The following is a 72,089-nucleotide window of genomic DNA, read 5'->3' on the forward strand; positions in this document are numbered from 1 at the left end:
TCTGTTAAATGCCTTGAAGTGCAATAATTATAACACATGAATGAAACCGATACGCTCTTCTCTGTAAACTTCAAGCTTGCTATTATGTCCATATTATCCATGCTTAGTGAAATCTTTAATTATTATTGGTACTGACCTTAGTAAGTGCAAGGTCGACCCCTCGTCACTACTTCTTCGAGGTTAGATTGGATACCTGTTGGGTACATGTTGTTTATGTACTCATACTACGCTTCTATGCTTAATTGTACAGGATCTGAGGCAGGTACGTCTGGCTACCAGTCTGGTGCGCATTCTTCATAGTAGGCTGAGACTCCACGGTGAGCTGCTCCCTTCCTATGCTGTTCAGCAGCATGATGGAGTCTCTCTTTGTTTTTGACTGTCTATTCTATTTCAGACAGTTTGGTAGATTTATTTCTTTTGTATATTCTACTAGATGCCCATATACTTGAGACACCTTTCTTGGCACACACATTGGTAGACTATTCTTTTGGGTTGCATAACTATTATTTTACGTTGCTAATTATCACTTGTTTTAAATTCAAGTTAAGAAAATGCTGGAATTGTTTTGGTAAAGTAAAATGAGAACTCACCAATATTTTTGGGTTGGCTTGCCTAACAACGGTAATGGGCGCCATCACGACCTGTAATGAAATTGGGTCGTGACATTTTCGAAGAAGCTTTTAAATATATTGACTATAGAGTAACAAGATATTTGAAAGGCAGCTGTGCATTAAATTTATAACTACACGTCATTGTTTGTGATCTAGGCTGTATATTTTTCAGTTTTGGACATACTAATATATAATATCTCTTGATTATTTCCTGTCAGGATAATCTATACTTCAAATGTAACGACCCGACCGGTCGTTTTGCTTTTTAGAACCCCGTTCACCTAAATAAAACTTTCCACTCTTGCTTTAACTGATTTATGACCTGCGGGGATGGTTGGTTCGGGTTTTGGAAGAGTTTGGGTTGATATTGGCTTATTTAATTCCTTAAGATTTTCTTAAAAGACTAAGTTTGACTTTGGTCAATATTTTTAGCAAACGGACCCGGATTTGTGTTTTGACGGTCCCGGAGGGAATGTAGGAAAATATGGGACCTGAGCGTATGCCCGGAATCGAATTCCGAGGTCCCTAGCCCGAGTAATGAATTTTTATTGGAAATTGTTAAACTGAAATTCCAAGGATTTAGAGAAACAAAACAATGATTGATCACATTGGTATTGGTCTCGTATGTTGGTTCCGGAGCCTGGTACAGGTCCAATATAACATTTAAGACTTACCCGCAAAATTTGGTGTCAATCCGAGTAGTATAAGTACATTTCGGCACGTTAGAAGTGAATTGAAGAACTTGACGTTCATAAGTTTGATTCAATTGGTTTTAGGGGGTGATTCTTAGATTTAGCGTTGTTCCGGGCGTTCCAAAGTTTCGAGCGGGTCCGTTTCATGATATCAGACTTATCGGTATGTTTAGGCGGGGCCCGGGAGCCCCGAGCGTCAATCGGACGTGGCTCAAGTGAAGTTGGAAAGTCTGAGAAGGGCTGAAGCTTCAGTTGCTATCATAACCGCACCTGCTGTTGGTCAACCGCAGGTGTGAGACCGCAGAAGCAGTCGTCCTCTCGCAGGTGCGGCCCAGGGCCGGCCAAACCAAAACCGCAGAAGTGGCTCCTTAGCCGCAGAAGCGGCTGCGCAGAACCGGCGTCAAGACCGTAGAAGCAGTCCTAGCTCGCTTGGCCAATTTCGCAGATGCAGCCTTCTTGTCGCGGAAGCGGGACCTCAGATGCGGTTCCCTCGATCGCAGATGCGGAAATCGCTGAAGCTGTGAGCTTCATTTAATATGGGTTCTAAATTATTTTTGCCATTTTTCACTCAACCATTGGGCGATTTTGGAGCTTTTGAGAGAAGACTGTCACCTAGCATCTTGAGGTAAGTTTATCCTACCTATTCCTAGTTTAATACTTGTGTCTTAGGTGGATTAACACACTAAGATTAAGGTAAAATCATGGGGTTAGAGCAAAACCTAGTGTATTGATAAAACGTAGATTTTACCACGAAATAGATTACGAAACAAAGTAGAAATCATATATTATTGATCCTTAGGTTACAAAGGAAAACTTTCTTTGAAAAATTTCGGAATCCGGGCCCGGGGTCGGATTTTACGAAAACTTGTGTCTGAGGTTAGGAAATTGCTTTAATAGTTAGAATGCGATCTTGTGAGCTTGTATTGACTAGTTCTTACCCCATTTAACTAGTTTTGGATCGTTCGGCTCCAAATTGAGAGTTCGGGCTCGTTCTCGGTATTGGAAGTGCACTTTGGAGCGAGGTGCGTCTCCTTTCTAACCTCGTAAGAGGGAATTGTCCGCATAGGAGTAATAATTGAATAATTTGCTACTATATACGGAGGCTACGTACGCACTAGGTGATGAGAGTCCGTGCGTAGCTACTATTATATTAATTGTCCGGGTAGTTTAGGACCCGTATCATGCTATATTTGCAAATGTTTATATGCCTTCCTTCTAATGTGATCATTTAGGATATGCTAGAGGATTGGGAATGAATATAAGTGAACATATGTAGTATTGGTCACTTGTATGAATTATTTGAATATAAATGCGCCTTCATGTATTTTCTGATGATAATTGATATTTATGGATCGGGCCGATCGCCTCAGTAGAAATAGATGCATCTATGGTTCGCGCCATTCGACCCTCGGGCAGTGCACATTTTCTTTTCTGTTGGATCGGATCGTCGACCTCGGCATAATGTGCGCATGATATCTATGTGAATTATTATTGATGACTTGCTTGTTAAATGGTTCGAAATGTAAATGGTTAACTGTGATATTATAATGACATGACTTAAAAATTCTTATTACAACTGTTATATAATTGTGACCTTCATGCCTGGCATAACATCATATTATATTATTTGACCCTAGTAGGTATCAAGTCGACCTCTCATCTCTACTTCTTCGAGATTAGACGGGATACTTACTGGGTACATATTGTTTATGTACTCATACTATGCTTCTGTACTTAATTGTACAGGCTCTGAGGCAGGTACATCTGGCTATCAGACCGGTACGCGTCCCTGATCATAGTACGAGACTTCCAAGGTGAGTTGCTTCCCTTCCTGTGCCGACCAGCAGCTTGATGGAGTTTCTCTTACTTTTGACTGTCTATTATGTTTCAGACCGTAGGATAGATCTATTATTTTTGTATATTGTACTAAGTTGCCCACAGCTTGTGACACTAGGTCTTGGCACACACATTAGTAGACAGTTCTTTTGGGTTGTATAACTATTACTGAATATTGCTTATTATCACATGTTTTAACTACAAATTAAGAAAAAATGTTGTAACTGCTTTTGGTAAGTAAAATAAGAATTCACTAATATTTTCCGTGTTGGCTTCCCTGACAACGATATTGGATGCCATCACGACCTGAGGTGAAATCGGGTCGTGACAATATGGTATCAGAGCACTAGGTTTACGTAGGTCTCACAAGTAATGGGCAAACCTAATAGAGTCTTGCGGATCGGTACGTAGACGTCTGTATTTATCTTCGAGAGGCTATATGGTGTTAGGAAACTACTCTTTATTCATTTCCTATCGTGCAGTGGATGGTACACTAAATTTCTCTCTTCTATTCTCTCACAGATGGTGAGGACACGCACGACAGATGTACTAGACCCGGGAGGGGCTGCTCCTCCGTTGCTAGAGGCCGGGGGGCACCAGCCCGAGGTAGGGGACGAGGGCGTCCCTGAGCTGTTCCAGTATCACCACCAGCAGATCCTGGGGGAGATCCTATTATTGAGGAGCAAGGCGAGGTGCCCGCAGCTGAGCCTACCCCGGTAGACTTTATGACGGCACCGGGTTTCCAGGAGGTCATGGGCCGTATACTACGGTTCATGGATACTATGACCCAGGCTGGTTTATTTCCAGCCGATCCAGCTATATCACAGGCAGGAGGGGGAGAACAGACCTCCACTGCTCAGGCTCATGGTCATGCAGCTGCAGTGTATCAGACTCCAAGTGCACTACCCGCGGATGGGGCTCAGCTAGTTGCTGCAGTGATACCCGAGCCCAGACCAGTTGCGGATGGTGACCCGTAGAAGCTGTTGGATAGATTGACTAGACTTCACCCTCCGGTCTTCGAGTGTGAGCTTCATGAGGATGCTCAGGATTTCATTGATAGGTGCAGGGACAGACTGCACAACATGAGGATATTGGAGTCGCATGGGGTTGACTTCACTACTTTTCAGCTAGAGGGCAGGGCCCGTAGATGGTGGCAGTCTTATGTTTTTAGCAGACCCGCAGGTTCTCCTCCTATCACTTAGGGTCAGTTCACGCAGTTATTTCTGGACAGGTTTATTCCACCCTCTGAGGGGGAAGAGCTGCGGTATCAGTTTGAGCAGCTTGAGCAAGGTCAGATGTCCGTGACCGATTATGAGGCGAGGTTGTTTGAGTTATCCCGCCATGCATTGATGATACTTCCTACTGACGGGGAGAGGGTGCGAAGGTTTGTTGCAGGGTTGCATTCTGGCATCAGGGCCATCATGGCCCGAGAGGTGGAGATGGGGACTCTTTATCAGTTAGTAGTAGAGATTGCTCGGAGGATTGAGGGCTACCGTCTGAGGGGTAGGGAGCAGATGCAGCAGGATAAGAGGGCTAGATTCTCCGGAGAGTTCAGAGGTGCCCCGGCTAGGGTTAGAGGTCAGTTTGGGAGGGGTCAGCCCAGCAGGCCCCCACATTCAACACCACCACCTGTTCGGGGTGCTCTAGCGTGCCCCTATTTTAGTGCCATACCAAAGAGTTCTTACTGCCCACCAGCTATTCAGGGTTCCTCCGGTGGGTATTCAGGTCCTCAGGGTTCTTCTAATTCCTATTTCAGTGCTATGCCGGAGAGTTCATACCATCCACTAGCTATTCAGGCTTCCTCCAGTGGGTTTACAGGCCATCAGGGCAACAGGTCGCCTCACCTCAGGGTTGTTTTGAGTGTGGAGACCTTGGTCATATAAGGAGATATTGCCCCAGGCTTCGGGGCAAGGCAGTACAGCAGGGTCAGCAGCCTATGATTTCAGGACCGGCTGCCCAGCCACCTAGAGGTGGAGGGAAGACTGGGAGGGGCCGTCCTAGAGGTGGAGGCCAAGCAAGGAGAGGTTAGCCAGCTACTGCTTAGTCAGGTGGAGGCCAGCCAGCCGGCGCTCCAGCCAGACTCTATGCCCTTTCGGCCAAGCCAGATGTATTGGCCTCAAATGCCGTCATCACAGGTATTATTTCCATCTGCGGTAGAGATGCTTCGGTATTATTTGATCCGGGGTCTACCTATTCGTATGTGTCATCTCTGTTTGCTCATTTTCTGGTTATTGCTCCTGAGCCCTTGGGTACTCCTGTTCATGTGTCCACTCTTGTGGGCGATTCCGTGGTTGTGGATCGGATCTACGGTCCTGTGTGGTCACATTCTGTGGTTTCGAGACTAGAGCAGATCTCATGTTGCTTGATATGATCGACTTTGAGATCATCCTGGGCATGGATTGGTTATCCCTATATCACGCCGTCCTAGATTGCCATGCCAAGACTATTACTTTAGCGATGCCAGGGTTTCCAGGGTTGGAGTGGAAGGGTTCCACAGTTGATATATCTTGCCGGGTTATCTCTTTCCTGAAGGCTCGGCATATGGTCGAGAAGGGGTGTTTGGCTTATTTGGCTTATGTTCGGGATACCACCACAGAGTCTCCGACGATTGATTCAGTTCCAGTAGTTCGGGAGTTCGCCGATGTGTTTCCTTCTGATCTTCCTGGCATGCCACCGGATTGTGATATTGATTTTTGTATTGATTTGGCTCCAAGCACCCGGCCTATATCTATCCCACCGTACCGTATGGCTCCGAAAGAGTTGAAGGAGATGAAGGAGAAGCTTGAGGAGTTGTTAGCAAAGGGGTTTGTTAGACCCAGTGTATCACCTTGGGGTGCACCAGTGTTATTTGTGAAGAAGAAGGATGGAAGTATTCGAATGTGCATTGACTACCGCCAGTTAAACAAGGCTACAATCAAGAATAAGTACCTGTTGCCCGCGCATTAATGATTTGTTCGACCAGTTGCAGGGTGCTAGGGTGTTCTCTAAGATCGACTTGAGGTCAGGGTACCATCAGTTGAAGATTCGGGACTCGGATGTTCCGAAGACCGCATTTCGGACGAGATATGGCCATTATGAGTTTCTGGTGATGTCCTTTGGCTTGACTAGTGCCCCAGCAGCAATTATGGACTTGATGAACAGGGTATTCAGGCCTTATATTGATTTCTTTGTGATCGCCTTCATTGACGACATCTTGATATACTCCCACAGCCTGGGGGAGCACGAGCAGCATTTGAGGGTAGTGCTTCAGAACTTGCGAGATCAGAAGCTATATGCTAAGTTCTCCAAGTAAGAGTTCTGGCTATAGTCGGTGGCATTCTTGGGACATATTGTGTCAGGAGAGGGTATTAAGGTGGATCCCAAGAAGATTGAGGCAGTTCAGAGTTGGCCACGTCCTACTTCAATGACCGAGATCAGGAGCTTCCTTGGGTTAGCAGTTTATTACAGGCGATTCGTGCAAGGCTTTTCATCTATTGCATCACCTCTGACTAGATTGACCCAAAAGGGTGCTCCTTTCCATTAGTCCGATGATTGTGAGGCGAGCTTTCAGAAGCTCAAGACAGCCTTGACTACAGCACCAGTTCTTGTGTTGCCTTCCGGTTCAGGGATGTATACGGTATATTGTGACGATTCACGCATTGGATTGGGATGTGTATTGATGCAGGAGGGGCGAGCTATTGCCTATGCTTCACACCAGCTGAAGATTAATGAGAAGAATTATCCCGTGCACGATTTAGAGTTGTTCGCGATTGTTCATGCTCTTAAGATATGGAGGCATTATCTGTACGGGGTGTTATGTGAGGTTTATACTGATCATCACAGCTTGAAGCATTTGTTCAAGCAGAGGGATCTCAATCTGAGGCAGCGTAGATGGCTTGAAGGATTATGACATCACCATTCTTTATCATCCGGGCAAGGCAAATGTGGTCGTGGATGCCTTAAGCAGGAAAGCAGAGAGTATGGGTAGCTTGGCATTCATTCTAGCAGGGTAGAGGCCACTAGCTTTGGATATTCATTCCTTGGCTAACAGACTTGTGAGGTTGGATATTTTAGAGCCCAGCCAAGTTCTTGCATGCGTCGTTGCTCAGTCTATATTATTGGGGCAGATCAAGGCCCGGCAGTTCGATGATCCACATTTGGCGGTTCTCAGAGAGTCAGTGCTGCAGGGTAGTGCCAAGGAGGTCTCTATTGGTGAGGATGGTGTTCTACGACTCCAGGGTCGCCTATGTGTTCCTAATGTTGATGATCTGAGGGGGAGGATCCTGGAGGAGGCTCACAGTTTGCGGTATTCCATTCATCCGGGTGCTATGAAGATGTATCGTGACTTGAGGCAGCATTATTGGTGGTGAAGGATGAAGAAAGACATAGTGGAGTATGTGGCTAGGTGTTTGAATTTCCAGCAGGTCAAGTATGAGCACCAGAGGCCGGGTGGACTACTTCAGCAGATGCCTATACCAGAGTCGAAGTGGGAGAGCATTATTATGGATTTCGTAGTTGGGTTGCCCCGGACCTTGCGAAAGTTCGATGCAGTGTGGGTCATCGTGGATAGGTTGATCAAGTCGGCACACTTTATACCGGTTGTGACTACTTACACTTCAGAGAGATTGGCTCAGATTTACATTCGGAAGATAGTCTGGTTGCACGGCGTGCCTGTTTCCATCATATCAGACAGAGGCCCTCAGTTCACTTCCCATTTCTGGAGAGCTGTTCAGGGTGAGTTGGGGACCCATGTGGAGCTTAGCACAACATTTCATCCACAGATAGACGGGCAGTCGGAGCGGACAGTTCAGATCTTGGAGGACATGCTTAGAGCATGTATGATTGACTTTGGAGGACAGTGGGATCAGTTTTTGCCTTTGGCAGAGTTTGCTTACAACAACAACTACCAGTCCAGCATCGAGATGGCTCCATTTGAGGCTTTATATGGGCGGCGATGTCGTTCTCCTATCGGGTAGTTTGAGCCTGGTGAGGCTAAGTTATACGGCACAGACTTGGTGAAAGATACCTTAGATAAGGTAAAGTTGATTCAGGAAAGGCTTCGCACAGCTCAGTCCAGGCAGAAGAGTTATGCGGATCAGAAGGCGCGTGATGTATCATTCATGGTTGGCGAGAAGGTCCTCTTGAAAGTCTTTCCAATGAAGGGTATTATGAGGTTCGGGAAGAAAGGCAAGTTGAGCCCAAGATTCATTGGCCCATTTGAGATGTTGAGGTGAGTTGGGGAGGTTGCTTACGAGCTTGCTCTACCCCCCAGCTTATCGGGAGTTCATCCAGTTTTTCACGTGTCCATGCTCCGGAGGTATCATGCCGACTTGTCCCATGTGTTGGACTTCAGTACTATCCAACTGGATGAGAGTTTGGGTTATGAGGAGGAGCCAGTTGCCATTGTTGATAGACAGGATCGCCAGTTAAGATCCAAGAGGATTTCAGCGGTGAAGGTCCAGTGGAGGGGCCAACCAGTCGAGGAGGCGACCTGGGAGTCCGAGGAGGACATGCGGAGCAGATATCCACACTTATTCGGCACCTCAAGTACTTTTCTATGTCCGTTCGAGGACGAACGTTTATTTAAGAGGCGGAGAATGTAACGACCCGACCGGTCGTTTTGCTTTTTAGAATCCTGTTCCCCTAAATAAAACTTCTCGCGCTTTCTTTAACTGATGTACGACCTGCGGGGATGGTTGGTTCGGGTTTTGGAAGAGTTTGGGTTGATATAGGCTCATTTGATTCCTTAAGATTTTCTTAAAAGACTAAGTTTGACTTTGGTCAACATTTTAGCAAACAGACCCGGATTTGTGTTTTGACGGTCCCGGAGGGTCCATAGGAAAATATAGGACTTGAGCGTATGCCCGGAATCGAATTTCGAGATCCCTAGCCCGAGTAATGAATTTTTATTGGAAATTGTTAAACTGAAATTCCAAGGATTTAAAAAACTAAATAATGATTGATCACATTGGTATCGGGCTCGTATGTTGGTTCCGGAGCCCGGTACAGGTCCAATATAACATTTAAGACTTGCCCGCAAAATTTGGTGTCAATCCGAGTAGTATAAGTACGTTTCGGCACATTAGAAGTGAATTGAAGAACTTGAAGTTCATAAGTTTGATTCAATTGGTTTTAGGGGGTGATTATTAGATTTAGCATTGTTTCAGGCATTCCGAAGGTTCGAGCGAGTCCGTTTCATGATTTCAGACTTGTCGGTATGTTTGGGCGGGGCCCGGGAGCCCTGAGCGTCAATCGGACGAGGCTCGAGTGAAGTTGGAAAGTTTGAGAAGGGCTGAAGCTTCAGTTGCTGTCATAACCGCACCTGCGTTTGGTCAACCGCAGGTGCGAGATCGCAGAAACGGTCGTCCTCTCGCAGATGCGGCCCAGGGCCGGCCAGACCAAAACCGCAGTAGCGGTTTCAAGACCACAGAAGCGGTCCCAGCTCGCTTGGCCAATTTCGCAGATGTGTCCTTCTTTTGCAGAAGCGGGACCGCAGATGCGGTCCCCCGACCGCAGATGCGGAAATCGCTGAAGCAGTGAGCTTCATTAAATACGGGTCTAAGTTATTTTGGCCATTTTTCACTCAACCATTGGGCGATTTTGGAGCTTTTGAGAGAAGACATTCACCTAGAATCTTGAGGTAAGTTTATCCTACCTATTCCTAGTTTAATATTTGTGTCTTAGGTAGATTAACACACTAAGATTAAGGTAAAATCATGGGGTTAGAGCAAAACCTAGGGTTTTAATAAAACTTAGATTTTACCACGAAATTGGTTATGAAACAAAGTAGAAATCATATATTATTGATCCTTAGGTTACAAAGGACAACTTTCTTCGAAAAATTTCGGAATTCGGGCACGTGGGCCCGGGGTCGAATTTTAGGAAAACATGTGTCTGAGGTTGGGAAATTGCTTTAATAGTTAGAATGCGATCTTGTGAGCTTGTATTGACTAGTTCTTACCCCATTTAACTAGTTTTGGATCGTTCGGCTCCAAATTGAGAGTTCGGGCTCGTTCTTGGTATTGGAAGTGCACTTTGGAGCGAGGTGCGTCTCCTTTCAAACCTCGTAAGAGGAAATTGTCCGCATAGGAGTAACAACTGAATAATTTGCTACTATATGCGGAGGCTACGTACGCACTAGGTGATGAGAGTCCGTGCGTAGCTACTATTATATTAATTGTTCGGGTAGTTTAGGACCCGTATCATGCTATATTTGCAAATGTTTATATGCCTTCCTTCTAATATGATCATTTAGGATATGCTAGAGGAATGGGAATGAATATAAGTGAACATATGTAGTATTGGTCACTTGTATGAATTATTTGAATATAAATGCGCCTTCATGTATTTTCTGATGATAATTGATATTTATGGATCGGGCCGATCGCCTCGGTAGAAATAGATGCATCTATGGTTCGCGCCATTCGACCCTCGGGCAGTGCACATTTTCTTTTCTGTTGGATCGGATCGTCGACCTCGGCATAATGTGCGCATGATATCTATGTGAATTATTATTGATGACTTGCGTGTTAAATGGTTCGAAATGTAAATGGTTAACTGTGATATTATAATGACATGACTTAAAAATTCTTATTACAACTGTTATATAATTGTGACCTTCATGCCTGGCATAACATCATATTATATTATTTGACCCTAGTAGGTATCAAGTCGACCTCTCGTCTCTACTTCTTCAAGATTAGACGGGATACTTACTGGGTACATATTGTTTATGTACTCATACTACGCTTCTGTACTTAATTGTACAGGCTCTGAGGCAGGTACATCTGGCTATCAGACCAGTACGCGTCCCTGATCATAGTCCGAGACTTCCACGGTGAGCTGCTTCCCTTCCTGTGCCGACCAGCAGCTTGATGTAGTTTCTCTTACTTTTGACTGTCTATTCTGTTTCAGACAGTAGGATTGATCTATTATTTTTGTATATTGTACTAAGTTGCCCACAGCTTGTGACACCAGGTCTTGGCGCACACATTAGTAGACAGTTCTTTGGGTTGTATAACTATTACTGAATATTGCTTATTATCACATGTTTTAATTGCAAATTAAGAAAAAATGTTGTCACTGCTTTTGGTAAGTAAAATAAGAATTCACTAATATTTTTCGTGTTGGCTTGCATGATAACGGTGCTGGGTGCCATCATGATCTGAGGTGAAATTGGGTCGTGACAACCAGGGGCGGATTTACGCTCACCGAAGCGGTGTCACGCGACACCGCTTTGTCGGAAAATTTTACTAAATATATGTGTTTATACTGTACGGAAACAGATAAGTAGGATAAATGACACCGCTTGACATAAATTGCGTCCTGGTGTGTTTGTAATGTGCTTGATTTTTCCCCAAGAGGTTAAAGGTTCAAACCTCAACTAGCACATATTTCTTTTGCACATTTTTCTTGTCTAAAGGTATGATAATCAAAGTTATATTTCAATTCTTTGATAAATTTCGACACCGCTTAAAAAAATTTCTATGTACGCCCTTGGTGACAACAAATATGAAAATAACACTGAAATTAAATATGATTTCCAACAGAAATCAATCGTTATTACACAAACCTCGTGACTGGTAGTCTGGTAGACATTTGATCAATGTGAGTAGTTTAGCGAACTTCACAAGTAAAACTGGTAGCATTATTAATTTCTCCACTAGAGAGTCAATCGTATTTACTCCATCCGTTCACTTTTACATGGCACATTTTGATTTTTCACGCCTTTAAGAAATAATAAATGAAGTGCATAATTTATTATGATACCCATATTAATTGATTCATATTTTATTGGATTTGAGAAAATGATTTAAAATGAGTAATAAATACTGTGGATATAACATGAAAAAAAAATTTGTCTTCTCTTGATATGCGTAAAGTGACAAGTAAAAATAAAAATCTATTTTTAGTATACATGCCAAGTAAAAGTGAGCTGAGGAAGTATTTTATTATCTTAGATAAGCGGAATTACGTATTTCTCCCTCCAGTTCAAAAAGAGTGTCCACTTAGTCATTTGCACACCCCTTAAGAAAATATTAACTCCTAGGTAAAAATGGGTAATTTGACTATATATCCCTAATTAAATATGTATTGATATTTGGTCACTTAACACTTAATAAGGGCTAATCTGGAAAAATAAGGTTAATTCTTTCTTGATTTGGTAAGTGGACACTCTTTTATAACCAAAAAAAAAAAAAGCTAAGTGGACACTCTTTTTGAACCGGGGGAATAGCTTTCGAATATTCAAATTTTAATATTAAAATATTAAATTAATTAAATCTAATTTAACTTTAAAAATTAGTCAAATTAACTCTTGAGAAGCCAGAAATGACAAGTAGTCTGCTAGACTTGTGGTTTATATGCCCACATTGCATGTGGTGGAACATGATTTAATTTAACATGATACATGTGTTCCTTCTTATTTGAATAGGAAATATCAACACTAGATCCACTTCCTGCAGGTAATAAATACACAGGTTTCTGCATCCCAGCTCATTCATCTTTTCATCTTGGTATTTTTCTATTAAGAAAACGAAAGAATCCTGAACACTATATCAGAATGTTTCTACAAGTAGTCTCTCCCTTGACAAAAAATGTAAGTATTTTATTCTTTCCAAATAGAGATCAGTATTTCCAGGTATGAGGAGTTCATTATATTCTTGCACGGTTTTGTTAAAAGTAAAAAAATAAGAAAATGTGGAAAATATGGTGACTATTTCATAGATTCATGTTTTATAATTGCATGAATGCAGACTATATGTACGTTCTTTATATTTATTCGTATTTTGTTTTAGCAGGGTTTTGGATCAACTTTTGTCAGTCCATCCATAGCAAGAAGAGCCACTCCTGAGCAACTGGTCGATTGCCATTTCCTCTCTTTTAATTCTCCATTTGTTTTACGTTTCTTAAGCTTATTCCGTATTTTTGTTTAGTTACGGAAGAAATTATGTTTTATTATTCAACGCTCTCTAAAATTTAAATTTATTTCAAGAGAACTATATGAGAACAAAGAACGTCAATATAATTTTCTACAAAATTGGAAAATTGTTTTTCTTTCATAGTAAACACGCCCATATGGTTCAGATTTTCCGATTAACTTCTTTTTATCAAGTTGTTTCCTCGCTAAATATCAGAATGATCCTAAGCAAACTGTTGTAACTAATTAAAAAGTTCTTAGTTTCTTAGGCTTGTTCTTCTCTTTTCTTTTTAAGAGAATATTTCCATTCCATGCCGCGTTATTATATTTAAATGGCAAAATACCTTAACACCTCCTAAACTTGACACGGATTATTAGTTACAGCCTTAAACTATTCGTGGTCTTAATTACCCCCCACAACTTAGCCTTTTGAGAGCCACTACCCCCTGGACGCTGATGTGGCAAATAGTGTAGGCGTACTCGCTTGCCACGTGGATTTTTCTATATATGTGGCATTTTTTTAAAATAAAATATATTTTTACCTTTTTAAGTATGTTACTTTTTTGGATAATTTTTTTCGAATACAATTTATAATAAAACTTGGATACAACTACATTATTTAGGCTAAATTTAGTTAGTTATTTTTTGAATTTGACCTGAAAATAAAGATCTATACAATTGAAATAAATAGTCAAGGCATCTAAAAAGTTTTAAAAAAAATACATAGTTCAAAATTAATTATTTTGCCTATAATTTTTTATATAGCTCTAAATCATGGTGCTCTAAAAACATATTTTTAACAGATATTACCTGAAAAAGTAAAAATACACGGTTGAAATAAATAGTCATTGCATCAAAAGAAGAAATAAAAAGAGTGTACAATGCAAGTGATTTCTTTTTATTGCATCAAAAACAAAATTAAAAAATACACAGTTGAAATAAAGAGTCATGACTAGTTTAGGGGGTGTAATGACTCTCAAAATGCCAGGTTGTGGTTTAAAATAAGGTACATATATTTTGTGTGGCTATAAATTATTGCATAAAGATAAATTGTTTCCAAATAAGGAAAGAGGTCATTCTTTTTTGCACGGACTACAAAAAAAATAGGTTCACGTAAATTCAAATTGAGGAAGTATATTATAGTTAATTCGGTTGTTTAAACTATGAGAAATAGGGAGGGAAACCATATATTTTATTAATGTTTTTCTTTTCCGTGTATATACATAAAACGTTCATATAAGTTTAAACTTTCTTATGGAGAAATATTAGCTTAGACTTCTTGTAAGGAAAAATTACTCCCTCTATGTCATTTTATTTGACACTTTTTTTGTTTTAATCTATTCCAAAAATAATGATATCTTTCTAATACCTTCATTTAGGGATTGTCACTTGACACCTTTTCAGTAAAAATTTACACTATGTGGTTAGGTTAATTATGTACATATATTATATGTTGAATTTTTTCGTGTATTTATTTCTTTATATTTCTCCGCCCTTAGTAAAAATTCTGACTCCGCCAATGCTTTCTATATATGAAAGTAATTTAACTTTAAATTTCTCGTTTTTCTTTAATAATATAATTCAATTTATAGCCACACAAATGTTCAAGAGGATTACCTTTTTGTCTCTTTACTAACAAAAGTACTATTTATGAATATTCTACAAGCTTAATTAATTATCTAAATTAAAACATTTCACAGGAACATGATAGTTTGATCATGGGACGAAGAGAGCATAATAGAACGGGCCTGCAGTTTGATCAAACTGAAACTCTGATTGATCATTCCCAAGAACACAATCAGCAAAAATCAAAACTCCCACCTTTAGTAAATGTCATAAAAATTTCAGTAGAGAAAAATGCAGCTCCTTTCCATTTTCCAGGTCACAAAAGAGGTGTAGCCGCACCAGCTTCACTAGTCGATACTATCGGTATCGCGCCATTTCTTCATGATGCAACTGAACTTCCAGAGCTTGATAGATTTGGTTATCCAACTGGACCTTTATTAGATGCACAAAATCAAGCTGCTGAGCTCTTTGGTGCAACTCAGACATGGTTCTTAGTTTGTGGAACAACTTGTGGGATTTTAGCAGCTATTATGTCTGCTTGTTCACCAGGTGATACATTAATTCTTGCAAGAAACTCACATGTTTCAGCCACTTCTGCTATGGTGCTCTGTGGTGCTATTCCAAAGTATATTGTTCCTGAACATAACCTTGAATGGGATATTGCTGGTGGTGTTACCCCTTCACAGGTAATTAATTAATTCTATATTCCTCTCCTTGGTCACCTTTAGTATTTTCTGTTATCAAGCATCTAACTTGTATATAATACTGACAATATAATTTTTTTTAATACCTTTAGTATGTTTTAACCTAGAAGGAGCATAATTGGTAAAGTTGCTTCCATGTGATCAGGAGTGGAAACAGCCTCTTGCAGAAATGCAGGATAAAGCTGCGTACAATAGACCCTTGTGGTCCGGCTCTTTTCCGAATAGGACCTCGCGCACAGTGGGAGCTTAGTGCGCCGGGCGGCTCTTTAATATGTTTTAACCTAATATAGTAGGTTGCTGGCTTTATTATCCAGAAATTTTATACTTTTTGTAGTTTGTTTTAACATGTGATAGCATGTTACTTTTTTTTTTTTTTTTTTTACTTTACCATCACACTTATTATAAACAGTTTAGTTGTAGTTATTTTTTAGGTAACCTAATAGCTTATGTAAAAGTTCTTTTACCATATTAATGTATAAAAGTTTAACCTTTTTTTAAAGAATTTTTATTCTAAAATAAATATACACAATTGTGTGACTTATAATGAAATTAAAGGTAAATCTCTATAATAAATATATTGATAATCTGGTAAAAAATAATAATTAACCTTCAGTCACACGTTAAAATTCACTGATAGGCAAACGATATCTTAATACTCTCCACATATATAAGTCAAATACTAATTTATTATTGTTGACATAATAGACACACTTCATAATTATTATTGTCATATATGTTTCAGGTAAAAATGGCTATACAAGAATCGGAAAAGGAAGGCAAAAGGGCAGCTGCAGTTTTTGTTACATCACCAACTTACAATGGAGTATGCAGCAACTTGTCTGAAATTTCTCAAATATGTCATTCTCATGGAATCCCTCTAATTGTAGATGAAGCTCATGGTGCTCACTTCAAATTTCACCCTAACATGCCTAAAACTGCACTTTCTCAAGGAGCAGATCTTGTCATACAATCAACACACAAAGTATTATGCTCATTTTCACAATCATCAATGCTACATTTATCCGGAAATCGAATCGATAGAGATAGAGTGCATAAATGTCTTCAATCTTTACAAACCACTAGTCCAAATTGGCTTCTCTTAGCATCTTTGGATGCAACTAGGGATGAACTAAGTAAAAATCCAAACACCCTTTTCAATGAAGTAATGGAATTAATCCAAGAAGAGAAACAAGTAATTAGCCACATTCCTGGAATTTCACTTTTGGATCTCTCAAGCTTTTTCAATAATTTTCCTTCTATAGACCCTTTGAGAATGACAATTGGTACACAAGGACTTGGCCTTTCAGGGTTCCAAGCATATGACATATTGTCAACAAGTCATGGAATTGAGCCTGAACTAATTGGAACTAAATCTTTTACATTGGCCTTTAGCATTGGAACTACTAAAGAACATAGTAAAAGACTTGTTAATGGATTGAAGTATTTATCAACCAATTACTTCTTAAGAGAGATACAAATGAAGAGGAAAATAATAGATGATAATGGTACAGAAGGGGTACCATTTGGAGAAGTTTACATGAGTTGTACACCAAGAGAAGCCTTTTTTGCTAGGAAAAAGATAGTGAATTTTGAAAAAAGCATTGGGGAAATTTGTGGAGAATTTATTTGCCCTTTCCCACCAGGTATTCCAGTGTTAATTCCAGGTGAAGTCATCACAAAGAGAGCTATGGATTATCTCATACAAGTTAGAGACCAAGGAGCTTTTCTTAAAGGGGCTGCTGATCCTCTACTTACCTCTGTGGTTGTTTGTGAATTTTGAGCAATTATTTTTTATGTCAATAAAGGGAAAGTATAATAATATTCACATTATTATTACCTCATAAATAATATATGCAGTACACATTGTGATCTCTGCATAATTAGTCTTTGAATGAAACGATCCTATAGGATATTAGGGGTGGGCGTCGGTCGGTTCGGTCGGTTATTATGAAAGTACGGTTCGAAATTGTTGGTCACGGACTTAGTAATGAATATGGTATGTCAATTACATTCTTTCTCTCTTGCTCTTACTATTATTAAATCTTTTTGTAATTATTTTTTCTAATTATATTCTAAAATCTATATTAATTTATATCCAAGCAAATTACTGATAGAAGAATAAAATTAATAGTTGGTGGACTAATCTCACAACATTTATAGGTTAATTACTGATATGGATAAAGAACAAAGCAAAATGCTTTCTCTTTCTTCAATCTTTTTTTAATTTTATTTTGTTTACATCATAATTGTTCACCTAAAATTTAGTACGATTATGCAGTCTCTTTTGAGCTAAAAAAAATTCAACTATAGAAAATTCATACGCATAAAGATTTGGTATTAATTAATCATATTTTAATTCTAAAATTTATATAAGGTAAAATTTAATAATTTTAAAGTCTTAAATATAAGGACTTCCTACTTAATTCAAATAAGCAAAGATTTAATAATTATTAAATTAGATTTAATTTTAAACTCCTAAATATTAGCTAGGAGAACAATCAAATGACCATTTTGTCTAGTGTGAATTTTATCTTAAAAGAGTAAAAAAGACGAACGATATTTTGCTAAGGGTTTTCGTGCCTTTAATATAGCGTAGATATAGATTTAAATATAGATAGATAGATAGATAGATAGATAGATATAGATTTAAATATAGATAGATAGATTCGTGATAGTGAACAATAATGTAAAAAGATTCTGAGAGCCCTTAGTATTTAATTTTTCCTATTAGTTTATAAGGTAAAATCTTAATTAATATTAAAGTCCTTTTTAGAACATCATAACTCTAAAAAATAAAGATTTAGTAAATAAAATTTATATGATTAAAAAGTCTTATTTGTTAGAAAAATAATTGAATAACTATTTTGTCTAGTGTAAAATTCGATTTAATGAATATAAAGCCGACCAAATACTTTTAATCGGTAAGAACAACTCTTCGACGCTCAAAACTTAGTAGTTGATTATATGCAATGTTATTATGATTTATTTTCACAAAATCAAAATGTAAACAAAATAGAAACATGGAAAGTTCAAGTTAGTGATTTTAGCGAAACAAAATTAAGTACTTCTAATAGAAAGGCAACTTGAAAACGTTAATTTACGTTAATTTTCGGCCTCTCCGCCCTCTTCTATGGCCTTTTCCCCTAAATATTTGAAAAAGTATAATTACAGTTTTATCATAATTAAAGTAAATTATTTATATAAGGTAAATTCTTCATTGATTTTTAAATTTAGTTTTTTTAGAATTTAAATAAGACAAGGTATAATAAATAGAATTTTACTTGGTGTAAAAGTCCTAAATATTAGGAAGACAAGTAAAAGATGAACAATTTTTCAATGTAAAATCATATTTGTAAAAGGGTAAAAAGGCAAACGACATTTCGCTAAGGGCCTTCGTGCTTTTATATAGTACGTGTCTCCATAAACGTGCTTTGCACGTTATTCTTAGAACAATCATCAACAAACAACGATATTATGTAATATTTATTTTAATCCATTAAATTTATTTTATGAGGTACAAAAATGGTTATTAGATCACATCCACTTAATACCTCTTTAAAACGTGATGTCTTGGTACATTTCTTTATTCTTCTTACCCATTTGGAAAATATTCATGACAAATAATTTAACAGTAGGGTTGACCGATCATATATTTATTGATTGTCATTATAAATATAAACATATTGAAAATATTACTAAATATATATAATTTTAAAACTACCAGTCATTTTTTGGCTTGAGAAGTCAAGTTTTGATGAGAAAGCACGTTGTGATAACTTATTGGTCACCAAGTTCCACGTAAAATTATAAAGGAAAAAGAATTATAGTCATCAAAGATGAATCTCATAATCTTTCGATCCCATTATAAATGATTATATAACAACGATCTAGTTGCCCGTACTATTCTTCTCATCTTCTCTTAGTTAGGTACTAAGAACAACAACTTTATATTTAAGGTTTTTATAAGTGTATTCTCTATCTTATATAATGGTAGCAACTGAGAATTTTTTTTTTAAATTTAGTTTCTTTTATATGAGTGATTACAAATAATTAAAAAGCAAGTATAATTATATTGAGATATTGATCAACTCTTTAACCTTTAAAAAATATTTATTTGGATGAAATGATGATTAACTGATACTTTAGATTTCAAGTAAACTAACATTTTTTATAATAATTGAATCCAATCCCACACAAACTGAGAAAGAATAACTGGACAAAGTATATTGTCATCCAAGAAGAAGGCTATTGTGCGAAGCATTTGTTTCAAGAAAAAGTAGGCAAAAACTCTGGATAAAGAGAAAGAGTTTTACGTTTTTTTATTTTTTGGGTGCTTTCTTTTGGTTTGTATATTGTATTGTGTAAAATATCAGAGAGGAGGGTAAAATATTGTATTGTTGGTGCGGGAGGATGAATCCAAAATCAATTTGGATAGGAGTATTTCACCTTCGCACTTTTTCCTTTTTGCTCGGTGCAATTTAAATCGGAAAAAAAATTCCAGCATTAGGTGAATTACAATTATATCCTTAAATTAAACATATATTTAAGGTTATAAAAGTCAATCAATGTTTCGGGGATATTTTAGTCGTTCGATATTTAACCTAAATTATTCGTGTTTTTAATATATATATAATATATATATATTATATATATATATATATATATATATTATATATATATTATATATATATAGATTAAGTTGAAGCACCAAAAGGAATTCAATTCTCGTGTTAGATAAACCAAATTTTTAAGATTGCACTAAGATGAATACAATAGAGCGAAATGAACAATAAAAATTCATATAACTGACTAGAAACAATAAAGAATGTGTACTTGTGACGTTATCTAGTTTAAATCTCTGTCACCTCAATTAATGCTATAACATGTAACTGTGTTTGTCTAGACAAAATTGTTACACAACATTTTCTGGTTTCTACTTCTTGACAAAGACAAACTGAAAAGTAAGGAACAAACGTTCCAATAATTGCTTTAAATTGTATACATTGGATATATATAATATTTTATACTATCAGTATAATTTAATTTGTAATAGCATATTAATTCTCATTTACTAGGCTACCATTAAATATTTATTAAAAGTTCATCTATAATCATATCATCTATATCTATATCTATATCTATACTATATTAAAAGCACGAAGGCCCTATCGAAATGTCGTTCGCCTTTTTTATCCTTTAACAATAGGTTTCACATTGGATAAAATAGTCATTTAATTATTTCTCTAATATTTAGGAATCTAAAATTAATTAAAGTTTTGGCTATTAAGTCTTTCCTTATTTGAACTAAGTAAAAACTCTTAATATTAAGGAATTTAAAGTAAAGTAAAATTTAACTTTTAAATACATCTTTTATTCCAATTGGATAAAATAACTATTAGCCGGTCATTATAAATATATGTCTTCCATATAGAATATATCTTAACTCCAACAAAATAAACCCTCTCACGTAGGTTAGATATATAACTTACTTTATAATTTGAGTATGTTTCTTCGTCACACAAACAAACATATATTTATAAAACTTAAGAGCACAAACAAAGCCAATTTTTTTAATTATTGGAACAACGAGATTAATTTAGTTTTGGAAACATAGAACTATGTTTGAAAGATACTTGTTTGGTTACTTATTATATGTTAACTTTAAAAACAAAATATTTGTATAAAAATAACTATTGAAGTCTACGTATTAACCTAACAAAAATTAAAAATACTTACGATTCCTAACAACCTAGAAATTTTTGGAGTAATTTACATGAAGTTATTAATTCCCACATAAATGAAGTTGATCGACATATCCGGTCTATACCTTTAAAAAGTAAATTATTCTTTCACCAAAAATTTATGTTAAAATGTTATATAAAGATTTAAGATTCTATCTAATATTTAGAATTTTAGGTTTAACTATTTAAATTTTAGTATAATTTTAATAGAATGTGATTTAAGAATCATTATCTGCATTAAAGTTTTTGATAAACGAGTATAATCTATCTACGATGTTTATTATCTATACTATTATAAAAGTATAAAATTCTAACATGAATGTTGATCAACTTTTTTCACTCTTCCTAAGTGCTTTTTATGTTGGATAAATTATAGATATAATTAATAATTTATATTTTTTGCAGTACAAACATTAGAATTTTGAGGATTTTTATAGGGCAAAGCTTCTTCCTTTATTGAGTTAGTTGAATAGGATTGTCAAATCGTCATTTTCATGATTTATATTTTTTTTTGGTTTACTTTTGTTATGTAAATCGAACACTAATTATAAAATAATATTAATGTAAAAAATTATACTTTATGAGATGAAATACACGTGCAACGCGCGTACTCAAAGACTAGTTATTATAAAAGTGGGAAGACCTAAACTAGAAAGTTAGATTACTAAAATGCCCTTCTTAAAAACCCAATTATCCTACTTATAAATTAAAAGAAAACTCACCATCCGAAGAGGTGCCTTTTCTTTCGGAAAGGATGTCATTTAACGAATGACTCTTGAATTTTTAAGAATAACACAAAGGAAAAAATTGGAAGGAATAAAACACTGAAAAGTTGAGAAGAAAAGATAACTATAGAAACAATGCAAATATGCGGTTAAGTTCAATTTATATAGAAGACTGATTATTTTTCTATTCAAAAAAATAAAGATCCTACAAGATTGTGGTGTTCTTTGAGTTTCAAAAGTTCTTTGAAAATTATATTACTTTCATACAACGTGACAAATAATGTAGAAATCCAGAATCAAGGATGGCATTTCTGAAGAAAATTAAGTCAACAATCATGTATGTACAACAATATTCTTTTATTATTTTAACTCCTTGATCTTTTGACTTCTCTTAAAATTATGAAGATTAAAAAGAAAATCATTGAAGGAGTCCATTATGCATCGAATATTTTTTCTTCAATCGATAAGTTAATTTCTCTCTATATATATATACAACGTCGCAAAGTTTCCTTTTTTTTTTAATGTTTGGTACTTTATATTATTATCATTATCGACCAAATTTTCCCCGTGTGATAATAGATGTACGACTCTGTTTTTGTGCCTTTTGCATTGCATATATGTTGGTTTAGTTATATTAGTACGTACTACTATAATAATAAGTTTCTGATTTAATTTCTTCCTTGGTCCGACTTAAAAAGAGAGATGACTATGATCTTTGTGAAGTATTTTTTTTCATATACTTTTTTACGTGAAGGAAAGAGAGATTAAAACTATTATTTAGTATTAAATATGTTTAGGAATGAAAATATAAAAATGTAATGGAAAATTTGCAAACTTTAGACAGATTTGTACAACTCTCATGATTTTTATGGATAAAAAGAATAAAACACCTTGATTAATAATATGTAGTATGTTTTTATCAGGCAATACTATGGTGGGAGAGTTTTTGTAATTATCTGTATCTATTTTTGTTATAATAAAATACATTACAACAAAAATAAAGTTAAGTTATTACAAGAGAGTTACAAGACTGTCTATAGGCGGACTGAAATCTAGGAATAGTTTATACGAGTGATTCTTGATTTAAAAAAACCCCAACAAAAATAAGAAATCTATGTAATTTAATGATTATCAAGCTATTATATTGCAAATTAGTGCACATATCTAAAAATATTAAAGCATTTACCATTTAAGTGAAAGGCAAAAATAGAAAAAAGAAATATGATGTATGGAGGAAGAAAAAACATATTAAAATTGTTTACCCTCGAATCCGGATAACAATTGAATTTATATGGGGTTTTAAGGATTCGTGAACTAAAAGATACAAAAGGCTTTTAGGTTGAGGAAAATAAAGATAAAGACTCAACAATTGCTGTTAAAGTAAATAATCGCAGAATATAATATTGCTTAGAACAATTGTGCTTGATCCCCCCTAAGAATTTAGAGAGATACCCATTTATACATTCTGATTAAGGGTAAAAATAAGGTAGGTAAATTGATTACATCGTGGATCCCTGTAATTACGCCTTAATGGCCTGAAGTGGTTGAGAAAATCACGTTTGGGCGAGATATCCGGCGACGCTTGGTTATCCGTTACGAGCCCGGCTTCCGACCTTGTGTGTTTCTCCATCCGGTGGTGATTCCTTTCGAGCTCTGTAACGGTCTCGAAATGACTCGACCTCGGTTGTAGACGTGGCCGTCGTTCTACCTTGCATCCAGGTCGGGTTCGATGGCCCCGACTTGCTCCGGACCGGATCCAACCCGGTCGGGCTCAAGCAAAAAAGGGTATCACCCAATACAAAAATCCTACGAATAAAATATCTTTAGAAATAAATAAACAAAGTATTTTTGTAATATATTTCTCTTAAAAATATTTTAACAAAAAAGAGACAATTACAAAAAAATCAAATCTTTAAATGATAATTTATTATAGACGCAAACGTAAGTAAAACACTATACTGTGGGAATTGGTTGAAAGAATAAATTCTAACTACGATATTAATATTTATATCTTTACTTCTTATGGGATAGAATTAATACAGTCCTTTCAACATCCATCAATTAAAAGTAATTCGAAAATAATAATAATAAACTCTTGCTTCACAAAAACACAAGATCTGAGTGCATGAATATGTGCTTGGACAGAGAAATTAAGCTTTTCTAAAGTGAAGAAACAGTGGATCAATTAAAACGTGGTGGTTTAATTGCATTTTTGCGATATTGCTTTATTCTTTTCTAACATGTTGATTTCTTATGGATTAAAGAAATAGGACAATTGCCATTTTGTGTATTTTGCTGGTGAGAAGAAAAAAAAAAGAAGACATTTTATGTTCGTCACCTGACCATTTTATTTAAAAGGAAATAGCTTTTTAAGAAAATTCAAAAAAATACCTAAATTTTTTAGTGTATTCACGCTAAAGCTAAAAGGGAAGCATGATAACTTGTGAAATTGAAGTAATAAAAATATAAAGCTTAAACAAATTTTAAATTGAATATATTAGCTGAGATGATTAAGGTCTCATTTGGTAGTATTGAGTTGGCTAACTAAGAATCAACAATCATCATTTCTTGTACTTACACTTTTGTCTTTAACTTTTACTCTATAACTCAAACACAACTTAATTATTATATTTATGTAATCTTTTTCAAAAAAAAAGTTATTCTTATGGAGATGAGATACACGCGCAACGCGTGTGCCGAGAAACTAGTACTATATTATAAGTATGAAGTCCCAATATAAAGATTGAATTACAGAAAACTCCTTCAAAAGTTAATTGACTATTGTAACCTTTATTAAATGTGAAAGTTTAGCCCCAATATAATCTATTGCTACTGTGAGATGATCTCAATGTAAGCCTTCTTACCTCTTAGCTAAGGACCTTTGATTTGCTTTGTCATCATGGTTTTTCTCTCGGTTAAGAAAGGAATCAGCAACTTATATAAATCGACTTTTAAAAGAAGAAATAGTTGAGGAAAGCAGTAAAATTATAAGTTTAACATGTAAGTTCATTGTCTTTTTATATGAGTGTTCATGAAATTGCATATTAGTACTATTTATGTAATTTTTTATTAAGCAACACACCGTCGACTGTTATTTATTATGAAATAGTATTTATTTTATCTTTTTTTCGATAATCATATATAGACTCTTGTGCCATAAATAAAATATTAAGCAGTAGAGTTTTTCTCCCTTCAACTTTCATTTAATTTCTTATTTAAACTTCATTTTCCTTATCAGAATTTTTTATTTTCTGATATGATATCTTGGAATTAATTAGGTCAATTTTATATGATGATTTTATAAAAATAATTAAAGTATTAGTGTAATTTATTGGATTACTTTATTTATAAGGCACATATTGACATTGAAGATACATGAAAATGAAGCAATCACTCCATTGAGGAATACTTTATACACTAGACTTATAATATGTGAATTTTTAAAGAATTTATCATGATTCATATATCTATTTTATTCCATTTTGTTGAAAGTTTTGTTAGGTATTGTCCAATTAAATAAGTGGAGGACAGTGTGTGGTAGATGAGATACATATAACTATTAATATTATGATTTTTCGTTCCTTTTAAATACTTGCGTACGATGTGTCAGTTATAATAGCATAGAGATTAAATATATTAATAGTAAATTATTATTGTTATATATAAAGTTATATATTCTTTTTAGATATAAGCTATCTTGCTGGGATAGAATGGTGTATATATATATATATATATATATATATATATATTACAAACTTTGGTAATTGTAGGCAAAAAGCCAGGAATCAAAATAAGATATCTTTAAAATATTTATTTAAGAATTCAAATACATTATTTAATAATATATGCAATTTTTTCAAATTGTATACTAAATTACATGGGATACACGTGCAAAGCGCGTGTCCAGAAACTAGTTATTTTATAAATGGCTTATTATACAAATATCTTTTATACTTCCAAGCATACAAGTTAATTGACTTTAAAGTTAAACCCAAAGAAATGGACAAAGAAAATGAAACACAGTAAGAAAAGAACATCATGGTGGCTATCACAGGTGCGTTTCCTGTCCGCCGAAACCAGCCCGCACGGCAGCTAAGTCCAGCACTTGACTTTAGCCTTCTCACAACACTTAGCCAAAATTACAGCAACTTTGGACTTAGATTATTTTTAGGCAGCTTCAACGTAGTAAGTCTTTGGAATGATTTTAGGCAACAGAAAATAAAGACGAACACAAGGAACAATATATAGGAAACTCTTTTCCCAACTTTGTATTTAACTCGAGCATACAAAGAAACTCAAACTCAAAGTACAACTGTGTACAAAATATCACTCTTGATCTTAGGCATTTTCACTCTTGAAAACACACTTGTGCACTCATACATATTTTTCTCTCCTCCCCACAAGCATAAGGTGATGCCCATTTATAACACATGAGACAGCCCCTTTTCCTTACACTTGTCGCACTTAGGCTTAGATACTTGTCCTACACAGCCCACTATTTTACCCTAGTGTAGTTGACATCCCCCAACTACTAGGATCATGTAAGATCATGCTAATAATAATGAAAACATGGCCCCCAAAAACGTGCTAACACCATCTGCCAGCTTTTTAGCAAAGCCAACTGCTGCCCATGTGCACAACATGTGCCGTGTAACCGCCCTTGACTTGGTTAATCTGAAGCATGATGCCCATGTGCGTGCCTTGGCTTGAATTAGGCGCCAATGCCTTGTACTCAGGTGCATTGTAGCCGTATTTTGCCCATGCCATTGCCCACGCACATGGCCCTTTGCCGTGCCCCAATGCCATGACAAGTCTGTCTCGCGCACTGCCTTCCGTTGCACTTAGCCTGCCTTTGTCACTTCGTTTTTGCCTTGCCTTGGCATCACTGCCTCGTGCCTTGATGCCTTTGCCATGATCAAGTTTCACCCTCAGCTCGCATCTCAATGTCAAGCCCTTGCCAAGCTGCCTCACCTCCGTCAACGCATTGGCCATCACTTGCCCGTTTCCCTTTTTGTCTTGGTGCTACCCGTGCACCTTGGATTGGCAACACTCTTGCTGCCCCATGACAATATTCTCATTGTCAAGTCAAGCTCAAAGTGGCGGAGGGCTAACAAACCACCCGCACCCTTTGAAACTCGACGTCCTCGTCAAGGTTAGGTCAATTTATGAGTCCTAAGGGGTTGACAAGCAACGCCCCTTGGCCTCCCTTCTCTTCAACCACAATTGCATTCACTCCAGCCACTTGTTTGTCGCTGGCCATTGCTTCCAATGCAGCCCTCTTGTCCGCAGCAGTCATAGCATTTAACACTACCTTCTTCTTGCAGTCCCTTGCTCGATGTGGCCCATCACAAATGAAACAGCCACTAAATTTGCTGCCCTTCTTCTTGCTCTTTGAAGTTCCAGCCTCTTGCCTTCCTTCCCCTTGCCTTCATTAGCATTGTTATTTTCACATTTCTTCCACTCTTTTGCCTTGTCCTTTCCGTCGTTGGACTTTGAAGCAGAAGTCCCATCATCCAAGTGAAAATCACCCAATGCATCAGCCGCAGCCACAACACTTGCGAGGTTTTGAATATTCTGCCTACACAACTCCAATTGTGCCCACTATTGCAGCCCGCTCATGAAGTTGTGCAATTTATCTTCTTCTGACATATTGCTGATGCTCAACATCAAAGAAGTGAACTCTTACATAATACTCTCACTAATTCGATTTGCCTCAACTTTTTTATTGTTTCCCTAGCAATCCAAGACGTATTGCTAGGAAGGAATTGATCCTTCAATTCCTTTTTAAGCCGCTCCCACGACTCAATCTTTGGTCTGCCCTAACTTTCATCTTCAGCCACACGAGTGCGCCACCATAACTTAGCATCGTCACTCAAATACATGCTAGTCAAGGTTACTTTTCCTTCTTGTCTTGCACACTAATAAAATGAAAGTACTGCTCCATATCCCAAAGAAAATTCTCCAATTCACGTGCACTCCTTGCACCACCGAATGCCTTAGGTTCAGGAATTTTAACCTTAAGACGATCAGCACCACGTTGAGGAGCATCCTCGCCTACAGCACGTCGCAGCACCACTGTCTCACTTTTCAGATCCGCATTATCTTGACTTAGCCTTGCCAATTCTTCCTCAAGGTAGGCAACCGTTGTCACGAGAGTCTAAAATTCGTCACATTCAGGTACATATCCAACAAATGCCTCCAATTTTGTTAGCCTTTCCCGCAGTTCGTTGTTGCCCGTCGTGCCTCTATCACGAACCTGTTTCGCTCTGATACCAGTTGTCACATGCGTGTTTTCTGTCCGTCGAAACCAGCCCGTGCGGCAGCCAAGTCCAGCACTTGACTTCAGCCTTCTCACAACACTTAGCCAAAATTAAAGAAACTTTGGACATAGATTATTTTTTAGACAACTTCAACGTAGTAAGTCTTTGGACTGATTTTAGGTAACGAAATTAAGTAAGGCAACAGAAAATAAAGAAGAACACAAGGAACAATATAAAGGAAACTCTTTTTCCAAATTTGTATTTAACTCGAGCATACAAAGAAACTCAAACTCAAAGTATAGCCGTGTACAAAAGATCACTCTTGACCTTAGGCGTTTTCACTCTTGAAAACAGACTTAGGAATCCTTCCTAACTCTCAATTTGTGCACTCATACACGTTTTTCTATCCTTCCCACAAGCATAAGGGTGCTGCCCATTTATAGCACATGAGACGGTCCCTTTGCCTTACACTTGTCACACTTAGGCTTAGACACTTGTCCCACACAGCCCACTATTTTAGCCTAGTGTAGATGACATTCCCTAACTACTAGGATCATGTAAGATCATGATAATAATAATGGAAACATGGGCCCAAAAATGTTCTAACACCATCTGCCAGCTTTTTAGCAAAGTCAATTGCTGCCCATGTGCACAGCATGTGCCGTGTAGTCGCCCTTGACTTGGTCAATCTGAAGCATGCTGCCCATGTGCGTGCCTTGGCTCTAATCAGGCGCCAATACCTTGTACTCAGGTGCATTCTAGAAGTATTTTGCCCATGCCATTGCCCACGCACATGGCCCTTTGACGTGCCCCAATGCCATGACAAGTCTTTCTCGCGCACTGCCTTCCATTGCACTTAGCCTGCCTTTGCCACTTCGTTTTTGCCTTGCCTTGGCATCACTACCTCGTGCCTTTATGCCTTTGCCATGATCAAGTGTCATCCTCAGCCCGCATCTCATTGTCAAGCCCTTGCCAAGCTGTCTCGCCTCTGATGTCGCCCAAACTCACACCACTAATTGTGATTGTGAAGCGGTCGACGCAATTATAAATACCCAACACGATTCGGGGTCGATTCCACAAATAGCTTTATGTGGGATTAGGTATATACCAGTCTAGTGTATGACGTGCCCAAGATTGCACTTCCATGTATTCAGTTGTTTCTTTTCTACTTCTAGTTTGTATGCTAATGCTTGTAATTGAAAAGCTAAGAGACAATGTTTTTGGTATTGTTGTTTTTCAGGTTATAAAAGATATAGGGTTGTAACTTCAGCCTAGATGGTTACCTAATGGATTGAGAGCTTTAGGGCATGTTTGGTTGATCGGGATACAATATAGTAGTCACACGCGATTACTCACTCTATACCTCTCGGTAGTTTGAGTGATTTTGCCCAATTTGGCTTTCTCAAGTCCAAATGGGTATTTCACGAAATAAGTAATATATGCTCAAGTCGGGTCTTACTATCTCTAGGTTCGGCCCTTTAATTGGGGCTATCAATTTTTTGAGTTCATCTCAATTTCTTGTTAGCCAAGTTTTCCTAGACTTAGTCTCTCTTTCTTAAGTAGAGACTAGCATGAATCAATGTTTGCAACCATCAATTCTCAAATTCAAGCAAGAACTAGGCTAAATATCATATTACCATATCATAAATAAGCCCTAAATCAGTCACCCATTAAGTACCCATACTAGGGTTGGGTCACAACCCTAGCTGTGGGTTTAGCTACTCATAGAAAATGTAGAAATTAAAGAAGAATCTAAGAAAAAATTCATAATAGATGATTAAGGGAAGAAAATCTAATGTTAAAATGTTAAACTATTACTACCCAATACAGTAAAGAAAAACGGCTATCTATTCTTAGGTGCACAAAACTTAACCTAAAAATGACAAAAAGATCTATTTATACCCAGCTAAAATTGTCGGACAAAAATTGCCCTTGCGGAAGTTGTGCGGCCGCACAATTCTGTGTGCGGTCCGCACTTTGAAACTTGGCTTGGCAGGTTGGACTTCTGCAACAGCACAATTCTGGGTTGCGGGCGCACTTCTTCAACTTCTGCGGAACGCACATTTCTAAGTGCGGCCGCATTCTTGATTCTGCGGCCGCACAATAATGGTGCGGTCCGCACTTCTTGACCTTGGGCTTTGGCATTGGGGGACTTCTGCGGATCGCACATTTTTGAGTGCAGCCACGCTCTTGATTCTGCGGCCGCACAATAATGGTGCGGTCCACACTTCTTCATGGCCAAAAAGTCCATCTCTCTGAACCTCATCTTCTGCGGCCACACAAGAATTGTGCGGCCCGCATTTTGCATGGAGATTTTGTCAGAGGCTTCCTTATGTTCTGTAACTGCACTCAATATTGTGCAGTCCGCATTTTGCCTTTTAGCCTTATTTTGGTCCTTGTCCAAAATTACTCTTTCTTGAGTTGATTTTCGTTTCTTTGGCTCATATTCCAACACTCCTGCAAGAAAGCACATTTTATTAGTTTTCGGGAATACCTATAAGCACTGTTGAGATAAAACGGAAGTAAAAGAGTGCAAATAAGTAGTCAAAATCTCCACTTATCAGCCCCTGTCAAAGCCTTGGCCATCACTTGCCCGTTTCCTTTTTTGTCTTGGTGCTACCCGTGCACCTTAGCTTGGCAATACTCTTGCTGCCCCTTGACAACACTCTCGTTGTCAAGTCAAGCTCAAAGTGGCAGGGGGCTAACAATGGCCAATATGGGGGAAAAGAAAAACTTCATACTGCCATAGCCCAAATTGATCTGCATTCTATTTTTGACAGATCCTAACTTCATTCCCGCGATTGGAATTTCAGACTTGACAGACTGTAGTTAATTATGAGATGGATAAACTTTAAACTTTTATAAACTTGGGCTGTTTTTTAAATAGGGGTAAAAACGGCTATTTCTGCACTGTCAGGAGTGCTAATTAGGGGTGTATCGGTCGGTTCGATTCGGTTGTGAGTATTATTGGTTCGACATATCAGTTATCGGTTTATAAATATGCTAAACCGATTAGCGAACCGATAAAATATCGGTTATCGAGTATTTGTTAATCGGATATCGATCGATATCGGTTCGATTTTACCCCGATAATGTAATTTAATTTAGAGCGAAAAGCGTAGTGTATAACGCTAATTGATCTTATACCTTAATCTCTTTCAATTATGTTCTAAAGAGTGAACAAAAGTTTCATGGACACATGTCTACTCTCATCAAAAGTTTTTTCAATTGTAATACAATAAATTTTTCTTAAATGTACTTCATATATTCACACACGAATGAACATCAATGATATTATGAAATTAAAGAGGATGACCTCACCATATTAACTTGCATCCTACCAAGACAATGACTGAAGAGCTCATTATTAATTTTTTCATAACGCAACAGTGTTGTATTGTATAAGAGCAAAATATTAAATAAATTGATACCGTGAAATGCACTTATTCAGCAATTGTAGCAAGAGCAATAACATGTACCGGAAAGGTGACACGCGTACTCCATACTATTCGGGAGGATCCATTAGCAAAATATACTGAATATTGGGAATATTAGAGGACCATAATTACAAAAGCTACTTTCATATCAGGAATTAAGAGATTTGTTGAAGTCTACTCGTCCAAATACGATAGAAACAACACAAAATTGCGGCAATTACACTTTAAAAATTAAAAAGTCCAAACATAATATTAATAGAGAATGAAGCCCTAAAGTGGCTTTATATACCTAAAGAGTAAAATTATAATTTTGATAAGTTTATTGGGTTATCGATTAAACAGTTAACAAAATTGGGCAAACCGAGACCTGAACGGATAAACCAGTAATCAAATAACACAAAATCCTTATCCAACCCTTAACCCAATCACCCCATACCTAACCCAATAAACATTTTACCATTTTTACGCGATATATGCCCAGCCTAGTGCTAATGGTCCGAATAGAATGAACACAGGATAATTCATAGTCGTTTCTAAATACCACTACCACCCCACCATACTCACTCAACAAGCTAACGATGTCTTCTGCAAGTCTGGATATGGTACTGAATCTGAATTTGACTGCTTAACCAAAAAAATTCCAAACAGAACAAAAATGATAAGAGAAAGAAAAAGAAAAAAGGAAAGAACTTAGTTGAGCTGATATTTCCATCGCATGTTTTAACCCTTTTTTCTTGCTTTAATGGCAGAGTTTTGCTGGGAGTTTTTGCAGGAAATGGAGTTTCAGGCCTTGTAGAAGACCAAAATCTTGCATTTCTCAAGTGGGGTTTCGAAAAAATCAATCTTTTTTAGTATTACTGGTAAATTTTTTAATTTCGTTACATCCCTTTTGTAGATGGTATGAAAAGAAACTAAGAAATTGAGCTGAAGTTTTGTGCTTTATGCTGTTTCAGAATTCTATGTATGATAAAATAGCTTGGCAGTAGAAGAACTTTTTAAAGTATTTATATGGAGTACAGTTAACCTTACTTCATCATAAAAGAAAAAGAAAAGAAAAGAAATTGAGGACAGTTGATTTTAGTGGTGAACTGGAGGTTTGGTTTCAACTTGGATATGTTGACCTTTTTGGAAATTTGCTCCATTTTCAATTATTAAGCTAAGTAGATCTTTGGCCAGAATTGACTATCTAATTAAAGCAAAATTATATATTTCGTGTTAGTTTGATCTAGGAATTGACATATATAGCTTAGGGGCTTGTGGTACTAAGCTAGTTTGCTCTTTCTACTTTTTATATTCCTTTCTGTTATTGCTCTTTATTGAGTAGAATGTAGTTGAAAGTTTTCAATTTTGTATTTCAGTTGATGGGTCAATACGATTATACGGAATTTATTAAATTAATTATTAGATCATTTCATTTGGGGAGATTCTTATCAATTTTATCTTCACATTCTGTACTGCTGTTTGTCTTCCTATGTGATTACTGACTAAATTAGTTAGGTCTTTCGAGAGACGTTATCAATGTTCTTTCTATCGCTTTGGTCCCTGTATTTTTCGTATATCATAACAGTGTTCCTATTAGCTAGTGGTTTAGTTTTGTTGGTGAACAACTCGAGATCAATGAACAATAGTGATTGCAGCGTTTTCAGAAAAAAAAAAAAAGGAATTATGCATGAAGGTATAATTGCGCTTTTATGCTGTATTCATTTGCTCAGTTACCATATCAAATATTTTGTGGATGTAGATAGTTAAGTGGTTTTTGATAGTGAGCTTGTAGGTTTATTTAGTGACTAAAGCAAGTTTTGCTCAAAAACTAATATCGTCAAAGAGAGTGTGGGGTTGCCCTAGTGAAGAAGATGGAACAGATAACCAATTCAGCTATTAATTCACCATCGGACAAGTTCTTCTTTCTTTATGTTTTCGTATTAGAAAGTTATTTCTTTGGAGCACGAGCAGACTTTCGCTTTAAAGACATTTATAGAAGTTTGATGCATTAGAAAATCTTGTATTAAGAGTTGGTAAAAGAAAGTTTGCCACGACTATGTGAACATCTCATTTGATTTCTATACCATTTGTCACGATAATCTCTTGCTCCCCCACCCCCACCCCCACCCCCACATACACACTCTTCTCTCCAACATATAACTAACATAGAAATTAAAAGAATAATGTTGTTTATTTGTGTTTTCTTTTCCGCTTGATAGTTGGAGAGCTATTCTTTGCTGATTGACAGATAAGTTTTCTTTTTCAACGTTGACAAACAAAACCTACAGCAGTTATTAGTCTAACATATATTGCAGCAAAGGAATGACATAATGCCCCGGAAAATCAAGAACTGTACAAGCTCTGTAGGATATAATGGAGTTCCTTCAACAGAAATTTCTTGTGCTCCAAGTGCTGCAGCCAGTCAAAATGAGCTGCCTCCACTTGTTAGTGCTTTAAAAGCTTCAGCTGAAGAAAATGCTGCAAGTTTTCATTTTCCTGGCCATAACAGAGGGAAAGCAGCACCATCATCGTTGACTCAGCTCATTGGTTCAAAACCGTTTCTACATGATTTGCCTGAGCTTCCAGAGCTTGACAATCTCTTTTCTCCAGAAGGTCCCATTTTAGAAGCACAAAAACAAGCGGCAAGACTTTTTGGAGCATCAGAAACATGGTTCCTTGTTGGTGGTAGTACATGTGGAATTCAGGCCGCCATTATGGCGACTTGTTCACCTGGAGATACTCTTATTCTACCACGGAATTCTCATATCTCAGCCATATCTTCCATGGTATTGTCTGGTGCACTCCCAAAGTACATCGTCCCTGAATATGATTTCAACTGGGATGTCGCTGGTGGCATCACTCCATCACAGGCAAGTATAACATCAAGATGCAATAATTTATATGGATTTTCTTTTTATTTTATTTTATTTTTTTTAAAAAAGACTTTAACTTGTACCCATGAAATGGTGAAGTTCTTGATATGTAGGTGTACCAGGCAATCAAAGAGCTAGAAATGGAGGGCCGAAAAGCAGCTGCCGTTTTGGTTGTTTCCCCTACCTATCACGGTATATGCAGCAACTTAGATGAGATCTGTGAGATCTGTCATTCTCAAAGTATCCCCGTAATTGTTGATGAGGCTCATGGCGCTCACTTAGGATTTCATCGGAAGCTGCCTAGCTCGTCCTTGAGCCAGGGAGCTGATCTTTCCGTACAGTCTACTCACAAAGTTTTGTGTGCGCTTACGCAATCATCAATGTTGCACATGCAAGGAAATCTTGTGGATAGAGAAAGAATCAGCAGAAGCCTACAAATGCTTCAAAGTAGTAGCCCAAGTTATCTGCTTTTAGCATCTCTGGATGCTGCCAGGGCCCAACTAACTGAAAATGGAGAGGCAATATTTGACAAAGCGATGAACTTGGCAATGGAAGCAAGAAGCTTGATTAGTAAAATTCCTGGAATCTCAGTCCTCGAGTTTCCAAGTTTTTCTAGTTCTTTTTGCATTGACCCATTGCGATTAACCGTTGGTGTATGGCAGTTAGGTCTTTCAGGTTTTGAAGCAGATGATATATTGTGCAAAGATTTTGGTGTTGTTTGTGAACTTGTAGGCACCAAATCTTTTACTTTGGCGTTGAACTTGGGGACTCAAAGGGATCATGTTCTTAGGCTTGCAGCTGGTCTAAAGCATCTAGCGAAAACTTATCACTTTCATCAACCTCTGGAAGATGAAGGCAAAAATGTAAATCATTTTGCATGCTTTGATGATGTTAGAATGAGCATGAGCCCTAGAGAGGCCTTCTTTGCTGAAAAACGTAAAGCCAGCATAAGAGATAGCCTCGGTGAAATTTGTGGAGAGCTTGTATGTCCTTATCCACCTGGTATTCCAGTGCTAATTCCTGGTGAGATCATCACAGAAAGAGCGTTGAATTATCTCGTGGAGATCAGAATCAAGGGTGCTGTTATTACTGGAGCAGCTGATTGCTCCCTATCATCTTTTGTTGTATGTGTTACCTAAGCAATTCCTTCAGCAAGAAGCCTGGCAAACAAAGGACAAAAGGAAGGACTTCGGTGTTAGAACAGCCTGCATTTGTCATTTGAGATCTTAGCCTTTCCTCTACTGCAGCGTCTTTCCTGTACTGCAACCAGCACTTTTGGGTATAGTTTGGAGGTCAAAGCAACTTCATTAAGAGCTTTCCATGGGAATTGACCTGAATTGGTAACTCAAGGGCAGCTCAATGAAACTTGTTTTTCAGACAGTCCTACTCTAGAGTTATCTTTCATAAAGACAACTACAGTCTCTTATGCTTGACAGAGTCGTCCATAATGCTGGTCACAACAATGATTGCTGGGTTCCCACATTCTTCTTTTCCTCATTCTATATTTATATATCAGCAGCAAGAGCTAGGACTATATTGGGGAGGGGCAACACGATGCTCCTCATCAAACTTGTCAAATGCCATACAGGAGGCTGGAGCAAGAGAAGTACTGACAAGTTATTTTTATCATGAGATAGCATTTCCATTGACACCCTAGCTCATCTAAAACCAAACATGCTCTTTGGTGCATTCTCTTCTCTCTTTTTTCTCGGGTCTTTTAGCTTTTTGGCTTATATGTGTGTGTTAATTAATCTTGTTAGGAGTGAATGATGGATTGTTTTGAAGAAGTGGAGGTGGAACAGTGAGAATATGTAACATGGCATCTCTCTTTTCTTATCTGCTCTTGTACGCTGTACAATTGCAACAGTATGATAACTTTGAAAATGGTGTAGTTATTGGACTCTTGTTGTGGCAAAAATGGTACTTGAAGATCAAAATTTACATTTACTTTGTTTTTGCTCTCTTCTATCTTGGTGGTGGTATACCGTGTGATAGAAGTATGACCTATTTTCAGCATTGCTGTTAGAATTGGAACAAAAGGAGGATAATTCTTGAAAAACAAGTTAGAAATAGAAGATGGAAAATAAAGAAAGAATTCAGATAATGCGACTTTTGAACTTCTTAAAACAGCCCACTAAGAAGGAAAAATGATTGAACAACCACTATATATTAGGACATGTATTAGAAACTTGAATCTTCTGCCAATAGAGTCAATAGTGTACAAAATTGAACAATGAATGGAAATTGTTAAACCAGATTTTGATAGCAAAAGGAATGAGCTTTAATATTATAGTAAGAAAACACATCCTATAATAATGAATTTAGCACTCCTATTCAAGATTTTCCTCAACTCCCATGCCCATGCAAATTTTGCAAAATACAGAGAAAGAGAGAAGATAGCAGTAGGTTAATGGCCAAGAAAATTTTAACTAGTTGAGTGACTGACATCAAAGATATCATTGGATTTGCCCTTTTCCATCCTTGAAAGCTACGCATAGTCCAAGACATCACCTAACTTTTTTGTTTCTTGTAAGCTAATACTCGTGCTTTTGGAATAGATTTCGGAAGGAGAGACGCTCGAGCTTGCCATAAAACCTCGACGATAAAATGCCCTATATAAATAAATCACTAAGACAAGTATACGGTGTTTTATGTGGTATAAATAATCTCTGAGGTAACAGGTAGTTTTGGAATAAAAGTGATTATATTTTGTGAGCTACAAACGTTATAGTGCATCTAGAAAAGGAAAGAATATAGTGCAGAGCACGTGCATGTCAATTTATTAGCCCTCCAATTATTACAAGTACAAAAATACAGATTAACAAACTACGGAAGCAGTTGGAATATAATACTAATATTCAATCAAACTTAACTAGCATTCATCTTTCCCAACTCACAATTTGGTAAAAGAAGGGGGTAAAAAATGACAAGGCAAAAAGGCATATAGGTGAAAGTTTAGGAAACTAGAAGTTTAAAAATCGAAAAATCAAAGGGGAAAAAGCTTATGTCAAGGGGGGTTGAGTATGAAAATCACACAACGGATGAGCAAAATGAACCATGAATATCAGATTTCCAGCAATACCATAAAAAAAAAGTTACTATATTTCAACCAAAAAAGCATTCTTTCTGTCTTATAACAACATTTTCAGCTAAACTTAACAAAGAACAAAAGTCTTAAAGAGTATGTCGTCTATATTCTGCTCATATCTCCTACACTCAAACTACACCAACAACCAGAAACCTCGGCATATAGCCATCAAAAAACCATAATCCTAGTTACAACAAGTTGCTTTGGGGCATCATAGACTTCATGAGATCATAAGCCCCAAAACAAACAAGATGAAAATCATCGACTTTCACTTAGATAACTGAATCACTGTCACCCATCAGTTTAGGTTTCTTTGGAGCATTACCGTCCAGTACATCTAAAGGGGCTGTATCAGAAGGTGCAGACGGCCCGGCTCCCCCAAGCAGTAAACCTGTATTGCCATCTGGAGCGACCCATGAGATAGGATTAACTGTCACAACAATAGATATGCTTGTCAGTAATGAGCACGAATTTTGAGCCGGTTGTAAGTGAAAATTCTACCAAGAAGCTCAAGTAACTGGATAATAAAATTAGCATTTGGACAAATAAAAAGTGATTAGTTTATATGGATCTCAAGGACATACCAGAGTAGATCACGATATACAAAACTTAGTCACAAGGTTTTCAATCTAGAATTACAACACACCACTCAATTTGTCCAACTTAACCAATTTTAATATTACAAGGTTGACAAAAGTATTGTTTACGGGCAAGGAGACAACAAGCTAGAACGCAACAAAGACTAAAATAGAGTAGAATGATGGATCAATGTTTTATTGATAAGTAAAAAGGCTAACTGCAGAAAGGCAAGAACCACTAGTGAGGTATCCTTCTAGGATGTTAAGTAGATTATTAACCAACAAGAAGTTCCCCATGATACCATTCTGGCATAAGAGTTCATATCAATTAGGATGTCCAGGTAGATTAAATATCTTTGGTCATATTCCCAATGATACCATTCTAGCAAAAAAGTTCTTATCTTAGAAGCGTTCACTTGTGAATGCTGATTCATTATAGACAGATATATGAGTCATAGAACACATTTAGAGGAGTAAAACGGTATCCTAAAGGAAGACTATTTCTTCTTTTACTTTTCCTTTCCGGCAGCTTTTAGTCATGAAATTTGTAGTTTTCCCAAGCAGAAAATCTTATTACCATTCAATTAATACAAACACAAATAACAAGTAAAAGTATAGTTTTTTTCCAGGCATGTTGCATGCAAACATCATCATAATGCTAGATCTTATTTCTAATTTAAGCATGTCTTATACACATCCATACCATCAGAAGGACCATCACGTGAAGGTGGTGGACGACGCTTCTTAACATAGTCTTCCTGTAGAGGTCTTGGGATCTGAAATGAAAACTGTGACGTCTGTACACCTTGCGCCACATACTCCGGATGTTCCTCCAAGTGCCTGGGGAAGAGGAGAGCATTAAACGACACCCACAATAGAAATGCAAATGAAAACACATATTCCCTATTGTCAGTGCAAACAATTTAGACCAGTCCAAGAAGACATAAGGAAAAGAAACATGTTCTGCAAAGCCAGTTCAACTTGATAAATTGAACATACTTTAGAACTTCAACCATGGAACGAAGTCTCTTGCCAGATGGCGAAACATAGTACCTGTAAATCATGACAAGGAAAAAAATTAAAGAACCACAGCATTTATTTTGCACATCGGTGCCAAGGTTCATAGCTTAAAAGGAAAGCATCACTTGTATTTAAGTATTAACAGTAAAATGAGTAGTGAAAGAAATGCAAGACATACACATCAGCAAACTTGGTGCCTCCTTCTGCTCTGATTCTTAAAAGCCGTTCCCACCCTGGAGGAGGCTGAGCAATGTTAGGTCTATCAATTGCCCACAGCCTGCTTCCATCTTGAGTGATGTCAGGTGGATCATCACACGATACCTCAGGGCGCCACTCACGAGCTGTTTCACAATAGAAGGGCTGCTCCAGTATGTGTTCCCTTATTTCTTCATACTTCTCCTTTGTAGGTATGAGCCGCCATTTGAAACAGCTAGCACACTGCACAGTAAATGCCCCTACAGATGGCAAAACCCTAGATGTATAATTCGGGAAGGAGTTTCTTCGAGCACGGAGAGGTTCAACTTCACCAGCAGCAGAGACAGCAGGATCATAAAGCACCAACTGGTTTTGAGCATTTTCACTATGATTCTCCTCATTCTCTCTGATCTGATTTTCTTGTTCCCCTGCTAAAGAAGCAACCTTTTCTGCAGGTTTCTCAGTAGGAGTCTCCGTGATGTCGGGGGAAGTAGAAACATGCAAAGCATTTGGCTCGCTGTTGACCTTATTGAGGTCAGGGTTAGAACCTTGAACATCATTTTGATCCATCTTTCCAGGGGTGGCAATATCTGGATGGTCTCTCTCCATCCAGCCAATTCTTTAATGGAATGGAACAATCTGAGAAAAACAAATACAACTTGTCTCATTCGGGAACTCCAGGAACAGTTAAAAAGAAGGTAACTCCAATTTAACCAAAGATACCACAATTCTCAAACGGCTAATCTGTTTATCATAAAAACATGACCTATTGTTTGGGTAATACATAATAATAAGGCCTGATCTGCTGACAGATAACCCCTTATAGCAGTTAGAACAAATCATGCATTTAATGGCAATTGAAAGATACAAAAGTCAAACCAAAACACGATAGACAGGTAGAGAAGATGAAACAATCTCCACATCTAGATTCTTTTAGTCTAGTACAGGGAAGTAGTAACTAAAAAAGTAAATCTACTTAAAAACCAAAGGACCTCGAAACCTAATAATACATTCAAGACATACCATAATAAAAAATGTTGTTGGCATTTAAAAGTACAAGATAAAGGAAAAGACTGACCATCCAAACATCATCAACTACAATCTATTTCAACTACAAATCCTAGTAGTATACAGATGACCAGAGTATAAGTTAGAAAAGATGAAAGGTGTGACTGAAAAATACTACATATAAGATATGAAATAGATCAACCAATGACTCCACCATAATACAGTTATGGTGAAAAGCTGAAAATATACCAAGTTGAACAAAATAACACAGTTAAATAATCAACTATGCCTCAATCTCGAACTAGTTGTGGTCGGCTATATGAACCCTCTATATCCATTCTATTCTATCGGGGTCCATATCATTACGACATACGTAATTTGTCTTTTAAAGCAAACAGGAGTCCTTAAAACTAGAGGTTCTCTAAATTGCACACTTATCCCTACCCAACACTGACATACATGCTTCTAACGGTGTGTAACAACAATAACTAACGTTTTAATTCCGACAAGTATAAGATGATCTCCAACAGAAATAATTTCTCAAATTATCAAAGAGCACAAATAGGAAGTAGTCAGTTCACATAAAAAAGTTGGAAATGTGTATGCTTGATTCAATGTACTGTACTACTATATAAAGAACCTAATTCCTTATATGCAGTAGCTTAAAAGCATTAACTATAGTATTGGAAAATGGCTAATCTGATCATCCGGAAGCTCATTTCAATGTCCTTATACATTACTGTATCAACTTGACAGAAGAAAGTTCGGTTATTTATTTCACCACCAACTGATCATTGAGACGCTCATTTTTGTACAGCATATCTAAGGCATTTTTGTAGAATCTAGGGTCAAATGCTCAGCAGACTTTACCTCCCAAATGTAATAAGTAGCCTTTTAAAAATGTTCATTTTTTTTCTTTTCGTGAAGACAATGTTAAAGCTCTCTACTCTTTGTTTTCATGATTTAGCTTACTTCAGGGCATCCTCAAAGCTCAGTTGTCATTTGTGACAACATCAAAATCACTGATGTTTAAAATAAAACACCAAGAATTTTAAGGACAAGAATTTTCAGAAAATGATAAGAAATAATTATAAAGAATTTGCTAGTTAAAATTGTCTTTGATCAAGCAGTCAACTACAATCGAGAATTATGAGAAGTTTCTAATCCCACATCTCCATTTCAAGCTCAAATCGGTAGAGCTTTACTTGGCATGAGGAGTGAAATGGAAATGTGTAATGTCAAATATTAGTTGAAGATTGATAAGTGAAACTATCACCAAGTGTAAGACTGTAAGGTGAGTTCGACATCAATCCAAAATGGAAAACCAAAAAGACCAGACTACCAGTTACACATCCTCAAAATTGTCAAATCTGCATATGTGGATTGTAGGATCAAAATGTCCTATCAACAATAGAGTGAGCATTCAAGCAATTCACAGACCACCTTTATCACTTCAAATTTCTAGCCTATAGGTATAAGCTACTGCTTTAAATGTTGAATAGAAGGAACAGTAATCAACTCAAGTCTACCAAAGTTGAACAATTATTGGTGGCTGAGGCAATAACAGCACCATATATAGAAAACTTGGAGGCGGTTGCAAAGGCTATGATTTGGGCAAGCTTACCTTATAAAAGAAAAGAAGAATAGCAAGGTTGCCTCCAACAATGATTAACAGACGAAAACCTAATCGTTTGGACTCCCATGACAAATATAGACATGGAGGAGAAACAAGTTGAAAAGGAAGTTCCATCTCTCCTACTTCTAATTGCATGGCGCATAAACATTTTACGTTATCTTCTAATCCTGATGGCAAGGGGAAGGTTTTAAGGTTCAGATCTCACTAAAATGTATCATATATAAGAGGTCCAGCTAAAAAAGTTGCCACTTTAGTGTAAAAAATTTCCAGAGGAACACCAGTAGACTGTTCACTCCAGATGTTGATAGATCCATAGGTTCAACAACCACATTGTTATTGGGGTTTCAGGCTGCATTCTTAGTTATCACATGGTTTATCCTTCTGTGCTTGTTTGTCCCTTGTTCTTTTATTCATCAAGTATAATTACCTCCTGTTCCCTATTTTTTTTTTTTTGGTTAAGAACAGAAGGTTAACGAGATACCCACATTGATAAGCTGTGTTATAGAGGACGCGATAGGTGAACAATGGACTGGAGTAATGTGGTGCAAGCACAAAGCTAGTCAAACAAATCTAGATTCTTGAAATATGTGATCTATCTCCACGACTAGATATTTACTTAGTAGCACTTCAGTGAACCTGGCCTACGTAACCGAGACACTCTACAAGGTGATAGAACCTGGTCTCGGGCAGGTTCCATCATTTTCTCTACTATTTTTATGATACATCACAAATACTTGATCTTTTGTGCCTGATCAGATAGATATTAGTTCAAGTGGCATAGGCGAAGCAAATTATAGTATCGTGTCGCATTGAAAACAACCCTACCCAAGGCAACAAAAGGAATCAACTGTTCATAATTACTGAGCAGGATAACGGCTTACCAATTTAACCTGCCAATCTGATTTTGTCTAGTACTTGCGAATCCCATCAAACTGCTGCAAACACAAAAAGTTGGCGCATGAAAAAACAAAAAAATCCAACTTCTCCGCAGACATTTAATAAACAAGCATCCACTACTTTCCTTTACGTAAACCCTAAACCCAAAGCACAACGTAAATTTTCCAGGCAGCATGGCCATGTGCTGGCATATAAGCAATTAATGTGCCCATTTTTTGCAGAAAAAAAAAATAGTATAATTCAAGAAAAATCACTATACACAGTTAACCGAAAAGGAACAAACCTTGATTCTGAGAAAAGACTAAAACTCAGAACAAAACATGTAAACTAAGTTGTCGATAGAAAAGAGAAGGCAATGAGAAAATCCAAACCAAAAAATTCATATTTTTTAACCTCTGAATAATCATCAAATCCAAAATTCACAGGATCTTCTTATCAAAACTTATAACATACACCAAATAGCTCAAAGTCGAGAAGAACATATACCCATAAAATGTCAGAGAAAAACAGAAAAATGAAAACAAAAGCACAGATGCCTACCAAATGTCAATCTATATCTTCAAAATTTTGCACAAAAGCTCATAGAACACAGATTAACCCCCCCCCCCCCCCCCCTTTTTCTTGTATAACCATGGTATCCGGGCAAGTTTGCTAACACCTCAGACTAATTCCACATGACAGACCTCGACTAATTCCACCAGACACACGGGATATCTGCTACCTCCCACCAACATAGGTACCAAGGTACCAGATAACTATTAACCCCATTACACACACTAATAAATCTATCCAAAAAAAACTTATCTTCACACAACAAATCTGGTCTACCAAGCACTTTAACAGATATCCAGAATGAAAACATCAATACACAAATGCACAAATTTAAAAAAAAAAAAAAAACACGTCTACATATAAAATGAGAAGCTTAGAGATAAAAAGAAGATATACCCAAGTCAAAACTGAGGGATCTGAAAGAATGATCATCCAAGATTCAATTTTTCACGAATTCCCAGAAAAGTAATATAAAGAAACTACGAAGCTATGGACTGTATGTATATGCACGCATATACATACAGATTTTGATGTCTGTCTTAGTTCTCTTTGGGAAGTGAGAAACAAACCGAGGCAGAGGGGAGAAGTATAACAGCTGAATTTATATCATAGGATTTTGTTTTGGGGTATTTATAGTTGTAATAAGATTATTTGTAATCCCAAAACAAAAACAAAAATGAATATTAATATGAAGTTACACTTTTACCCCTGATATTTCTGACTTTGAAAGTTGATTTGTTTGAATTTTTTGGTCAAACATATCACTACATCCTTTTTTTTTTTTTCAAACGATCCACCAGGTTGGTGCATCTCAATTCCAAATTAACTATGATAAGTATTAAGTACTGTGAATCCTTTTTTGATTACACTAACAGAAATATGCATGATTCATTATAATTAATTTTTTCGCAAGATGTTAATTTACTTTTTTTTTTTCAATACACCTTAATTCTATAGTATCGAATTCATCATAAAATTCATGTAATCATCTGTTTACCCTAAAAACGGATAACAATTGAATTTATATGTGGTTTTAAGGACACGTGATTTTACTTAGCACAAACTGAAAAAATACATAAATTGATATTGACTGTAAATAGAAATAAAAGCAAACCAAAGGAGATGTATAGCTTTGGCCCTTGAGCTAGATCGCCCTCGAATGAAACGAATACTCCACTGGAGAATATGAACAAAATAATAGAGTATTGAGAGCTTAAGAGAAATGTTTTATATTGCTTTGTATTGCGTAAAAATATGATCCCTTTACAAATGATCAGCTCCCCTTTACATTGTAGGGGAGTCCTACCCTTGATACAATTTTAAATACAGTAAGAAATCTCATGATTAGCTAATTAATCGGCCTCTTCTTGATACGTCGAGATTTCTGCCGTGATCCTCGTCCGATTGTGGATAATTTGGCTTTCCGTTATTTGGCTAAGTAATCTTCCCTCGATCTTGCTCGATCTCTATCCTGCCTGGTTTCGATCTTAGCCAACCTCGGTCTTGATCGATCTTTGGGTCACGAGCTCGACAATCTATCTTTACACCACGGTCCGATATAACATGGGGTCGAACCTTGGCCTGCTACGTTCCAGGACAAGCTCGATTTTGACCGTATACATATAGTCCCCTCGTTTCTCGGAGAGAAGACGACGAGAAACGATATGAACTTTTCCAATCCCATCTCGATGGGTCATGATGTAAGCGACGAACCGGACCATGACATCAGCGACAAGTGGATACTGAAACATCCTGTCGGTTCGGGTATCGAGGAATTAAATGCCTGTCAGTTGTTATCAGCCTCTACCGGTTCTGAACCGTCGCCAGCTACCTATAAAAACCCTACCCTTTCCTCATTCAAACTTTTACGCTCAAAGTCCTCCCTACCTTTTGCTTTTTCTTCAACAAGTCTCTCCGCTTTACAATCTTCACACCCAAATTCCTTGAACCTTAATCAAACCGCGTATCCTCCCAATCCTCTTTTCTCTTGTTCATCAATGGCTAGAACTTCTAAAATCGTGCCGCAAAAGGAGGCCGCTTCTTCATCATGACCCGCTGGCGATGAGGCTCCGGCGGAACCCCACCCTGAGGTATTCGTTCTGCCAGGGTGCCCAACCAACGCTAACTTTAATCTCGAAAAGACTCCCGCGGTGTCGGGCCGATATGAACCGGTCTCGAGTTATATATGCACCATTACCAAAGACACCCTCAAAAAGGTAAAAGAGGAGTGTCACTAGGTGAACAATGATGTAATAGTTCCTACTCCTGAGGAATCGATCATCACTCACGTGGAGGGGTATCTAAGTTTTTACACTTACCCTTTCACGATAGGCCCCTTAGACCTCATCACCGTCACCTTTTGCAAGAGGTACGACGTCACCCTCGGCCAAATCCACCCTTAATTCTGGAGAATAGTCATTTTCCTCCGTTTTTTCACAAGCAAAATCGAGGGATGTCCTTTCACCCTCGATCACCTCATGCGCCTCTACTCCCTGGCTCTATTGAGGGGGATTGATTAAGCTTGTCCACCGGGCCAATAGAGCCACGTTCTCCAGCATAGACGAGTCTCGGGATCGAGGCTGATGGACCGATTTGTCCGAATAAAGACTTCGGACCTGATCCCTGCTGAAGATATGTCGTTCACTGAGAATTGGAACATGAACGTAAGTACACTTCACCTTGAATTTTTGATTTGTTGTTTTACTTCCTGTTTCCTTTGCTCATATATGTTTTAGTATTGTATATATGACCAGATGCCGGAACCAATTCTGGAACTTAAGCAATGGGTCGAAAGCCTAGTGTCACATAGACCTTACTTAGAACGTTCGTGGATGGAGTTGTCGAAGGGCCATAGGAAGCTTCTTTTTTTTGAATGATTATCATTCGGGCGACTTTCTCGGGCTTACTCGTCTTTTTTCCTTTGTAGGCCTTGGGAAGGATGTGGAAATGAGGCCCCCATATGAAGAAGAAATCTGTTCCCAACTACCTACTCCGAAGCAGGCCAAAGAGAAGAAGAGAGAAAGGGCTTTGAGTTCCCCGAACTCGGAAAATCAAAAGCCAAAGAAAAGGAAAAACCGTAAACCCAAGGGGAGCAGTATCACTCTATCTTTGGACACAGTCCGTCAGGTAAGAGACGAGTCCGAAGATGAAGAAGAAGAGGGATCAAATCTGATAGCCTGTGTGCGGGCTGGTGTTTCGATACGAAAGTTCTCCGAACCAGAGGGGGTTGATGAGGGAGCCTCAGCCGAAGTACCTGAACCAGAAAAAGTTGAGGTCACTCCGTCCCAAGCCGAGATGGTCAAGGGAGAAACCGGGGGCGAGGCTTCCCGAGTAGCTGAAGATGTCCCGAGGGACGATCTCGGAGTGAGTCATATCTCCAAATCCTCTCAATTTTCGAACGCCATGATCTGCGAGGCCAATATGTTGGAGGGTCATTCTTGCGAGAGCCCTCAGGAGGCGGTCGATATTCACGGCTTCTTGGATAAAATCTAGTTCGGTGCTGTAGGATATGTCACTGGGCTTCGTGACTTACTAGTGCCGAAGAGAACCCTGTCATCAGGAGCTACTGAATCTGCATCAAGCCCAAGACTGGTGGACCAATTTCCGGCCCCAAGTATCAACCCCGACCGTAGGCGGAATATAATGTTTTCTGTACCGGAGGATGCCCGAGTCTTTTCTGCCCCCGTAGGAATTGTTAGCTACCTGAGATACTTGGTGACCAAAGAGGACCAATCAGTGATGGATGCGGTAGGGGGATCTTATTTGTTCAAAGAGGCCCAGCACGCTCTAAATCGGGTAACTTCGAGGGCCATTCCATTATCTTTTTTAAACTTTGAATTATAGATAATTCTAATATTTTCTTCCTAACTTGTAGGCTTCGGTGTTGCATCACGAGGCCTTCCTTCGAATCCGAGAGGAGCGCAAGGCTGAGGTTTGGGACTTTACTGAGAAAAGCGATACCTACAAGCTTCTCAATGAGAAGCTTCAGGCAGATTTGGTGACAGCTCGAGATGAGCATGCTGAAATGGACGAGCAGGTATTCCGAGTTCTTCACGATAATGAAGATGAGATGGGCATAACAACTAACGATCCGATTCTGTAGGTTCGGTAGAGGCTCGAACAGATCAAGGACCTTCAGAAACAAAGAGATGATATACGAGCCGAAGATGAAAAGTTCAAGGGGTGTATGGACATCTTAGCTTCAAAAAAGGAGGCTGTCTAAGCAGCGCTGGAGTCGGCCGAGTCTCAGCTTCGGGCTGAAAGGGAGAAAACCTCGGCGCAGGCCACAAATATCGAGGAGCTTCAGTCCCAATTGGATTATGTCGTCTCTGATAAAACGAACTTGGCCAATGAACTCCAAGTGGCCAAATCTGAGGTGGCCATGGCTAAAACTAAAGTTGATGCTAAAGTGACCCAATTTAAGGTTGATGTCGAGGCCATCCAGGCGAAGGCCAGAAGTATGGTGGATCATACGAAATGGCAAGCTCGAAGGGTAGCCCTCGAGGAGGTTCAGGCTCAGGGTTTTAATGTTGTGGCCGAACTCGAGACTACCAAAGCAGAGGAGACCAGATCCTGGAAGTTAGACTTTTCTAAGGAAGACTCCGAGAGCCTAAGCGGATCCGAAGACGGGGAAGATCCCAAGAATGGAGATGCTACCTCTAACGAAGACCAGTCCACTTAGGCCTTTAAGTTTTTTATTTTTCTTTTGCATCCCTTTGAGGCCATATCGACCGTTGTAGATTTTGTATTAGGCCAATTTGGCCTTTGTTAAAAACTATTGTGTATAAATATAAGGTTTTTCTTTCCCTTTCGGCTTTCAAATTTTTTCCTTTGCTTTATCATTCGTATTCACAAAGGTTGGAATGCCTTAGTATGAAATAATAAGGTTGTGTTCGAGGTTCGAACAAACCTTTCCTTTATTGCCTTTCTGGGTTAAGGCGTTATCGGGTTTTGATGTTAACGAATTTTTCTCCCAAAAATATCTTAAGTTTAAGATTCTGCCGAGGGTAGCCTTTAGAACTGGTTGTAAAAGAATTTTTTCTTTTTCGAAGGCCTATTTTTGTTACGGATTTCGGACGCCTCCGAACCGTGTTAAATTGGACGTAGCCTTTTAGTTCAGGTGTAGCCCAGTGAGCTTGCTTTCCCAAGTTATCCAGGCTTGCCTAAGATAACAGTCCCCGAGTGGGTATGGCCGTGGCCTTTAAAATTTGAGGGTTGCATAAAAGGTCTTATGCCCTCGATGCACAATAGTTAGATTTGTTCGAGTTTATTTTTTGGATGGCAGTCCTCGAGTGTGGGAGTGGTTATCCGAACTCTGATTACAATCGGCCTTTGGGCTCATTTCCATAATAGATCAAAGTACGGAATTGTAAAGTAGAAAAACTTTTTCTAGGACATGAGATAATTGCAAGGAAAAAATACTTCTCTTTATTCTTGTGAAAAATTATTACACATTCGTACATGTTTTGTGCCAGGGCTCGAGCAACCTATGTAGGTACGGTTCGTTTGACCGTTTGGCCCTTACAACAAATTTCACCTATCAAGAACCTGCTATTATGAAGTAACTTCCTCATAAAAAAGTTGACATCCAAGGGAAATTCCCCCCAGTATTCGAGGTTGATTTTTGAGGAACCTCGGATACTGTTAGTATTGTCTTCGACACCGAGTCGTGATCGGCCTTCGATTCTAAGTTAGCACGATCCACTATTACCTCATAAAAAACCTTGCCGAAAAGCCCAATTGGGACAAAAACTTGTTCAAGGGAAAAATAGTGCAACGCGTGCTTTCAGACCTAAAGGCTTCGTGCCGCTCCTTGTCGATACCCTGCAAGTGTTAGTAAAAAAATAGAAAGAATTTAAATAGGGTCGTACCTTAGCAGTAATATTGTTTATGATGAGTTATGTTCCAATTGTTCGGTAGTTGTTCTCTGTCCATCATTCCGAGCTTATAGGACCCTTCCCCGTGATTTTGAGAATCTGGTACGGGCCCTCCCAGTTCGTACCCAATTTTACTTTATTTGGATTTCGAGTGTTTAGTGTGACCTTCCTCAGCACTATGTCCCCAATATTAAACTGTCGAAGGTTGGCCCTTCAGTTGTAATACCTTTCGATTGCTTTTGGGCGGCCAATGAATAAGGGCAGCTTCGCGCCGTTCATCCAATAGTTCCTGGCTCGTATTCATGGCTTTGTCATTCGATTCCTTCGTTTCATCAGAATCCGATACTTGGCTCCCCGACCTCGACCGGTATTAAATCCTCGGCGCAAGCTAATGAGAACGGGGTATCCCCGGTATTGGACTTTGAAGTTGTACGATATTCCCATAGAACTTTGGGCAGGATCTCTCTCCATTTCCCCTTGGCGTCAATCAACCTTTTCTTGAGATTTAGGATTATGGTTTTGTTGGTCGATTCGGCTTGTCCATTTCCACTAGGGTGATAAGGTGTTGATAAGATCCTTTTGATCTTGAGGTCTTCCAGAAATTTGGTCACTTTGCTGCCAATAAACTGTTTTCCGTTGTCACATGCAATTTCGGATGGTATTCCGAATCGAAATATAATGTGGTCCCAAATGAAGTCGATGACTTCCTTTTCCCTGATCTTCTGATATGCCTGTGCTTCAATCCACTTAGAGAAATAGTCAGTCACAAACAAAACAAATTGAGCCTTACCTGGTGCCGATAGAAGAGGGTCGACGATGTCCATCCCCCACTTCATGAACGGCCACGGTGATAAAACCGAATGCAGCAGCTCTCTCGGTTGATGAATCATCGGAGCATGTCTTTGGCACTTATCACACTTTTGCACGAGTTCCTTTGCATCTTTGCACGAGTAATAGTCGGCTCTGATTACCTTCCGAACCAATGATTCGGTGCCAGAGTGGTTCCCGCATGTGCCTTCGTGGACTTCCCTCAAAACGTACTCGGTATCACCCGATCCTAGACATATTGCTAGCGGATCTTCGAATGTTCTTATGAGTAAGATTTCATCCTCAGACTAGCTAAATCGGACTGCTTTTGTGCGCAGGGCCCTCATTTCCTTTGGATCCGAGGGAAGCTTTCCGATCTTCAAATACTTTATGTATTGATTTCTCCAATCCCAAGTCAGGCTTGTGGAGTTTATTTAGGCGTGACCTTCTTCCACTACCGACCTCATAAGCTGTATGACCGCCTCGAGTTGAGCTCGTTGTCTTCAACCGACGACCCTAAGTTTGCAAGGGCATCGGCTTCGCTATTTTAATCTCGGGGCACGTGATGTAAAGTCCATTCTTTGAAACGATGCAATGTTACTTGTAGCTTGTCCAAGTACCTTTGAATCGTTCTTCCCTGACATCGAATGTTCCATTTACTTGTTAGTCAATTCTACAGTTCTAATAAATTTTCTAACTATATTGCCCGTGGGCGGCTTCAGTACGATGCCAAGTCCGGACCCTTTTACGTTCGAAGCACCGTCCGTAAAGAGGGTCCATATTCTCGAAGATATTCTCGAGTTTACCAAAACCTACCTTTCGACTTCGGTATTAGGGCCGGTGTAAAATCGACCACGAAGTCTGCCAAAATTTGAGATTTAATGGCCGTTCGGGGTTGATATTCAATATCGTACCTGTTGATTTCTACAGCCCATTTGGCCAGTCGTCCCAAGAGTTCGGGTTTATGCATTATATTTCGTAAAGGGTAGGTTGTTACAACATATATAGGGTGACACTGAAAATATGGTTTCAGTTTTCTAGAGGCACTTAGCAAAGCGAGTGACAATTTTTCTAGGTAAGGGTATCTAGTTTCGGCCTCACCTAAGGTCATACTGACATAGTAAATTGGAAACTATGTACCTTGTTCTTCTCGGACTAGGACTCTACTTACCGCTATTTTTGATACCGCCAGGTACAAGTATAGTCGTTCGTCCGCCCTCGGCGTGTGAAGAAATGGTGGGCTCGACAAGTATCGCTTAAGTTCCTCTAAAGCTAGTTGACATTCTGAGGTCCATGTGAAGTTGTTATTCTTTTTCAGCAACGAGAAAAATCGATGACTTTTATCGGACGACCTTGAGATGAATCTCCTCAGGGTTGCAATGCGCCCGTTTAGCCTTTGTACAACCTTCACATTATCCACTACCATGATATCCTCGATAGCTTTGATCTTATCAGGGTTGATCTTGATCCCTCGATTGGATTCCATGAATCCTAGAAACTTGCCTGACCCGACCCCGAATGCACATTTTTCTGGATTCAGCTTCATGTTATACTTCTTCAATATACCAAAGGTTTCCTGCAAATTCTTTAAATGGTCCTCTGCTTGCAGTGAGTTAACTAGAATATCGTCAATATAAACTTCCATGGTTTCTCCTATTTGTTCTTCGAACATTCGGTTTACTAGTCGTTGGTACGTGGCACCAACATTTTTTAATCCGAATGGCATTACGTTATAGCAGTGTGTGCCATATTTAGTGATGAAAGAGGTTTTTTCTTGGTCGTCTGGGTTCATCCGTATTTGGTTGTACCCAAAATAGGCATCAAGAAAACTTAGAGTCTCGTGGCCGGCCGTGGCGTCGCTCATGCGATCGATGTTAGGCAACGGGAAAGAATCTTTGAGGCATGCTTTGTTTAGGTCTGTATAATCTACACACATTCTAAGTTTGTTTCCTTTCTTAGGAACCACGATGATGTTTGCTAACCATTCCGGGTATTTGACCTCCCGAATGGATCCTATTTTAAGGAGCTTAGTTACCTCGTCCTTGATAAAGGCATGTTTGGTCTCGAACAAGGGCCTCCTTTTTTTTAGCGGGCATAACTTCGGGTCCAAGCTCAGTTTGTGAGTAGTGATCTCCGCTAGGATCACTTTCATATCGAGATGGGACCAAGCAAAACAATCTATATTAGCTATAAGAAATTGAATGAGTTTTTTCCTGAGCTCGGGAGTTAATCCGTGCCCAGGTATACCTTTCGATCTGGCAGATGTTCGATCAGCACGACCTTCTCTAGTTCTTCGAACGTAGACTTGGTAGCATCGAAATCATCAGGGGCGATAAAAGATCGAGGAACCCCAAAGTCATCATCTTCGTCCATCCCTTGCTTGTCCGATTAGGTCAAAGCTGGCATTGATGATTGCTATTTGGTATCTTGTTTTGCTTTCAAACCTAAGTCCTTTGTCAATGAGAGTGTTGATACCGGAATTACTTCATCGACAGCAAACATCTCCTTTGCGGCGGGTTGTTCCCCGTAAACCGTCTTTATCCCCTCTGGTGTTGGGAATTTTAATACCTGGTGAAGGGTCGAAGGTACAACCCTAATATTGTGGATCCATGGTCTTCTAAACAGGGCGTTGTATCTCGTATCACCCTCGATTACATAGAACTTGGTTTCCTAGATGGTACTGGCAATGTTTACCGGCAACACTATTTCTCCCGTATTAGTTTCGCAAGCCATGTTGAATCCATTCAGTACTCGGGCCGCAGGTATGATCTGGTCTTGAAGGCTGAATTTTTCTACGACCCTCGATCGAATGATGTTGGCCGAGCTACCTGGATCAATTAGCACACGTTTAATTCCAATTTTATTCATAAGTACAGAAATTACTAGTGAATCATAATGAGGTTGCATGATTCCTTATGTGTCCTCGTTGTTGATAGATAGGGTCCCTTCTGGTAAGTAATCCCGAGTTCGTTTATCTCTTGTGATCGACACTTTGGTGCGTTTCATCATCGGACCTTGGGGAACATCGACCCCTCTGATGATCATATGGATGACATGCTGGGGTTTGTCTTGTCCGTTTTGTTTGTTGGAATCCCTGTTTCTGAAGTGATTCTTAGCTCTGTCACTCAAAAATTCTCGAAGATGACCGTCGTTGAACAAACGGGCTACTTCCTCCCTCAGTTATCGACAATCCTCCGTCATGTGGCCATTTGTGCCATGATATTTGCATATTTGGTTGGGATCCCTTTGTGCTGGATCAGTTTGCAAAGGTCGAGGCCACTTGGTATCTTTGATGTGTCCAATGGCCGATACGATGGCAGCTTCATCCACATTAAAGTTGTACTCCGATAATCATGGTGCTTCTTTGGGACCGATAGTTCTATCGAAGCCGCTCTTACTCATGAGTCCCCGTAAACTTTGACCTCGATCATTTCTCCTTTCACTTCGTGCAGAATTTCACCCAGATCCGCCGCCTCTGTGGTCTTTGTTATACGGTTGATATCGATCTCTATTTGATATTGGTTCTTGGTCAATATCACTCTTGATTCTATCTATGGGCCTAATAGGCTAAACGGACCCAGAAGTATCCCCTAATTGATCATCCTCGACCCTGATCTTTGATTGATACCTATTATGTACATCGACCCAAGTGACAGCTTGATATTCGATCAAATTCTTCTTTAACTGTTGTGAAGCTACTAAACTTCGAACATTGAGACCTTGAGTGAAAGCTTGAACAGCCCAATCGTCGGTGATCGGTGGCAAATCCATCTGTTCCATTTGGAATCGAGACACGAATTCTCGGAGCATCTCGTTGTCCTTCTGCCTTACCTTGAAAAGGTCCGACTTCCTGGTTGTGACCTTGATGGCCCCGGCGTGTGCCTTTACAAAAGAATCTGCAAGCATAGCAAATGAGTTAACAGAATTAGGCGGTAAAGTATGATACCATATCATAGCACCCTTCGATAGAGTCTCCCCGAATTTCTTCAGCTAGATGGATTCAATCTCGTTATCTTTTAAGTCATTTCCTTCGATAGAACACGTGTACGAGGTGACGTGTTCGTTTGGATCAGTCGTCCCGTTATACTTAGGAATTTCGGGCATACAGAACTTCTTGGGGATTAGCTTGTGAGCCGCGCTCAGGGGGAAAGGTTTTTGTACATACTTTTTGGAATCTAGTCCTTTCAATATTGGTGGTGCCCCCGAGATTTGGTCGACCCTGGAGTTATAAGTTTCCACCTTCTTATCATTTTCCTCAATCTTCGTTTCCCCAGTCTCGATTCACTTTGTTAGTTCTTCGAGCTTCTTAACGATAGCAGGATTGGTCTTTGATTCCTTCTCGTTCGACTTCCCCGAAACCGATTCGACCCTGGGTACAATTTCTTGGGATGGCTCGAATTCTACCCTGCTCGGTGTGTGGTTCTGGTTTTGGAGCTGGGCTATCGCTGCCTGCTGAGCCTGCAACATTTCGAAGATCACCCGTAGGCTAATCCCGCTATCCTCACTGCCAGCGCACTCTGAGTAGCTGATCGGGGACCCCCGCGGACATTGCTTTCGGGATCGACGGCCAAATTTCAATTGATGGCTACATGTGAACTGACGTCGATTGGATCTACATTCGGAATTCCATCGAGGCCAGCAAGGGGTATAGCGTTTCCAGGTGCAATGTTCTCATTTTCGCCGTGGTGGCTGAGATCATTGTCAATGTGTTGAGGTGCTGATTGGGAGTTTGACATTTTTTAAATCTTGTAATCAAAGATAGTTCAAGGAGCAAGTATAAAATAGTGTGTGTTACGAAAGTTTTTACCAGGTAATCACTATTATCCTTAGCCCCGCGGTGGGCGCCAAATTATCCTAAAAACGGATAACAATTGAATTTATATGTGGTTTTAAGGACACGTAATTTTACTTGGCACAAATTGAGAAATTACGTAAATTGATATTGATTGAAAATACAAATAAAAGCAAACCAAAGGAAATGTATAGCTTTGGGCCTTGAGCTCGGTCGCCCTCGAACCAAACGAATATTCCACCAGAGAATATGAACAAAGTAACAGAGTATTGAGAGCTTAAGAGAAATGTTTTATATTGCTTTGTATTGCGTAAAAATGGGATCTCTTTATAAATTATCAACTCCCCTTTATATAGTAAGGGAGTCCTCTTTATAAATTGACCTGCCACGTTCCAGGGCAAGCTCGATTTTGACTGTATACATCATCATATTTAAATTTTCTCGTTATACTAGTTCTTAATTTTATTATGATTCTTTTTTCTTTATTCAAGTTAGAGATTCAACAACAATAACAACCTAGTGGATTTTCACAAGTGGATTTGGGGAGGATAGGATGTACGCAGCCTTACCTCTACACCGGAAAGATAGAGAGGTTGTTTGCGACAGAGCTAAGTTATATTCAAGTAATTAGAGATAAATTATATCTTTGTAAATCTTACATTATATGGAATTATTTAATTTTTCAAAATTGGAAAATCGGTAGAAGCAAAGGATGAGTAATAAATGTGATGAGGCTAACAACTAATATGACTTTTGCACAACTTCTTTTGTTGTTTTGCTCTTTTGAAAATTACTTCTCATCGTTCACTACAAGAAGGGTTCCTTTTTGGGGAATTTGCATTTAATGGTATTTTCTTCTTTACCTATTTAGATGTTTATTTGCTCAATCAAAAAGAGAAAAAAAAAAGTGTAAATATAAATGTCAAAGAGAAATAGTCAAACGACAAATACCTCTATGAACCTCAAAGGAAATTAGTAATTAGAGAATAACTTTCATGTTAAAGTTCAAGTACTTTTGTGACTGTTATACCTTATGCTTCGTTGACTTGGAGTTGGTGAATAACATTCAAATTTATTAAGGAAAAACATTGTAATGCTTGTTATTTTGAAATTAAATCATATTTAAATAAAAAACTATCACAAAATATTTAGTTAAATAGAATTTTGCTATTTTACTGGCTAGTCATATTCCTGTTAATATGCGGCATTCACTCATTTTGAATATAGAGAATAATCATTATTTGTTGTTACATTATATAAAAATTAGGGTAATAATGAGAAAACATTATGTCCCTGTTGTCTCAATTTTAATATATAGGGAAAACATTGTTGTATATCCGTTCTCAAAATAATAAACAAAAAATGTGTATTTTTTATATATTGTTTGTATATATATATATATATATATATATGTTACATACAAAAAATATAGTACAAATTTTATATACTTTTGCAGCTACCGGATTTAAATAATTTCAGCCGCGGGTAAAAAGTGATTTATACCCTACTACACAATAAATATTGAAGGCAAATGTACACCAAAAAATTATAGCAGGATAAACAACATATAAATCCTAATAATAATACGTATTGCTCCATCAAGTGAATTATGATCCTTATATAAGAGAAGCTTTGGCGATGTACAAAATTAATATTTCTCTTTATTTTGTTTACTTTACTTTTCTTTTCTCCAAAACATTCATCTTTACATCCTTTGAAGCAGCATGTCTTCTTTCTACGTATTGGTTACATGAAATCCTTTTTCCCTTCTGTTGTCATGTTACTTCTATCCAATCTTATTATAGTGAACTTTACTAACAGCACCAACAAGGGTTGTAGTATGGTAAGTACTTCTTCATCCTTAACCAGAGTTCAGAGGTCTCGAGTTCGAGCCCCTGTGTATGGAGTCGCCTTTGTTAGGGAGTGCTTTACCTCCAATGTGAGACTTTCCGACGCGAATTCGAATTTAGTCGGGCCCCAATGTGGGTACCGGACACCGGGTGGGAAACCAAAAAAAAAAAACTTTACTAATAGCGGGGAGGTACTTTTATTTAACATAACTAGTTCATATGTGCGCATTTAGAAATAATACTAGTATCTATGAACGTATGTTGGACGTTATAATGCACGTGATGATATAAACATTTATTTATATGAAGGAACAATAATATTGATTAATGAGAGAAATTTTATGTATAATAATACAACAATTATCTAAATACCGAAAAATATTATTACATTAGCATAGTATATGAGTTTAAAATAAAAGGACATCATCAAAACTTACGCAAATGATCAATTTTGTCATGCTAGTTAGATAATTATATACTATAGTTTAAAAGTATTTAATGCAATGGTATCTTAACGAACAGTTCTTTGTGGACAATATTTTTTTGTGTGTGTATGTTTCCTCTGTAACGATCCGGCCAGTCGTTTTGATAGTTAGAGCCCCGATCCCCTATTAACTTATTCCCCCGTATCTATTTCTGCTATTGTGACTTGCCGGGAGGTTTTATTTTGGATTTTGGAGTGTTTTAGGACACTTAGTCCTTAAACGGAGGCTTAAGTCTTAGAATTTGGACCGTAGTCGGAACTGTGTGAAGACGACTCCGGAATTGAGTTCCGTCGATTCCGTTAGTTTCGTTGGTGATTTTGGGCTTAGGGGTGTGTACGGATTGTGTTTTGGAGGTCCGCAGCTTATTTAGGCTTGAAATGGCGAAAGTCGAATTTTTGGAGTTTTGGACCGGTTGTGAAATTTTTGATATCGGGGTCAGAATTCGATTTCGGAAGTTGGAGTAGGTCCGCAGTGTTGAATATGACTTGTGTGCAAAATTTGGGGTCAATCGGAAGTGGTTTGGTTGGTTTCAGCATCGATTGTTGAATGTTGAGGTTTCAAGTTCTTAAAGTTTGGACTGGATGGTGATTCGTGATTTTAGCGTTGTTTGATGTGATTTGAGGGCTTGACTAAGTTTGTATGGTGTTTTAGGATTGGTTGGTATGTTTGGTTGAGGTCCCGGGGGCTCGGATGAGTTTCGGGTGGTTAACAGATCATTTTAGACTTTGGAAAGATAGCAGATTTTCTGGTATTTTTGTTGCAGAGATTTGTTCTTCGCGTTCATGAAGGGGAGCTCGCGTTCGCGAATGTCTGGCCAGTGGAAGCATTGCGAATGTGAGGAGTTGAACGCGTTCGCGAAGAGGAAAGGTAGGACAGCTTGACCCTAAGGATTTCTTTTACGCGTTCGCGTATAGGACAACGCGTTCGCGAAGGGTCTGGCAAGTGAAGCTACGCGTTCGCGGGAGGGTACTTGCGTTCGCAAGGAAATTTGAGCAGTGGATTTTTGTGCTTCGCGGACGCGAGGCTTTGACCGCGTTCGCGAAGAAGGGCATACCTGGATAGATTTTAAAGTTAAAATGAGGGTTTTGAGTTCATATGACAAAATTGAATTGGGAGCTCGGTAGAAGGCGAAATTTCAAGAGATTTTCAGAGGAAATTATTGGGTAATGATTCCTAACTCCTTTATGGTTATATACCACTAATATACCATTAGATTTCGAATTTGGGATGAAAAATTGGAGAAATTTGAGAAAAGTTCTTAGGCCGAAATTTGGGGTTTTGATCGACATTTTTGTATCAGATTTGAGTAAATTTGGTATGGTTAGACTTGTGAGTGAATGAGTGTTCATGTTTTTTTTACTTTTACCCGATTTGAGACGTGGGCCCGGGGAGGATTTTTTGGCACTTTTCTAATTTCTTGCCCTAGCTTCGATTTCGTTAGTAAGATTAGTTTCTTGTAGCTATATATATGTTAATTGGTTTTGGATAGATTTGGGTCATCCAGAGCCGGATATTCATGGAAAGAACATTATTACGGATTGATTTGAGCTTGGTTCGAGGTAAGTGGCTTGCCTAACCTTGTGTGGGGGAACTCCTTTTAGGATAAGGTACTGTTAGATATATGAGAATCGTGTACGTGAGGTGACGAGTGCGTACAAGAGCTATTTGTTGAAGACCTTCGTTTTCATTAAGTAAAATATCTTTTTTCCTCTAACTGAGCTACACAAGGATATGTAATTGTTTTGTTTAGTTTAGGACAACATGTCTACTTGTCTTAATTGCCTATTTAAACTCTGTGCAGCATGCTTAGTGAATTTACCTGCTTTCCTTGACTTGAACTTAGTCGAAACTGTAGGTTTCTTGCTGTATCTGCTATTTCTGTAGGTTGAGCTGCATATTTACTTTGGGACTATGGAGTGGTATTTCGGGAGATCCTCCTGTACTGCATATTTACTTTGGGACTACGGAACGGCATTCCGGGAGATCCCCCAGCAATGCATATTTACTTTGGGACTAGGGAACGGTATTCCGGGAGATCCCCTACACATTTATGTTTGAGACTACGGGACGTTATCCTGCCCAAATGTAAACATGCCGAGGCACCCGCCCCTTGTCTAGAACTGTCAGAGGCCGGGGCCGGGGTAAAGGCCGAGGATGCCCACGTGGTGCAGCCAGAACACCCGAGCGAGCTGCTATAGAGGAGCCAGCAGCAGCTCCAATCGGAGCATAAGCACCTGATACGCCTACCACTACTACTCCAGCTCTTTAGGAGACCCTTGCACAGTTCATGAGTATGTACAACACTCTAGCTCAGGCAGGGTTGATTCCCCTTGCTGCAGTCACATCTCAGGCCAGGGGAGGAGCACAGACTCTCGCTGCCCGCAGCCCAGAGCAGCAGGTTCAGGTTGATCATATCCCAGAGGTTATACCGGTACCCCCTGTAGCCCTAATTCAGCCCGAGTGTAGGGCAGCAGCTTTAGAGGATGAGCATCGGAGGCTCGAGAGGTACAAGAAGTACGACCCTCCTACATTCAGTGGTCTAGCATCAGAGGATGCTTAGGGATTTCTAGAAGAGTGCCACCGTATCCTCCCCACTATGGGTATAGTAGAGTCGAGTGGGGTTTCTTTCACTGCCTTTTAGCTTCGAGGAGTAGCCTATCAGTGGTGGCGTACTTATGAGTTGGATAATCCAGTCGAGGCAGCTTCCCTTACATGGACTCAGTTCTCGGATATGTTTTTGAGAGAGTATATTCCTCAAAGCCTCAGGGATGCGTGGCACGCGGAGTTTGAGCAGTTGCGCCAGGGTGCTATACTGTTTCAGAGTATGCAGTCCATTTTAGTGACTTGGTTAGACATGCACCGGCCTTGGTTTCTACAGTTCGAGAGAGGGTTCGTCGGTTTATTGAGGGACTCATTCCCAGCATTAGGACTAGCATGGCCCGGAAGTTAGAGATGGATATCCCGTATCAGCAGGTGGTGAGTATTGCTAAGAGAGTAGAGGGCATGCTTGCTCGGGATAGGGAGGTGAGAAAGGCCAAGAGGTCTCGAGAGTCCAGCCATTATTCTGGTGCCCGTGCCCCAACTACAGTTCATCATGGTAGGGGCTATGTGAGTCGCCCCGTTCATTTAGCTCTTCCAGCCGCCAGTGGTATTCTAGCTCCTCCTAGACCTCATGAGCCTTATTATGCACCTCTAGTATTTAGTGTACCTCCTGCACAGGGTGTTATCAGCGGTTAGTCTAGCAGACCTGGCCCGAGCCAGACACGGCCTCCACGCCCTCCCAGAGCTTGTTTTGAGTGTGGCGACATTCGCCACCTGGAGAGGGATTTCCCCAGTCTTAGGAAGGGTGCACCTTCACAGACTTCTCAGCCACAACGTGGTCTAGAGGGTTCTCAGTCCATGATTCCAGCACTAGCTGCCACCCCAGTTGCTCAGCCAGCTCGAGGTGGAGGTCGGGGAGGTAGAGGTCGCCTAGAGAGGGAGCCAGGCTAGATACTATGCCCTTACTGCTCTTATAAAGGTCGTTGCTTCCGATTTGTCATTATAGGTATTGTCCCAGTCTGTCATAGAGATGCATCGGTTCTATTCGATCCAGGTTCCACTTATTCCTATGTGTCCTCTTATTTTGCCCCGGCATTTGGGCGTATCTCGAGATTGTTTAAGTTCCCCTGGTTTATGTGTCTACTCTTGTGGGAGATTCTCTTGTTGTGGATGGCGTTTATCGGTCGTGTTTGATTACTCTTAGTAGTTTTGAGACCAGAGCTGATTTATTATTGCTCAGCATGGTAGATTTTGAAGTTATCTTGGGCATGGGCTGGTTGGGCATTTTTCTAATTTCTTGCCTTAGCTTCAATTTCGTTAGCAAGATTAGTTTCTTGTAGCTATATTTATGTTATGTAATTGGTTTTGGCTAGATTTGGGTCATCCGGAGCCGGATATTCGTGGAAAGAGCATTATTACGGATTGATTTGAGCTTGGTTCGAGGTAAGTGGCTTGCCTAACTTTGTATGCGGGAACTCCCCTTAGGATTTGGTACTGTTTGATATATGAGCATCGTGTACGTGAGATGACGAGTGCGTAGACGGTCTATTTGTTGAAAAACTCTGTTTTCATTAAGTAAAATATATGTATTCCTCTAACTAAGCTACACTAGCATATGTAATTATTCTGTTTAGTTTAGGACAACATGTCTACGTGTCTTAATTACCTATTTGAACTCTGTGCAGCATGCTTAGTGAATTTACCTGCTTTCCTTGACTTGAACTTAGTCGAAACTGTAGGTTTCTTGCTGTATCTGCTATTTCTGTAGGTTGAGCTGCATATTTACTTTGGGACTATGGAATGGTATTTCGGGAGATCCTCCTGTACTGCATATTTACTTTGGGACTACGGAACGGTATTCCGGGAGATCCCCTAGCAATGCATATTTACTTTGGGACTAGGGAACGGTATTCCGGGAGATCCCCTACACATTTATGTTTGAGACTACGGGACGGTTTCCTGGGAGATTCTCTGTTGTTATCACAGTGTTTGAACTGTTGTCTTTCATTGATTATATATTTGTTAGATGTGTGTATTTTTTTTACTGCGATATTCCATTCTGTCTTATTTCATTATACTTATACCAGTAGGACCCTGACCTGATCTCGTCACTTCTCGACCGAGGTTAGGCTTGGCACTTACGGGGTACCATTGTGGTGTACTCATGCCTTTTCCTGCACATGTTTTTCCTGTGCAGATTGAGGTAACTCCTATCAGCCTCGAGTTTAGTTGCGCGATTGTTGCTTCAGGAGAATTCAAGGTACATCTTCCCGCGTCCGCAGACCTCGAAGTCCCCTTCTATCCCTTTATGTTAACTTTTCCCTTGTTTTCTTCAGACATTGATGTATAGGGCAGTTAGAATTTTTCAGAAGTTTGTGACTTACGATATTACGGTTTTTGGGAAAGTGATTATTGTACATGCCAAGTGGCACCTTTTCTGCTTACTAAAGATATCGGTTAGTTGTTGTCTTTACGCTTTTATTTTATTTTCGCAATTATTAGGCTTACCTAATCGTAGAGACTAGGTGCCGTCAGGACAGTTCATGGAGGGATAACTTGGGTCGTGACATCCTCCTAATGCATCGGTTGCTCTGCCTTAACCTGAACTCTTGTCGTCGATCTTGATATCACTCTTGAAAGTGCAATATACAGTTGTTCGAGCAACAAAATATATTGCGGTAAATATAGTCCAATATTTAGGATATTTGTTCTTATGCTTTATTTATTAGATTTTCAAAAGATAAACATACTAAAAATTATTTCCACACAAATTTAAAAGAATATTCCTTTGTTTCGGAAGATGAAAGAAAAATTTAGGGATAAGAATATACTTTGAAGCACATTAATCAATATCATAATTTTTGCTTGTAGGACGTTATTGTCAAAACTTCTATCTACCATCTGTGTGCTTTTACATAAGCAATCTGGTGTATCTGAGTTTTTCAGTAGCATGGCGAGCATACTTTTCTTCAAAATTAACCTATATACAATGGAAGATCAATTTTAACTTAGTCTATTATAATGACCCGACTTGTTGTTTTGAGAATTAACGCCCCGTTCAGCGACTTAAGGTCCCGAGTAACTTTGGAATATGTATTATGACTTGCGTGTGCTGTCGAGTTTGATTTTCGGAAGATCCAGAATTAAATTGAAAGAACAGTTCTTATTTTTTGAAGCTTAAATGAAAAGAGTTGACCGGAGTTTGACTTTTGAGCAAACGATTCCAGAATGGAATTTTTATGATTCTAGTAGCTTCATATGGTAATTTTGGACTTAGGCGTATGTCCGGAATTTGATTTGGAAGTCCGTAGGATAATTCGACATATTTTGGCGAGACTTAGAAAATAGAAGATTTTTGGAAAGTTTGACCAGGAGTTGACTTTGATGATATCGGGGTCGGATTTTGGCTCCGGAAATTTCAGTAGCTTTTTTTTTGCCATTTATGACTTGTGTGCAAAAATTGAAGTCATTCCGGATTTATTTGATAAGTTTCGACACTAGTTTTGTAAGTTGGAAGTTTTGAGATTTTACAAGTTCGATTCGAGGTGTCATTTGTAATTTCGACGTTGTTTGATGTGATTTAAGACCCCGAGTAGGTCCATGTTATGTTAGGGGACTTATTGGTAGATTCGGACGAGGTCCGAGTGGCTCGGATGAGTTTCGGACGAGATTTAGATCATTTGGTGCCTTATTAAACCGGCTTGAATTTTTGGATTGCTGGTGCAACCACTTCTGTGGAAGTTTGGTCGCAGAAGCGACTCCACAGAAGCGAGCAGACCATCACAGAAGTGACATGGGCACTGCTGGGAAGGCTTCACAGAAGCGGTTCAAAAGTCCAGAAGCACGGCCGCAGATGCGGTCTTGGGCATCGCAGAATCACTACTGGCCAAGGCTGTCTCGTAGATGCAGGCTTCTTCTTCAGAAGCGAAGGTTGCAGTTGCGACAATGCGACCACAAATGCAGAACTAGGCAGAACGTTTAAGGACCAAAAATGGTCGTTTCGTCATGTTTCATTTTTGGATTTTGGAGTTGGGTTTGGGCGACTTTGGAGAGGAATTTCACCACACAACTTGGGGTAAGTATTCTTAACTCACAAGTGATTTTAATTCATGGATTAATCTTCATTTTTTGCGTACGATTATTGAATTTTCAAGAGAAATATGAGGAAATTTCTAAAATTCCATAAAACGTATTTTCGGGTTTTGAAACACCGATTCGAAGTCGGATTTGAATAAAATTAGTATGATTGGACTCGTAATTTAATGTGTTATCGGATTTTGTGAGTTCCGTCGGGTTCCGTGACGTGGGCCCCACAGTCGACTTTTTGAGCGGAGTTGGAAATTTTGATAAATTGTTAGATTACAAGCCTTGGAGTATACTTTGATTAATTTGCACATTGTTTGACTAGTTTCGGATCGTTTGGCTTAGAATTGAGGAGATAGGAAGGCGTTCAAAGGTTGATACACGCAGAATGGAATTTCTGGAGCATTGTTTAGCTTGCTCGGATTTGATTCGGCTTGTTCAAAGTAAGTAGCACTTCTAAACTTGGTTCTAAGGGTATAAATCCCTAAATTACGTGTTATATGATTTTTTTTGGAGGTGACGCACATTCTACGTGACGGGTGCGTGGGTGTGCATCTTTTGGAATTGTGAATTAATTGATTTCGTAGAGTTGCATAATTAAACAATCATGTTGTTAGCCGCATATCCTCCATATGTTAGAAAGAATTGAGCTGAGACTCATGTTAAAGACCATGTTTAGGCTATGTGCTAGTATTTTTGGGACCCACAGAGGTCGTATTTCTGCTGAATTAATTATTTAAATTGTAATTCTATACTTAGTCACATCTATTATTTGCATATCATATCTCAGTCTCTGTTGTCATTCATTGATACATCATATCATCATGTTGGGTTGATTTTCATGTGATTGAGAGCCCGAGAGACTGGAGATTTTCGAGTGATATTTATGGGATCGGGATGTACGCCGCAACGTATTTTATTTATTTTTGCCTGGATCTGGCTTATTATAGCGCTTGGGCTGAAGGAGCCCCTCTGGACTATGCACCCCACACAATGAGCACGGTTGATTTTATATTGAGGGATGGATCTTCCCTGGGCATGGATCTTGCTCGAAGTATTTATATTGAGGGATAGATCTTCCCTGGGCATGGATCTTGCCCGAAGTATTTATATTGAGGGATGGATCTTCCCTGGACATGAATCTTTCCCGAGGCATTTATATCGAGGAATGAATTTTTCCTGGACATGGATCTTGTTCGAATCATTTGTATTTATGGATATATATATATGGATATATATATATATATATATGAATGCACGAGGTATCCATTGAGGTGCATCACATACAGTACGTACATTAGCATGTAGATATAGAGATGTCATATTCCTCATATCATGCAGAATTGATCTATGTTAACTGTTGAACTTGAAAGCATGCCTATATTTCTGTACTATTATTTTTATATTGGACTGTACCTGTTGAGCTCGTCACTACATTCAGCCCAAAGGTTAGTCTTGTTACTTATTGAGTACATTGGGTCAGTTTTACTCATATTACACTTCTGCAGCTTGCGTGCAGATTTTTTATGCTGATGTTGCGGTGTACGGTGGGAGCTGGCATTAGAGATGTACCTGCGTTTCGGTCATAGCTGCCTCTTGATCTTGGTAGCTCTAGATTTAATCGTCTATTCATATATTTCAAACATATGACATATTTAATTTCATACCAACTTTATAAAATTCTAAATCTTAGAAGCTCATGATTTGTACTACCAGTCCTTGGAAAATGTGTTAAAGTCGATTATTTCATCACTTATTTTATCAGAAAAATTTATTTGAATTGGATTTTTGTAAATTGGCTTACCTAACGGGTTGGGTTAGGTGCCATCACAACCAGTTGGATTTTGGGTCGTGACATCTATTATATATACGGTGACACTAACATACGTACGAAATAAGAAACTTCACAATAAACATGTATGGTTGATGGTCATTTGGTATATTTCTGTACTGTTATTTTTATATTGGACTGTACCTATTGAGCTCGTCACTACATTCAGCCCAAAGGTTAGCCTTGTTACTTATTGAGTACATTGAATCAGTTTTACTCATATTACACTTCTGCACCTTGCGTGCAGTTTTTTGATGGTGATGTTGCGGTGTACGTCGGCAGGTGGCATTAGAGATGTACCTGCGTTTCGGTCATAGATGCCTCTTGATCTTGGTAGCTCTAGGTTTAAACATCTGTTCATGTATTTCAAACATAGATATATTTCATTTCATACCAGCTTTGTAAATTTCTAAATCTTAGAAGCTCATGATTTGTACTACCAGTCCTTGGGAAATGTGTTAAAGTCGATTATTTCATCACTTATTTTATCAGAAAAATTTATTTGAATTGGATTTTCGTAAATTGGTACCTAACGGGTTGGGTTAGGTGTCATCACGACTAGTTGGATTTTGGATCGTAGCATCTATTATATATATGGTGACACTAACATACATACGAAATAAGAAACTTGACAATAAACATGTATGGTTGAAGGTCATTTGGTATTAAAGTATTTTAGTATTCTTCTTAGTAGTAATTATTGGTATCATTTTCTGTTGAATCAAAACTAAAAAATATTTTGTTTTTACTATAAAATTTTACAATCAACCTTTTATTAAGTTGATCAGCATATTCATTTCTGCTAGCTAAGATATCTTTTCAATTCTATCATGGGATTTGCACTAATTGCGTTTTAATCTAATTATAGAAATATTTCTCTTATTACACGCACTACAATTACCATTGGAATTAATAACCAAGTGCTCAGAAAGAACCAAATCATCTTTTATTGGATGCTCTTCTTCGTTTTCGACATGAAGCAAGAAGGCACTGAATAGTGGATTTGTTCTTACTTTATATTTCTTGTTAGTTGAATGTTTTTCATTTGAGGCCAGACGTACACCTTTGGCAAGATAGCTTTTACAGTCTCTGTTTTTGTCGATTTTGGAACTACTGGTAGTACTTGAAAGAAATCACCTCCCAAACCATTAATTTTTCACCAAACGGTTCATTGATATTCAATATATCTCTAGATCCAGTCAATTATTTCGATCATTTGACACTTAGCCATAGGTGTTTCATCCCATATTATCAATTTTGCTTTCCTTATAAATTTTAGAACCATTGTTTTGCTTTGATATATTTGTGATGGTTATTTAAGTTGTTTGAAGAGGTATATCAAATCTAAAGTGGGTGGTCTCACAATAAAACTGTTGTTTGTACACCACTTGCTATTATTGCTAACAGTGTCAAGCCTCTTGATATGATACTTGCAAGTAATGCATGACATAGAATGTAACGACCCGACCGGTCGTTTTGCTCTCTAGAACCCTGTTCCCCTAAACAAGACTTCCCGTACGTGCTTTTATTGTTTTATGACTTGTGGGGATGGTTAGTTCGGGATTTGGAAGGGTTCGGGTTGAAATTGGAACACTTGGTTCCTTAAATTAGCCTTAAAAGACTATGTTTGACTTCAGTCAATATTTTGAGCAAACGACCTCGGAATCGGGATTTGACGGTTCCAATAGGTTTGTAAGATGATTCCGGAGTTGGGTGTATGTCCGGATCGGGTTTTGGATGACCTAGGAGCGTTTTGGTGCTTAATAATGAAAGTTGGTTCTTTGAAGGTTTTAGAAGTTCTTTAAACTTGGTTTGGAGCGGGTCTTGGTGATATCGAGGTACAAACGGAATTTCGAGACCGACAATGGTTCCGTAATGTCATTTAAGACTTGCACGCAAAATTTAGTGTCATTCCGAGTAGTTTAAGTACGTTTCGGCGCATCGGAAATAAATTGAAGAACTTGAAGTTCATAAGTTTGATTCAATTGGTTTTAGGGTGTGATTTCTTAGTTTTAATGTTGTTTCGACCATTCCGAGAGTTTGAGAGAGTCTGTTTTATGATTCCAAGCTTGTTGGTATGTTCGGGCGGGCCCTCGGGGGCCTCGAGTGTCAATCGGACAAGGCTCAGACCAAGCTGGAAATTTACAGCAAGAGCTGAAGCTCCAGCTGCTATCATAATCGCACCTGCGCTTGGCCAGACGCAGGTGCGAGCTCGTAGAAGCGAGCCAAAGGGCACAGAAATGGCCTAGCATGTGCTGCCCAATCATTGCAGATGCAGAAGAGGGATCGCACCTGCGAGGGCGCAAGTGCGGTGGTAGTGATCCCAGAAGTGGCTTGAGCTGCAGGAGCGGCTTATTGGCCGCAGAAGCGAGACCCCCGCCCACAGAAGCTAAACCAGCTAGCCTTAGGCTCCTCCGCAGAAGCGGACTTTTGAACACAGAACCGGTCCCGCTAAAGCGGAAGTCCCTCCGCAGGTGCAAAAATCACAGAAGGCAGAACCTTCATTTAATACTGGACTTAGGCATTTTGACTCACTTATTCCATTGTTGTGCGATTTTTGGAGCTCTTAGAGAGGAGATTTCACCTGGCACTTTGAGGTAAGTAACTTCTACACAATCTATGTTAAATAAATAGTCTATAGGTAGATTATTATAAATTAGCGAAAATCATGGGTTTAGGTGAAAACCTAGGTTTTTTTATAAAAAAAGATATTTCACCACGGATTTTTTTATAGAATCTAGTAAAGTTATATATTTGAGTTCATGAGGTTATGGGTAACAACTTTCTTCAAAAAATTTCGGAATCCGGGCACATGGGTCCGGGGGTGAATTTTTAGGATTTCTTCAAATAGGCTTGAGAAATCACTTGGATAGTTAGTATATGAGCTTCTGAACGTGTATTTAATTATTTTATATAATATTTGACTAGTTTCGAGTCGGCTGGCGCAGAATTGGGGGTTTAAGCATAACGTTGGACCGGAAAGTGGGCTTCGAGGCGAGGTAAGTCTCTTTTCTAACCTTGTAAGAGGGAATTTACCCCATAGGTGAACTTAATTAATATGTGATGTTATTTTTGAGGGGCTACATACGCACGAAGTGACGAGAGTCTGTATGTAGCTACTATTCCTGTTTGTGTCCGGGTAGTTTAGGCTTACACCATGCTTTGTGGACACCGTTATCTGACTTTTATTTGTTAAATGTATTGAATGGGGCTAAGTTAAGGATTTTATGATTTCAAAGGTTTCAAGTTGAATATTTTTATTTTAAAAAGAATCGAGGGATGTTATGATTAATTTGATAAATTATATTTGACCACGTCGCAAGTATATTCTGCGAGCCGGGTGACTTTTCCACTACTCTCGTAGGAGCGGGTCGTTCGTCTCGGTATGTTAATAGATGCATCTATGGTTCACGTCGTTCGACCTTCGGTAGTGCACATAGTTATGTATATGTATATTCGGATCGGGCCGTATGTCGTCGGCAGAATTCGTGTGTGATAATAGAACTGGAAGCCCCTTTCTTATTTGATATTAATTAAATTGTTTGGTAGATTATTTGTTTTAAATGAAGGAAATTCGGTTCTTAAATATTGTGAAAGGATAGTTCAATTATTTCTTATTCTGAGTTTTATTACCATCTCTATATATCATGTTTAATTAGAAATTTATATTATTATATTGTTGGCTCTTAGTAAGTATCGGAGTCGACCCCTCGTCACTACTTCTTCGAGGTTAGATTAGATACTTACTGGGTACATATTTTTTATGTACTCACTCTACACTTCTGCACTTAAATGTGCAGGATCTGAGGCAGGTGCATCTGGATATCAGTCTGGCACGCACGCTTGACCGACACACGAGACTTCACGGTGAGCTGCCTTCCGAGATGTTCAATAGCAGCTGGAGTCTTTTTTTTTTATATATTTTCTGTCTATTCCTTTCAGTTAGTATACTAGTATTCTTTTGTTTATTCTACAAGAATGCTCATATACTTGTGACACCAGGTCTTGGCACACACTGGTAGACCTATGAATTTGGATGTACTTTTATGATTCTGATTTGCACTCATTTGCTTTTGTTGAATTATTTTTACATCTGTAAATTCTAATTATTTTCAACAATGAGGAATGTTATTCACTTAGTAAACTTATTTAAATCGGGAAACCACTAGGTTGATCATTGTTGGCTTGCCTAGCAGCGGTGTTGGGCGCCATCACGGCCTATAATGAAATTGGGTCGTGACAATATGGTATCAGAGCATCAGGTTCACGTAGGTCTCACAGGTTATGTGCAGACCTAATAGAGTCTTGCGGATTGGTTTGGAGACGTCTGTACTTATCTTCGAGAGGCTATAGGGTGTTAAGAAACTACTCTTTTGTTCATCTCCTATCGTGCAGTTGATGATGTACTAAGTTTATTCTCTTATTCTCTCACAGATGGTGAGAACACGCATGGCAGACATTCCAAACCTGGGAGGAGCTGTGCCCCCCGTTACTAGAGGCCTAGGTAGAGGCCGGGGAAGGGTACCAGACCGAGGTAGGGGACGAGGACGTCCCAGAGTTGCCCCAGTTACACCACCGGCAGATCTAGTAGAGGATCACATTGTTGAGGAGCAGGGCGAGGTGCCCGTAGCAGAGTCAACCCCGGTAGATTTCAAGTCAGCACCGGGCTTTCAGGAGGTCATAGGCTGTATGCTGCGGTTCATGTGTTCTATGACCCAGGCTGGTTTATTTCCAGCAGACCCAGCCACATCTCAGGCGGGAAGGGGAGCACAAACCCCTACTGCTTAGGCTCCTGGGCATGCAGCTACAGTATATCAGACCCTGCGTACACTACCCGTGGGCGGGGCCCAGCCAGTTGCAGCAGCCGTACCTGAGCCTAGACAAGTTACGGTTGGCGAGCCACAGAAGTTATTAGACAGATGGACTAGGCTACACCCTCCTATCTTCGGAGGCGAGCGACATGAGGTCCCCTAGGACTTTATTGATCGGTGCAGGGACAGACTGGACAACATGAGGATATTGGAGTCCTACGGGGTGGATTTCACTACTTTCTAGTTGGAGGTCAAGGCCCGTAGGTAGTGGCAGTCTTATCTTCTCGGCAGACTAGTGGGTTCTCCTCCCATGACTTGGGACTTGTTTACACAACTTTTCTTGGATAGGTATATCCCACCCTCCTAGAGGGAAGAGTTGCGGTGTCAGTTTGAGCTGCTCGAGCAGGGTCAGATGTTAGTGACTGATTATGAGGAGATATTCTCTGAGTTGTCTCGCCACGCACTTATGATACTTCCTATTAACGCAGAGAGAGTGTGGAAGTTTGTTGTGGGGCTGCACTGATATTCGGGGTAGTATGGCCCGGGAGGTTGAGATGGGGACTTCTTATCAGCTAGTAGTGGAGATTGCTCGGAGGATTGAGGGCTACCATTAGAAGGGTAGAGAGCAGATGCAGCGAGACAAGAGGACCCATTTATCTGGAGAGTTTAGAGGTGCCCCGGCTGGGGGCAGAGGTCAGTTTGGGAGGGGTCAGCCTAGCAGGCCCACATACCAACTATTCAGGGTTCTTCCAATGGATACTCAGGTCATCAGGTTTCTCCCAATGCCTATTATAGATCCATTCCAGAGAGTTCATGCTGCCCACCAGCCATCCAAGTTTCTTCTAGTGGGTATTCAGGCCATCAGGGTCAAACTTTATGGCAGCAGTCTATGGCACCGAGAGGTTGTTACGAGTGTGGGGATCCGGGTCACATGAAGAGATTTTATCCCAGACTTTGGGGCAAGGCAGTACAGCAGGGTCATCATCCCATGATTACAGCACCAGTCGTCCGACCGCCCAGAGGTAGAGGACAGGCAGATAGGGGCCGTCCTAGAGGTGGAGGCCAAGCAGGGGGAGGTCAGCCAGCTACTGTTCAGTCAGGTGGAGGCCAACTAGTCGGAGCTCCAGCTAGGTTCTATGCTTTTCGGGCCAGACCAGATGCAGTGGCCTTAGATGCCATGATCACATGTATTATTTCTGTCTGCGGTAGGGATGCTTCGGTATTATTTTATCCAGGGTCTACCTCTTTATATGTATCATCTCTGTTTGCTCATTTCCTTGATATTCCTCGTGAGTCCTTGGATACTCCTGTTTATGTGTCCACTCCTGTTGGCGATTCTGTGGAAGTGGATTGGATCTATCGGTCCTGTGTGGTCACATTTTGTTGTTATGAGACTAGAGCGGACCTTCTGTTGCTTGATATGACTAACTTTGAGGTCATCCTGGGCATGGACTGGTTATCCCCATATCATGCCATCCTTCTGTTACCTTAGTGATACCAGAGTTGCCTAGATTGGAGTAGAACGGTTGGTCAGTTAGTACATCTAGTCGGGTTATCTCTTTTATGAAAGCTTGACACATGGTTGAGAAGGGTTGTTTGGCTTATCTAGCCTATGTTCGGGATACTACCTCAGAGTCTCTGACGATTGATTCAATGCCAGTTGTCCGAGAGTTCACCGGTGTGTTTCCTTCTGTCCTTCCAGGCATGCCACCAG

The 72,089-nt window shown here is 38.9% G+C and overlaps 3 protein-coding genes across 6 annotated transcripts; 2 read left to right on the top strand and 1 right to left on the bottom strand.

The window, feature by feature from the left end:
• The first annotated feature begins 12,605 nt into the window (after positions 1 to 12,605).
• Positions 12,606 to 17,324, top strand: LOC109242777 (arginine decarboxylase-like). 2 transcript variants are annotated; one of them, XM_019409632.1, is made up of 4 exons: positions 12,606 to 12,716; positions 12,919 to 12,978; positions 14,738 to 15,289; positions 16,050 to 17,324. In XM_019409632.1, exons 1-4 carry the CDS (start codon positions 12,681 to 12,683, stop codon positions 17,085 to 17,087), a joined length of 1,686 nt encoding a protein of 561 aa, XP_019265177.1. In that variant the 5' UTR covers positions 12,606 to 12,680; the 3' UTR covers positions 17,088 to 17,324. The 2 variants fall into 2 exon arrangements, with proteins under 2 accessions (XP_019265177.1, XP_019265176.1); XM_019409631.1 differs by having other exon boundaries at positions 12,610 to 12,716; positions 12,916 to 12,978.
• A 14,584-nt stretch (positions 17,325 to 31,908) lies between these two features.
• On the top strand, positions 31,909 to 36,272 carry LOC109242779 (arginine decarboxylase-like). 2 transcript variants are annotated; one of them, XM_019409633.1, is made up of 4 exons: positions 31,909 to 32,072; positions 32,220 to 32,330; positions 33,768 to 34,322; positions 34,439 to 36,272. In XM_019409633.1, the coding sequence occupies exons 1-4, from the start codon at positions 32,049 to 32,051 to the stop codon at positions 35,462 to 35,464; spliced, it is 1,716 nt and encodes a 571-aa protein (XP_019265178.1). In that variant the 5' UTR covers positions 31,909 to 32,048; the 3' UTR covers positions 35,465 to 36,272. The 2 variants fall into 2 exon arrangements, with proteins under 2 accessions (XP_019265178.1, XP_019265179.1); XM_019409634.1 differs by having other exon boundaries at positions 32,220 to 32,291.
• A 1,132-nt stretch (positions 36,273 to 37,404) lies between these two features.
• LOC109242780 (methyl-CpG-binding domain-containing protein 2-like) lies at positions 37,405 to 43,918 on the bottom strand. Of its 2 annotated transcripts, none has more exons than XM_019409637.1 (6): positions 43,696 to 43,918; positions 42,732 to 42,782; positions 39,190 to 39,845; positions 38,991 to 39,044; positions 38,695 to 38,831; positions 37,405 to 37,843 (listed from the first exon to the last, which is right to left on the bottom strand). In XM_019409637.1, the coding sequence occupies exons 3-6, from the start codon at positions 39,813 to 39,815 to the stop codon at positions 37,686 to 37,688; spliced, it is 975 nt and encodes a 324-aa protein (XP_019265182.1). In that variant the 5' UTR covers positions 39,816 to 39,845; positions 42,732 to 42,782; positions 43,696 to 43,918; the 3' UTR covers positions 37,405 to 37,685. The 2 variants fall into 2 exon arrangements, with proteins under 2 accessions (XP_019265182.1, XP_019265180.1); XM_019409635.1 differs by having other exon boundaries at positions 42,732 to 42,785.
• Positions 43,919 to 72,089: the final 28,171 nt, after the last annotated feature.

This window comes from Nicotiana attenuata, unplaced genomic scaffold, assembly GCF_001879085.1.
Source record: "Nicotiana attenuata strain UT unplaced genomic scaffold, NIATTr2, whole genome shotgun sequence".
Classification (NCBI taxonomy): Eukaryota; Viridiplantae; Streptophyta; class Magnoliopsida; order Solanales; family Solanaceae; genus Nicotiana; species Nicotiana attenuata.

Bases quoted from the DNA above. Each gene is read 5' to 3' on its own strand.
- LOC109242779 (XM_019409633.1), top strand. From the start codon at position 32,049: ATGTCTTCTGCAAGTCTGGATATG. The intron at 32,331-33,767 runs GTAAATTTTTTA...CATATATTGCAG, and splicing joins AATCTTTTTTAGTATTACTG to CAAAGGAATGACATAATGCC. The intron at 34,323-34,438 runs GCAAGTATAACA...CTTGATATGTAG, and splicing joins GTGGCATCACTCCATCACAG to GTGTACCAGGCAATCAAAGA.
- LOC109242780 (XM_019409637.1), bottom strand. From the start codon at position 39,815: ATGGAGAGAGACCATCCAGATATTGCCACCCCTGGAAAGATGGATCAA. The intron at 39,045-39,189 runs GTATGTCTTGCA...CATGATTTACAG, and splicing joins GGCACCAAGTTTGCTGATGT to GTACTATGTTTCGCCATCTG. The intron at 37,844-38,694 runs GTATGGATGTGT...TTGTTGTGACAG, and splicing joins ACGTGATGGTCCTTCTGATG to TTAATCCTATCTCATGGGTC.
- LOC109242777 (XM_019409631.1), top strand. From the start codon at position 12,681: ATGTTTCTACAAGTAGTCTCTCCCTTGACAAAAAAT. The intron at 12,979-14,737 runs GTCGATTGCCAT...AACATTTCACAG, and splicing joins GAGCCACTCCTGAGCAACTG to GAACATGATAGTTTGATCAT. The intron at 15,290-16,049 runs GTAATTAATTAA...TATATGTTTCAG, and splicing joins GTGGTGTTACCCCTTCACAG to GTAAAAATGGCTATACAAGA.